Source organism: Magnolia sinica, chromosome 11, assembly GCF_029962835.1.
Source record: "Magnolia sinica isolate HGM2019 chromosome 11, MsV1, whole genome shotgun sequence".
Taxonomy (NCBI): Eukaryota; Viridiplantae; Streptophyta; class Magnoliopsida; order Magnoliales; family Magnoliaceae; genus Magnolia; species Magnolia sinica.
This window is the reverse complement of record NC_080583.1, coordinates 2,908,120-2,980,208: the sequence shown is the minus strand read 5'-3', so window position 1 is coordinate 2,980,208 and position 72,089 is coordinate 2,908,120. Positions and strand designations below refer to the sequence as shown.

Here is a 72,089-nt window from a genome sequence, read left to right as displayed (position 1 = left end):
ATTGATTCAGTGGGCCATATTTCAGAAGTGAAGTATATCAGATACCGGCAACCTTTTGATCAGTAGGCCCAGTAAACAGATAGTTCACTCAAAAACATAGCAACGCTCCCCATAAAATCTGAAAATATCATTCTGAAATCTTTATTCATAAGGTATTAATTAAATTATATTTCCAATAAGAAGCATCAAAGTCGTTGTAGTATAGTGGTGAGTATTCCCGCCTGTCACGCGGGTGACCCGGGTTCGATCCCCGGCAACGGCGCATTTTCTTTTTAAACGCGTGTTCGTTTTTTATTTCAGCTGCGATTCAGGATCCACATGCTTGATGGATGGATGATCAGAACCGTCCATGTTCTCTTTAGTGCAAGAATAATCTATTATCCAATAATCATACTTTAATGTTCATCCTAACCGTGGATTTTAATAGTTGAATTTGAGCCATTCATAATTTATATTTTTTTCAAAAATTTATTTAGAGATAGTCATAGCAATAATCATCACACAAGTTTACCCCGTTTGATGATTTAGCTAAAAAGTAAAGCTAGTCAACGGACCGTGGGACCCACCGGTTGCTGGTAGGGTGGCAAACAGGCCACTGGCGGCTGAGGAATGAATGGCTTGAGATTCGGACTGTCTCCCTAGTGGGGCCCACAGTTGAAGAAACCACACTCATCAGGCCCTCTTTTCCATATGTGATAAGCCTTCAAACCAGTGTACAAAGTGCAAGCGTACTCGCGTAACATGTGTAAGTAGGACGTGTGCAGGAGCAATGAATGGAGGTGCTCCCCATGTGTGGCCCACCTGATATACGGAAAACACATGAATGGTTGCTTTTGACCCCACACGTACATAGTGCACTCCAGCAAGTTGAGCATTTCCTTCGAATTTGTTGTTTTCTTTAACGGTATGTAGGCCATCCACGTGCCACAATCAAGACTACAAACAGGAATCATATTCATACGCACGTAGATGGTACATCCCCCAATCCTAGATTAGAAGATCCTAACGATTGCTGTAATTCTTTCTTTAACCATCCATTCAGAGGCCACAATCCAAAGGGTAGGTTTTGTACCATCCATCCATACAGTGAGACAAGTTGGATAAACGGTTTAGATGACATAAAAATCTGTCATGCTAGGACTGGTTAATTATGAAGAAATACTTCAATACTCTGGCGGAGTATAATAGTTGATACTCAGTTTGTATATGTGGAGTAAAAATAGTTTAGATTGAACCGTCCAATTTGCTACCCCAAGTATAGATAGATCATTGATCCGATTATATAACCGTATTTAAGATCTGGGGTCCCATCCATTATTCAGATGGCATATACGAATGGCCATTGCCCTGTTGTGGATGGATCATGTTTCGAGATTTACATGTGTGCATGCCACTTCTAGGATGGATGAGACAACACAAACTAAAAGGGTGGTGTACTATCAACCTAGTCTTCGATTTAAGTGAATGTCGACCGAAGAGAATCTGTACGTGAAGATCACATATCACTATGGTGGACCCGACAAATGGTTGGTTTGATTTCGAGAGTTTTAGGCTGTCACCTGTTTCCTTTGAGGTCCACAAATTCAAGGTGCAGATCCCCTTCAATGCGATCACCTACAGGAAGGATATATGGAATTGAGCATGGAATGATTTTAACCGTCAGATCTCACTTAAGCTCCTGGTGTTTGCTCGATTGGACGATCCTAACCGTCCGATGTCATTGGGAAAAGAGCGAATTGATGTGGTTTATCAAACAGTAGAGATGGCACATGCAATGCATGTGGAGAAAAGGAAGTGGCTTGGAAGACTGGGGGAGAAGCATAGATTCCCACTTAGCACATTTCTTTAGCTTGTAAATTATCCAAGGGCCTGATTAGTTTTCAAATTACAACGTTAAATGACCATAGAAGGGTAATTATTATTTACTCAGGTAATTGTGTGGTGACATCACTTATATTTGACAGCAATAATAATTTAATTTTACTATATTATTTGTTTCACCCTATAAATCAAGGTAAAAATGGTAATCCTATAAAGTGAAAATGTAAGGATGTATGAGCTTTGTGCCATTTTAAAAAATGAGGTAGATCCAAATCTCAAGGGATAACACTACATAAAAATAGTAGTGATTGAGTGCTTACCATCAAAAACTTCCTAAAGCCTAATGTAATGTTAATCTGTCATCTAAATTTTTTAAAAAACACACGCTCACACTCCGGTTAAATTTCACTACAATAGGTACGCGAACCCATGACCTAGTGTTGAAACTCTTGTGAGTCTACCACCGAGGCATGAGTAAGAGCTCACTATCCAAGTTGTTGATTAGGTCTTTATAACCTAATAAAAGGAAAATACCAATATTAGCTTGATGAAAACTATTGTTGCTCCCAAGAAGCTTTTAATGGTGGGCATTCAATCACCAATGTTTTCAATGGCGTGGTTAACCTGATATTTCGATTTAACACATTTTTGGGTTCATGCTCTAAAATGAGCTAGCAAAATGGATTGTCAACATAGATAAAATACATACATCATGATGGAGCTCACATAGGACCCTTCAATAGCAACTTGCTATGGCATCGTCAATACACAACCTGTATCCTGTAATTTTGTTTTTAAAACCCTTCCCACATCCTCAAATAATGCATAGCAATAACAACTAAAAGAACAACAATATCATACAACACTCTTGCCCATTACAACCTCTCATTATATATAATGCATATGTTGCATGTCAATTGGAGTCGTGGGAAAGAGAAATATAATTTACAATAAAAGTAAGAATGTTTTTCCTTTTCTTTTATTTATTTATTTATTTATTTTTGAAAGCGGGCTCAAAATGCAGCTCCATGTAAAGTAAAACATCATTCACCCAGTCCCAACCAAGTAAGTCCTTTGAATGGGCAGGTCCAACTGATAGTGAAACCTTAATATAGAAATTGTTAAAGTCCCTTGATACACTATCATCTAAAGGTTCAAGCTTTTAGATCAAGTAATTGTTTGCCATGGTATAGAGTGACATGTATTTAAATTCCAAAAATAGCAAATATTCTCATTTAATATATTCTCCCATGAGGAGCCGGGAAAAGTATGCACGTTCGGGGGAGTGTTAAAAACCCTTAAAATACATTGATGCACCATCATCTGAAGGCTCAAGTGGTTGTTTGATAGAAATGATACTATTCAATACAATATGTCACACATTGACAGAATTAGCAGCATGTGGCCTCACATTTTAAAAGCAAATAAAAATGGCCTTGATGACAATAAGCTGCCCCACCTAATGGAAGATCTAGATAAGATCTAGATCCTCCGAGCGAGATTTTATAATGATGATTTGGGTTGTCCATCTTTCAATTCTTCTTCTTCTTCTTCTTCTTTTTCAATTCTTCTTCTTCTTCTTCTTCTTCTTTTTTTTTGTGGGGGGGGGGGGGTAGCCACCCCCACTAGGGATCGATACCAAGACCTCAAGTGTCGAAACGAGGTATATCCACTCAGTCTGCTGGTTGAGCTATGGATCTGGGTGTCCATCTTGTTAGCCATTAGATGGATTGTTACAATTGCCCAACCAAAGTGTTAGAGATTCCCTAGATTTAAAATGCCCTGGATTTGGAATAAGCCCATTGAAATATCACTTTAACTGAAATGATGAAATTACAAGCATTGGATGGGGCTACAAGCTATATATATATATATATATATATATATATATATATATATATATATATATATATATATATATATATATCACAACCATCGGAAACCCGATCAGTTTTTAATTGTTGATTTACAAGGACAATGTTTGGACTGCACAAATCATTTTATTAAAGTAGTTTCAGTGATGCAGTTAAAAATATTATTGTTTTGGAATATAATCAATGGGCCACATTTAGCACATGTTATACACGTGACTCTCATTTTAAAAAATGAGCAAAAGTAGTGAATTAGAACCAATTGTAAATCTAAATAAAAAGGAAGGAATTGCAAAACTTACTAAGGGATCATTTGGCACCATGGATTTAGGGGGATTTCAAATCCCTTGGGTTGTTCGGCACAATAAAATAACCAAGGGATTCAAATCCAGGAGGTTTCAAATCCCCTCAATAGGGGGTTTCAAATCCAAGGTGAGACCTTGATTACAACTAATTAGATTATCAATTGCATCACTATAATTACTTTAATACGAAGATTAGCACCGTTCAAACATTGCCCATGTAAAACAATGGTTAAAAATCACGGTTAAAAATCATTGGTTAGTCACTCCGACATGATCTTATACTTGTAGGCCATCTGAGACTTGGAATTTCATTATTTTTTGACGAAGTATATATTTCAGCGAGCTTATTACAACCATTGTGTCATAAATTACATAAGTTCACTAATTAGAGATATTAAAGTTGATTTTGTAATTAAATTCAAACCCCTGCAAATATACTATGAATAGCTACTTTTGGATTAAAGTTGATTCTCAATCTAAGGTGCCAAACACAACAAGAGGATTTCAAATCCACGCTCCCAAAGAAGCCCTAAACGTGAGGATTTGAAATCAAGTTAGGGACACCCTTCAATCCGTGAACATGAAACATGGATGGTTGCATCTATTTTAATGGCCACTTACAAGCTAGAAATAAGATGGTTAGGACCGTCTGATCATACATTATGGGACCCACAAAGATGAACCCAAATACACACCAATTTGAAAATAAAAATATATAATTCTATAATTTCATTATTGCACATTTTCCTTCAAAATACAAAGCGCAATGTTATTTCCAACCCCCCAAAAGTTGATATTTCCACCCCCAATAAGTAAATTTCCGCAAGCGGGTTCCACCTAACAACGGGTGGAGATTTTTTTAAATATAAATGCGTTTCCCCTCCAAACACACCCGTGGGAATGATACTAACCATACGCCGGGGATGGTATCGTACGCACCCCGCCTTCGCCGCTTTCTCCTTCGTCGTGTGGTCGATTCTACTGTCTAGACAACAACAACCAGGCGCACTACGCACCCCCTGCGTATCGTATACTATAGTGCACGTACGTGTACGGAGTCCTTCGCATGCAGCGAGTTGCATGAGGATTCCACGTCATCCACATCACTTATCTAGACCGTCCATTAGGTACGGTCCATTCAAAATCATGGTAGGAACCATCTCATCCATCAATTCTTCCATCCCACCAATCAGACCGTTTGATCATCAGATAAGTACAATTTTCTCAAGTCACGCCATTGGGACTGAGATGAAAGAATGGACGGTTTGGATTGATAATATGAATTGCCTACGTGTCCTAATGCATGGTTGCCTGTGAATCATTACTCCGTATTTATTTGAATTTGACGCCCTTACCGTCATGTGGACCGCAAAACCCGTCAAAGAGGCGTCACGATCTCCGTCGAAAGCTCTCTTTTCCCGCTTTCCAAACCATCATTTATGACATTAAATGCCTCCGTTTCCCAGCAATTCATTAATTCCTGCATGCGACGCCATTAAAAACTAGACCCCAGCTGCAGTGACCGGAGATTCCCGGTCATCCTTTCCGACGACTGTATTCTCTCCCGGTCAGAACTACGGCAGTAACCGGATATTCTCGATCACTTCACTTCAGCCTCTCCGGCGACAGTAGGGCTTCTGGGTCACCGCACCGCATCCGGCTCGATACCGACCACGCCGAGGACCGGCCGAAGAACGGGCTCGTCAATGACTTGCTCCGGCGGGAGGAACCGCCGCCGGCGAATCTGACGCCACTTTCCGACAGAGGGAAGAAGCCTCTCCTCCGCCGGAAGAAGGGGGATTTCATCCCTCTGAAGGAGAAGACACGAGCCTTCGACGTGAACGGTGACGGCGAGGGCCGCTTCCAGAAGTTTCCCCGGCGGTACCTCCACGGCGACGCCGTCGCGGTGTCCAGCACCATCCGATCAACTGCCAGATTCCGCTCGAAACCGAAGGAGTAGGACCGTTTCAGGAGAAAATCCCGGCGACTGGTTCGCCTCTCTGTCTCGTTCCTCGGTGACGCCTCCAAGGGGACGATCTCCGGAGTCTGCGCCGGCGGGTCGGATTCCGGCGGGTTGGGGAGGAGGAGGCTTCTGAGCACAACGTCGTCGAGGCTTGGTCGGATCCTAGCTGACATCAGCGGCAGGAAGGGGGATTCTGGCCGGAAGATACCAGCGCGGCAGAGCGGGCAGCTGGCGTGGGAGCGGAGCCAGATGTCGATGCAGTCCACGTGGAAGGCATGGGCGCAGGCCGGGAGCGTACGGACGCAGTCGTTCTCTTCGAACTCGAGCAGGCAGACGGCGCAGTCACGGCTGTTAACGCTGCTGTCGATGGAAATGGAGCGTCGTTTGCCCTTGGCGTAGACGGAGAGGGGGATTGTCTTGATCGCCGTCTCGTCGAGGCCGTACGGGGTGAGGAATTGGAAGGCTGTGTTGAAGACGCCGCTGGCGGAGGTGTCGGTCGGAGACTCGACGTCTGAGGGAGATGAGGGATGGTGGCGCCAGCGACGCCTGCGACGCCAGCGGCGGAGGAGAGGCGGGAGGAGGTGGTGGGAGATGAGTCGAAAGTAGACGACGATCAGGAAGGCGGTGCCAACCACGACGACCATGGCGATTAACGGCGGGCTGAAATCGACCGTCAGTGATGATGGCGGCTGACGGGAGATTGACGGAGGTGCGGGCCACTCGAACTGGTACTCCGGTGGACTAGCTGGTGTCATCGCTATTCCTTCTTCCTCCTTCGCTGCTGACAACTCTCTCACTCTCTCGCGCTCTCGCTTTCGCGGGGATGTGCGGTTATTTGATAGGGAAGACTTTTGATACTCGGCTCTGTGATAGTTGATGCTCTGGTTTTAAGAGACTGTACACGAGCCATCAGATTAACTTAAGCTAGACTGTAAAATTTTGTAGGCTCTAAATTCGATGAACAATAAACAAAAATTCAATGTTTATCTTTTTCCAAAACGGTAGCTCGTGGACATTTAATAGACGGTTGTAATGGGAACCGATTAATGGCCAGATTTCAACAAGAAATATCAATTTTGAATTGTTTATTGCATGTGATCTTGAGTTAATGAATGTCACGTGTACAGCTTCATCGTGCCTATTATCAAACATCACTCTCTCCATATTACCAGATAAGGGATGCGGATTTGCGTTAGACCCTACCGATTCAACGCTAAGTGCGGTCCACTGTGATGGTTGTTAAAATGCACCCTGTCCGTCGGTCATGTCCGTTGATTTTGTTGGATCTTTTTAGGACATAAAGTTCTGAAAGGAAGCAGATACAAAACTCAAGTGAGCCTCCCCACTATCACAAGAAAAAAAAAAAAACTAGTAGAGATTAAGCACTATTGTTGAAACATTTGTTGGGCTTGTTTATGCTTATTTTTGAGGCCTGATGTGGGCCAATCACATGCAGCCATTTTTAGGTGAGAGTATTGTAGTTCGTGTTTTTCCTTTTTCAAAAATATACATTATGTTGTAAATGCTTATTATGTTATAGATGTGAATGCACAAGTTCTTAAACTTGCCTTCCAAGAGCCAATCATCACATGTAATGTGACTACTGTTATCACATTCATTGATGAGGCAATGTGCTCACCTGATTTATAAGAGACCCGTCAAGAGAGAGCAAAAGTTATTATAAACTAGATATGATTTTCTCAGTGAGGTCATCTCTCACATTTCTTCCAAAATAGGAGATCCTCCCAAAAACGTTTGGAAAGACTGTACCATTCAAGAAGTTTCCAAAGATCTGAAGATTGGACTGGTGTCTAAGCAAACCCAACCACAGCTCAAACCCGAATCAAGAGAAACGGATACATCATCCAGGTTTGGTCTACAGCATGTGGACGCTGGAAGGCGGATTTCACAAGGGGACGAGAGATCAACTCTCTTCTTTCATTGGTTGCATCGCTCGAGAACTTTAGTTAAAGGAGTAAAATGATGTTATACTTGAGTAAAGTCGCTACGAACTAATTATTATGATTATACAATCGATTAGACCCTATAAAAATGCTTAAAATTGAGGACCCCGGAGATCTTTAACCTTAAAATGACTCATGAGTTTACGTTCCAGAGATTACAAGAAGTAACCGCGATTACAGAGATAGAAGGTGTTAGGGCTTGTTTGGTTTTCCATAATCTAAGTAAATTGCTGTAAATCACTGTAAAGAAGTAATTATTACATTTTTTTTCACTTGTTTGGAAACAAGTGAGTAATTTCACCTAGAAAACCGGTCCAAAAATGTTGACTTAAATCCGTGGGCCCCACCATAATGTATATAATATATCCGTGTCGCCCATCTGTTTTATTAGAATATTTTGAGGCTTGATCCGAAAAAATTAGGAAGATCTAATGTTCAATTGGCCCACATGAAAGGAAACAATGGACTTAATTTGTCCACCGTTGAAAGTTGATTATTTTATTGGGCCCACATTGAGGTTTATTTAACATCTAACCCGTTCATAGGGTCACATGGACATGGATAAATGAAAATATAAATAAAAGCCTAATCTAAATTTTCTAAGGCCCTCAACAAGTTTTTAATGATAGGCATTCAATTCTCATAATTTCATGTGGTGTGGTCCACTTGACCTTTGGATTTGCCTAATTTTTGGGCTCATGCCTTAAATTCATTTGGCATAATGAATGGGCGGTGTGGATAAGCCACACACATTATGATGGGCCCTATATTTATTTTACAAATTCCTCGATTTAAGTGCTTAAAAAGTAATTGATCAAGTCAGCATTGGGAAAGATGCAGGTAATTACCTTGGTAAATAATAATTACTCATTTACAATATAATTACACTTGAGCCAGAAAACCAAACAGGCCCTTAGGCACCCAATCTACCTATACAGACGTGCGGTCTTTATTTCACAAGATATGACTAATTTCGAATGAATAATGGCATTTCTCACGTGCAGAAAATATAATGTGATACAATAGTAATAATGATTGACTGATCCGAATTTTTGATGGGTAAAATCTGACAATATCCAAAAGCTGCATAGCATACGTTCGAAACGATCAAGTGCAAGGTGCAAGTATGTATGTATGGGAAACTTGATGCTATATGGATGCTTATGATAAAACGACGACCAACCGGTTAAGGTTTCTGGTGGACCTGCTCCAATTATATCGACATGCCTCAGAATATACATCTGCTAGTTGGATCTGAGAAAACGATGAAATGCAATGTATGTGCTAAAACAACGACAAATTGGCTAAGGTTTCTGGTGGGCAAGATCTGATTATATCAGCAAATCTTAAAGCATGCGTCCTCCAGTTAGATGTGAGAAAATGACGAAATACATTATGATGCTAATGTATATGAGGAGCAATGGAGTTGCGAAGGGAATGAATGTTGCACGATGCTAATGCTCGGATTTTTTTATTAAACTGATAGAAGCTTGAATGTTTGGATGAACGATATTGTTACAAGGCTAGGTTGAGTGGCTCATATTTGAACTTACGTGGCTTAGGAGGCTTAAACTCTAACTAAGCTAAAGTAGATCAGGTCTAGGCTCTCACTCTCCTTGGTGGAGGAATGGACCTTAATGTGTGTGGTCTCTAAAATGAGAGGGATTGTTGGAAATGGGAGTGGATCATTGAAATGAAAGGGGAAGGGGGCTATTTATAGTCTCCCTACCCAGTTTTCTTGTAATTCCTGCTAAACCTATGGGGAAAAAAGTAAGTGAAGGATTGGGGTTAGAAATTACCACATGACATCATCTCATGGGTTAGATAAGGTGGCAAAAGGATAATTTTGGGTAAGGAGATGGGTATCGGAGTAAATGCACATCAACTATACATGTTTGAAAAAGGAGAGTTCCATATGCCTGAGGGATGTTGTACCAAAGAGAGGGATTGCAACATGGGTGTCAGCAACCTGACTAACGTTGGTCTCCACTTGGACTCCCTGGTTTGGTAGGCAGCATCCTCCAAGCATGTGGAGGCTCTGCTGTGAAGGTTGTTGATTTCGGGTTTCAACCATTTCTTCGATTGGGCTTGCTTTTAGGATTGGGTTCGGGCTTGGTTTTAGGTTTAACTAAGTGAGTTGATTGAGTTGTGGGATTGGGTAGGCTGACCGGGTGAGTTGACTGGGTAATTTGACTTGCCGAATTGACTCAAGGCTTCGGGGTTTTGGGTTCTTAAGGTTTAGGGTTTTAGGTTCTTAGGGTTCAGGGTTATGCTGACTGGTTTGACTGGCTTGTGGGGTTGAATAGGCTGAGTTTAGGGTTTAGGACAGGTTCATAGGATTTAGACTTTTGGGGTTAAGGTTTAGGATTGGGGTTTGGTTGTCTATCCATCAGTTCAAACTCAATCAGCTTATCAGCTTGGGGGTGGAGTGTCTACACAACCATGCCTCGATGAGAACAGAAAGAATGAGCAACGAGAATATGGCTGATAAAATATTAATAATGGACAGATCAGGGCCACTCATCAAGGAGATCAAAGGAAACAGAGAGATTACCCAGAGGTCATGTTGGGAGATCTTATCCAACAATTGAAGTCCCATTATAACCAAAAGAATGGGAGATCTTAATCCAACGGGTGTGACCCATCGCCAATAATAGATCCGTAGTAGGTGTCAAATATCACTATAGAGTCAGGAACTGAGTGCTCTAGACCTAGTCACTTAGATGAACAATCATGATGGATCTTAAAGAATGATGCTCATTTGGGTAGTGCGAGTTCTATCAGGGAGCATTTACATATAAAAGTGGGAATTTAATATCTGGCGTCTGCAGGCTTTTCGGAGACCTTCCTGTTAAGAGTTTTCAAATATTTCTACAAGACTTTCTTAACCAAAAGTCGTGACGTAAGTTTGAAGGATTCATAAGTAACAAAAAAACTCTAACGAGGGTTTCACCTCATTGATGATCTATAAAATGAGCAATTGAAAAAGAGCTCGAAGCCCTATGCCAAACACATCAAGTTATCTTTTATGTTTTTTTAGCATAGCTTATCTTAGTTTAGCTACTACTTAATGGCTCCCACTATAGTACCTTAGGGGTAGAGATTGTCTTTCTGCAATCTTAAGTTGTAAATCGTGATATTCTAAGTTCTAATTTGGTTGATTATACTTTCCTCAATTCGTCTGTTCTAATAAGGGTATCAGGTATTTATCCATTTTCAATTTTGTTTACTCATTTGCTTGTTTCGAAAGTTGTCAGTTGTAATAAACATTATTTCACAATACCTAATGAAATCAACAACATTTTGTCTTATTTAATTTGAACGTGTATCTTAATTCATTTGAGAAGTGTTTTGAACTTAAAGTATTAGTGAAATAACAAGTCCTTAAAGCTGTAGACTCACGTCTATTGTCACAAGGCAAAAAGAATTTATTCGGAAGGATTAACCTCATTTCCTTTTACTAGTCCCCTCAAAGGAGTGCAATATTGGTGGCTGAGAGGACTCTAGATCTTTGATACCAGTCTCTAATCTATCTGTCTTAATGAAGGGGACACTAACAATTCAATGAACGCTTAAGTTAGACAGACTCTGACATGCTTATGCATCCTACTCACACACGTGTATCCAATCTTAACCCTCTGTCACAGGAGTAGTCCAATTTGATTAAATTGGAGTACAACAGGGCTAACAATTTTGTGTTTTTAGTTTATTTGGGTGAGAATAAATGTTAGATGGCATGTAAACATTGCCCTTGACCTTATAAAAGTTTTAAGGGTAGGCATTTCTCTTTCATTTTTCCCTATTATGTGGCCCATTTGAGTTTTGAATCCACCTCATTTTTATCTCATCTTTTAAAATAAGTTGGCAAAACAGATGAATGACGTGAATGAAATCGTATTGTTGACTGAGTTACTCAGCACGCTTTTATTGTATTGAGTAAACTTTGTTGGGCCTACCATGAATGTATGTGGTTTATCCACATTGTCCATCCATTTTTCCAGCTCATCAAAGGGGTTGAGCCCAAAATTGAAGCATATCCAAATCTCAAATGGACCACACTAAAGGAAACAGTGGGAATAGGGCTATACACGAACCGAGTTAGCTCGGTTAGCTCGCTCGACTTGACTCGAAAAAGCTCAATTCGACCTGTTTCGAAACTGAGTTCGAACTAAGTCGAGCTGATTTTTTTAGCGTGAAAAAATTTTGACTCGACTCGGATCGAACCCCAACTCGAATCGAACTTGGATCGAACCAGTTCGATGACTCGATAACTTTGATATTGATGTTGCTCACCAAGTGTTTGATGAAATGACTCGACGAAGTGTCGGCTGGTGGCAAGAAAAGTATGTATATGAAAAAAAAAACCCTTTTTTTTCTTGATTTTGATGTTGCCTACAAGGTGTTTGATGAAATACCTGTAAACAGCTGCTACTGTTTTACATACAGTAAGAAATTGAAAGTGCACTCCTTGTGTTTGTGAAAATGCCGCATCTTGCCTTGAACTGGCCCGAGCTGCTGATCGAATCGAGCCGAGCTGGCCAATTAGGCTCAAGGACCAAGCCGAGCTGAGTTCAAGCTGGGGTTAGCCAGTGGCTGAGCTGAGTTGAGTTATGCCAAGCTCGACTCAGTTCAACTTGTGTACACCTCTAAGTGGGAATAATGATTTCCACTATTGAAACCTTGCTAGGGCCCACAGTAATGTTTATCAATATGTTTATAAGATCACACAAACATGGATGTAGGGAAACAAAATTATCAAATTGATCCAAAACTTCTATGATGCCCGAGAATTTTTCAATGATAGATGTTCAATTCACACTTTTTCCTATGGTGTGGTCCACTTGAACTTTAGATATGCTTCAATTTTGGGCTCAAGCTCTAAAATTATATGGTAATATGGATGGATGGAGTGGATAAAATATATAAATCATAGTGGACTCTACAAATTTTACTAAATACATTTGGTGTGATAAGTTACTCAGTACACAATCCGCTTCGAGGTGAATTTCTTACAAACATCTCAGTGAGCCCCACCTAGCTTCAGACACATCTTTTGCTCCATGCAGAATTTCGACCTTACCGTCTGAACCTCATTGAGGCCATGATGATGTTTGTGATAAATCTTTCCTCTGTGTATTTTGCTAGATCATGCAAAGCATGAGCCTAAAAATAAGGTAGATCCAAAACTCAAATAAGCTTATCCATAGGAATGTGGAGAGAACATTTGCCATCTAAATTATTGGTAAACTCATTCCCACTCATATCAATGAAAACATAAAAATGCTGGCATGATTTAGAATTTTAGTGGTCTTAGGGCCTAGTTTAACATTGCGAATACGGAATACCTAGCCCATGGATTTGGAATACCCTGAATTTGGAGTTCTCCAATTGTGCTTGGCACCGCTAATTTAGAATCCCTATAATGCAAAAATATCTATGCACTTAAATTATGTATTATATTTGTAGGAGTTTGAATTTAATTACTAATTAGTAATGTATATAGAATTGTATTAAGCCCATTGAAATATGTAGTCGGAGACTAGCCAAAGATCATTTTATTAATGTAATTTTAGTGATGTAGATTGTTTTAAGATATCATCAGTGGGGAAACCCGTACAATAGAATAGTAAATTAGTGACACATGTTACACATGTAACTAATTATACTTTAAAAATAAGGGGGGAAAACAAAACTCAGGAGGATTTGTAATCTAAGCAAAAGTGAGGATTTGGAATACCCTCTAATCTACCCTACCAAATGACCATAGATTTGGAATACCCTCAGATTCCCTCGAATCCACAGTGCATGATGGCCCTAAGTATGTTTCAACGGTGTGGATCAATCCCCACTGTTTCGAGCCGTGTGGATCACTTGAGTTTTGGATCTTCCTATTTTGGAGCTCATGTCCTATAGCTGTAAAAATGGATGGATAGGGTGGATTTATCACTAGCATCAAAGTGGCCCCATATACTGTGAGTCGAGGAATTACACCTGTTCTGCCAGATCATGATATAGTTTATGCTTGCATACACAGCCCTTGTAGTTTGGCACACGTATGCTTCAATCTGAGACGTCCAGTTTGTGGGTTCCAGAGTGGATGGGTGGTTGTATGCCCACTCCCACCACTGCTATCCATAAAATATATATTTAATATGAAAAGCAGGAAGCATCATGAGCAGATGAACTCATGTTTTGAAGTAGACCACAGAAGAGTTTGTGTGTATTAACTACATAAGAGTTTCACATAGACAACCACTGAGTTCATGTGTATGACAGCACTGTAGATATACGAGTCACATACACGCTACCTGTACTTTGTCAATGACTTCCTATGTAACTTTAAATAATGATTTATAGGCAACATCAATCAATCATATAAATCCTCATCTTAAATTATGAGTTCACTTTTATAGAATTTTGAGAAGTATAAGTAGAGGTGGGCAACGAGTCCAAACTGAGTTAGGTCCAACTCGACTCGATCCGGTTTTGTTAAATCCCTGGCTGGAACTTGATCTGACTTGGTACCGAATCCAACGGGCCTGACTCAATTTGAATCGGATCTTAGCTGGGCTGACCCGAACCGAGTCCAATTCAATCAAAGATACCGAGTCGGATCGAGTTGGCTACAATTCAGATCGGGTCAAATTGTAATCAATGAACCAAATTCACAACAAATGTTTGTCTCGTGTACACATATATAAATCGAATATCATATGTAAAGAGTGTATATGGATGGACAACATGGATAAACACATGCATCAATGTGGGGCCCACATTGAGCTAGCCGGGACCACCATAGTGAGTGCTTGAACCACTGCAGAGAAATAAAAAATTATATTTGACCTAAAATGGGCAGATTGCTGCTAGACTGGTGGATTGTTGCCACCAAATAGGTGGATTGTTGTGTTGACAGATGGGTGGATTGCTGCTGCTGGACGAGTGGAGAGAGAGAGAGAGAGAGAGAGAGAGAGAGAGCTGCTGGGTTCTGATTGGGTGCGGCGCGGGTAGGGTTAAGGTGGAGATAAAAAGTAAAAAATTTGCCTTATATACTACCCGATCCCAGATCGAGTTGGGTTTTAGATTGAGTTTCGGTTTGAGTTGGGTCGAGTTACTATGAAACTGGAACTTGAGTTGGTCGGGATTCGGATATGGATGAGGCTACTCGATCCGTACGTGACTCTGCTTTATGGTTTGGGTCGAGTCAGTCCAGCCTAGCTCTAGCTATTAAGTAGAGATTCATATATCTATAAAATTTAAATTTAAATTTAAAATCTTTTATTTTCCAGCATATTTCAAAAATCACAACAATTTAATTCATTCGTGCGGTGAGGACGAAGAGAGAGAGTGTGTGTGTAGGCATAATCAAAAGCTTTTGTGGAGGCCAGCGAGGTTTTCAATTGTGGGCCTTGGCACCCTCACTATTCCTTGTGATGGTAGCCCACCTTGGTTTTTTATCATCCTGATTTTCACAGTCAAGTCCCCATAGTCTCACAGAAATGGACGGCGAGAATTTTACACACACATCAAAGTGGTTGATGAAGCTTAAATAGTGGTGTCCTCTATTGCTTATTCACCATTGATAAATGGCATTGACTCTTCAAACGTCCACAAGATTTAGATGTACAGTAATCTAGATCGTCCAAATCGCTGACCCAACTGTGGATGGACCATAAAAAAAGATTTTCACCGATAATATATTATTAACATTCTTTGAATTTGGACCACCACCATTTTCTAGCAATCCCTATCGATATTAAGTCACTCCCGTTTTCTAAAATGGTGAAAGACTAACAAAGAAATCTGCCCTTTTTTAAAGTAATCAATGACACGTGTCGCTTTCTTTTAGAGAATCGTCCCGAGGAACCAACCCCAGTGAATCGTCGTAGCATTTTCCATAAGTCATACTCTTAGTTGAATCGGTACATATGCCGTACAATTTATTGATCTGGACCATCCATTATCTCCAACACAAATATCATTGGCTACCACATAAAAATCACAATGATCTGAAAGTATTAACCGTCCGATCAATAGAATCTCATATGGATGGTCAAGATTATTATTACAAAAATAGGCCCAATCAAAAATTTCATACATCTGTTAGTTCGATTCCATGATGGATATCTTATTATTCTAATCAATTCTGTTATGAAATCCTAACCATCCTGTATATGAGGTTTTCAAATGGACAGCTATATAAACAAAAGGGCCAAATTACGGATAGATTGGACCGTCTGATCATTATGATTGTGATTTTTACACAATGAATGTGTTCTGAACATAGTGGACGGTTCAGATCATCCGTTTAGACTTTCTAAGTCTCCCGATGGAACTTAAGAGCATATACAAGTTATGGTGGTATGAGGGGATTGGACCACTCTCTTTTCTCAAACCCAAGGGATTATGGAAATAGTTACGTAATTACAAATATGTCACTATCATGCTGAGGCACGCTCCAGCACTCGCCAGAGTATCTATCCAAATCATTCTCTTCCAATGTGACAGCCTGGCTCGTGTGTACGTGATTTGGGCCGTCCATCAGGTGGGGGCCACAGTGTCAAAAATCAAACAGCTTGATTCATTGGGTGGGCATTGCGTGGTGAGAGAATGGATGGTTGGGAAAGCTGACAACTGGCATGTGTGGCCCGCTCGGCTTGGTTAGGTCAACAGCTCCAGTCATTTCAAGCTAAGATGGAGTGTGTGTGGCATTTTTTTAAATACGTGGAGTGTACATTCAATTTTTCATTGTATGATGAAATTTACAAGTATTTCATCATACACTCAATATGCAATATCAAAATCAAGATATATAAGTATTTCATATATATCTATACCTTTCTCGCCATCAGTTGATACTCCATTTCATGAAACATTTGGTAAGCAACATCAATATAAAAATAATTGAGTAATCGGATTTGTTTGGGTTTGATCTAAGTCGAGTCAAGCTCGGGTCAGGTTGAAATTGGCCGGAAAGTTTTTTAAGTTCGAAAAATCAGTTGAATTAGACTCGAACTCAATTTCGAACCGAGTTGATTTGAACTCTTTTGAGCCGGGTCAAGCCAGCAAGCCAGCTAACCGAGCTAGTTCGGTTCATGTACGGCTCTAGCTCCAGACTGCCATGCTATCTGGGCCTGGGATGGGCCTCTGTCTTCTGAGATGGGCCTGGACCAGCGACAAATCAACTCATCCTGTCCGTAGATCTGAGGGAATCTCAGTTAGGCTGTCAGTGGGTCACACCCAGGCAAAGAAAATCGAAATTTTGAATAGGGCTGGCCCGGCGGATCCATACCTGGGCTGAAACGAACCTCAGGCCCGGCCCGTTTACAGTCCTAATGGAATTCCACCGAGGGACCATGGATCTGGTGGGCCATCACATGGATAGCCACTAGCCAAAAATATCCAGGGAGTGAACTGTCATGGACGTTTGATAAGCGACCTACGAAAGGAACGGTAAGAGCAGCGGTCCAGATTGAACCATTTAAATTCACAGCAATGATGCTAGGAGTTGTCCAATCAATGAGATATTTTTCCGTATACACCGTTCCCACAGTGGCCCACCAGATCAACGGTGACGATCACCAGATACACCATGTGCGGCCTGCTGTCCTCAACATAAAGGAAAAAAGTTATCCACTTGCTCATCATTGCATTTGACAAAAAGTGTACGATCTTGATGGCCCATCCGGTGGACTTAATTGACGGCCCAGATGATCTCCAATCCATGAGCACAAAAAAAATAAAAAAATAAAAAAAAAAGGAAAAGAGGAAATAACCAGCACTGAATGAAAAGTTCTCTAACCACTTCCCCACTGCCCTTTTGTCAAGCACTAAAGTATAAAGACTGATAAAGGGTCGTTCATCTGGGCCGTCCATTCATGTAGCCGATCAATTAGTTGGGATAAGCGGTCGATGATCCGGGCTGTCAATTCATGTAGCTGACCCCAATTAATTGGGATGAGGGTAGATGAAAAATGGAAAGTGGTCCACCAATCAGATTGGCAGCATTGTCCAATTTATACAAGTTTTCACAAAGCGATGCATCGATGATCATACCTACTATGAGACCAATCCAATGGACGGCCCAAATCATCCACCCCCTATCTGTCTTTGTACTTTAGTTCTTGACGAAAGGGTAGGTGGAAAGTCGTTAGAGTACTTAAATTTTGGTTATACAATGTGGGGTCCACTTCGGGGTAGATTGGGAATGGCCAGAACCGTCATCAAGGTGGGCCACCTACCCTTAAAAGCTAAGGACATTAGACACGTTAGAGGATTTAATTCCTACTGAGCCGCAAGAGATGATACGGTAGAGCCCTAAGAACGTAGGAGTGAGATGTGTCGATCAGGACTGTCCATATGGTGGGCCTCATCATGGATGGCATATGTTTCGAAACTGACACCTACCAGACAGCCCTAACCATCAGTTTCCTACACTTCGAAGTACTTGATTATGACAATTGATAAGTTTTCTCATCTACCGTTAGATTAAATGCTACTATTCAGATGGCTAGGATCATCGTATCTATGTGTATCTTTACGATTTAGTATCTATAGTAGGTACCACTACATCAACGGTCCTGATTGACAATTAACCTGCCACGTGTAGAGCGTAGTGCGATGGCTCTACCATATTCCGGTTCTACCGAGTGTTACCTTACTGTCTTCTTAGGGATGTCACATGTTTTCGGTACATGTACCCTCGTGGCATTCAATGGGAAGCCTTATATGGTACCTCTATTTGCATCAGGACGTTTAGACACTTTGATAGATTCATCCAGGCCGTCAATTAGGTCCAACACAAATTTAATGGGCCCCCACACAAAATCACCCCGATCAGAAGATTCTATCCATCTGATCAATAGCTTACCAAGTAGACCGTTGAGATCATTTAGGTCCCATCAACAATAGGATCCATCCATTTGTTGGGACTCATCATAGATTGGTTATGGCTAAGAAGATTCACTTTTATTAGATAAACCTAGGGGTGTACATGAATCGAGCTAGCTCGCTCGACTCAACTCGAAAAAGCTCGATTTGTCTCGGTTCGAAGCTGAGTTCGTGCTACTCAGGCTAATTTTTTGAGCTCGAGTTTTCAGTCGAGTTTGAGCTGGCCCTGGCTCGACTCGACATGGTCGAACTCAACTCGAATAGAACTCAGATTGAACCAGTTAGGTGACCCGATTACTTTTGATGCCCATCAAATATTTGATAAAATGACTCAACGAGGTGTGGCTGGTGGCAAGGAAGATATGTATATGAAATAAATGCCTTTTTATTTTTTTCTTGACTATTATGTTGCTTAAAAGGTATTTGATAAAATACTTCTAAAATTACTACTGTTGTTTTACATATATTGGGATTTTGAAGGTGCAGTACATGTGTTGATGAAAATGCTGCATAGGTGAACTCGGCTTGAACTTGGCGCCAACTCGGCTCGAACTCGCCCAAGCTACTGACTGAGCCGAGCTGGCCAGTCATGCTCAAGGACTGAGCCGAGTTCGAGCTAGGGTCAATTAATGGCCGAGCCGAGTCGAGCTAGCCTCAGTTCAACTCGATGTACACCCCTAGATAAACCTAATTTCTAACCATCCCATGATTGGCTTAGAAAATAGATGGCTGTGAAAAAAGAATGCCAGCTAATGGATTTGATCATCCGATCTAGGTTACATTTTGCATGGTGGCCAATGGAATGTGTGCTAGACCTAATGGATGGTCCAGATCAATCAATCATAGTGTTCAAGTGTCCCAATTCAACAAGGAAGACTGTAACTTAAACTACCACGGGAGCAATGGATCACACTTGGAAATGAGTAACACGTGTATAAGATAGGACCGGGTTCCTCTACAATAGGTATCTTAGCCACCGGCACAGCACCCGAGTCATGTGGGCCCACCGTTTGTGCGTGTGGCATCTACTCTGTTCATCAGGTATGTCCCACCGAGATCTCTACAAATTAGTCCAATCCAGGATAACTGAGATCTCTCTCCCTATGTAGTAATGGTGGTAGGACCCGGCATGTGAAGATCTGCTTGTATTTCATGGAAAACTGAGTGTACCTTTTTTCTTAAAATTCCATTCATGAGTAGATGAATCATTTTCAAATACAGTCTAGAATTCCACTCCATACAGAATTTTGGTGGGCCACACCATGAGTAACAATGTAAGGTCATGGATAAAAGGTCTAAGTTCATGTGGTGTGGCTCAACCAGCTGAGTTTTGGATCTGGCTGATAGACAGGTTGGATAGGTATTTTTTTTAAAAAAAAAATTTAATTTTTAATTTTTTAATTTTAATAGTTGTTGTTCCCTGTAGTGTGGCCCACCTGAATTGTGAATCAGGCTGATTATTTTTTTTAAAATTTTTTACATTGGGCCAAACATTGAGGGGCACCTAATGGATGGAGTGTTTAATACACGTGTGACATGGCGGCCCTATTGTACCTGTTATAGAGTTTTTTGATCCGGTGAGGCAGGACTGTCAGGTTATCTCCTCACCTTGTAGCGTCCATACATGTTAAATGTCGTGTAAATGCCTTGGATTCTACTCACTCTAGACGTTGAAGCAGGGTTATATCGGTTTGACCACTAGGGTACAGGTTTTTTAGGAGCAGTGCATGTTCTATTAATCCAAGTTGGTCTGACCGATGGTGCCATTCGTACTTCAAATAAATTATGCAATTTTACGAAAGTCAGGATATTTAAGCCAAGTTGCAATTAGGGCTTGGTGAGACTCAGTGTTTTCTCTCAGAAGACAAGGGTTTTGCAAGTTAAGAGGATTTTCTACACTTGGGAAATGATTACTCTAAAGTGATAGAGATTTTTCTATGGTGCGCATTGCAATAGGAGATTAGGTTACTTCTATAATCAAAGAAGGTGAGTGGTGTAATTTTAAAGTTTTAATTAAACTAGAGATTTCTATTACTTTGTGTTGTGGTATTTTCCCACAAAGGTTTTCCACGTTAAATATTGTGTGTTTGTATTTGGTTGATTGATTATTGTTTATTTGATTATTCTATCTTCAGTGGACATGGTTGCACAAAGTGCATGATTGACAATGGTATTAAATCCGAATTTATAATATTTAATATTGATCTAAATTTATTGTGGCTCGGAATTACAACATAAAACTATGCAAATATGAGTTAGGGGTCAACTTTATCAGACAACCGCTCGCTTCAAAAGCCCGAGCTGGTAAAAGATAGTGTATCAATGTATATGAATGGACTTTAACAACCCTTGCATGTGCGGGTAGAGCTCTACATAGGAACATATATTGAATAAGGTTGGAGGGCTACTCACACCATAAACAAGCCGAACTTGTTTTCTTACTCCTCACGATTGTAGCCAACGTGAATGATTATCATACGGAAGATTGTTGGGATTGTCACGAGTGGCCTTCTAATCTCATAGACGAGTGACTAATCTCCATGTAAATGTAGTTTATGATACATGCTTTTGTAGGCCCATGGCATGGTGATTGTGAGTGGAAAAAGCAGTTCAGAGGGAAAGTTAATTAAATAGGACGCGGATTGCTGATTGAGAGTGGCTCTTTGAGCCCCCACAATGATGTATGTATTTTATGCTGCTGTCCATTTTGGACCACACCATTGGAAAAAGAATATTTAGTGAATGAGACTGAAAATAAAGTAGATTGAAAAATCAGATGGACCACATCATAGGAAAATAGTGGTGATTCAACACCGCCATTAAAAACTTTCTAGGCTTTCATTTGCCATCCAACCTGTTGATTGGGTCAAAGCGACAGTTTGATCTAAAACTTTTGTGGGTCCTAAGAAGTTTTTAATGGTAGGCATTCAATCGCCATTGCTCCTATGGTGTGGTCCACTTGAAATTTTAATCTATCTCATTTTTGAATTCATGCCTTCAAATGAGCTGGAAAAATGGATGGATGGTGTGGATAAAATACATACATCATGGTGAGACTCACAGAGCACTGTTCAAACCCATTATTAGATATGGGTCTCTTCTAACTATTAAAACTGTTTAAATGATATACCTAATTCTCATTCATCATCTACACTAGAAGCTAAAGTCCCCATGCATCCTTATAAGAAAATGTCCGGATGTTTATTTTGGGTGAGTGGAAGTTGCCCATAGTTTATGACTATTCCAGTCAAAATTTTAAAATGACAAAAAATCTCTTACCTTAGCTACTAACTCTCCAAATTAGCTAAATTCTCTTACTTTATTGAAAATTCATTTACATATTCTTTAAATTTTCCACTCATTGAAAAAAATAAGTGGACTACTCAACTCGTATCCATAACAAAGATGTTTTAAAACAAGGTTATATTGATTTTATGCAATATGAACTTATTTTGTATGCCTTTAGTTAGGTTGTATTTAGTCTCTCAAGTACAATCAGAATAACAAAAAAAAGTATGTAGCAAAAATGCATGCATCAACCAGGAATCGTCTGGTCTCGATCAGGAAATCTCAACTGTAGCTTCACATGATACATTGCATCAATATTCGACGACGGTCTTTGTCCGTCTGTCTGTTTGAAGATGGCCAGCCCTCGGGCAAATGCAAAAGACCCAGTCCCACCAACGACCGTAAGTTCTTCCCTGCTCTTGTGGCCGATGTGCTTAGCGTGGACACTAATGCTGCCGGAGTATTCATCGGCGTCGATAGTAAGATATATGATGTTGAATGCAGATTGTGCAAAGTGCTCGATTGGGATTATGAAGCCTTGGGCCCTCCCAATGGCCCGTGACGTGTTCTCGGGCCCTGCCGTGAGCGTGTGGTGGAAGACGAACGCACCGTCGGCGAGTGGGCCCACTTGGGTGCTGGGAACTGGGTGGTGGGGGTGTTGGATGTACAAGGAGAGAGCTAGCCACGGCCTTGTTTGGTTCTTTTGTGGCTTTCTATGGACTGAAGGGGAGATCACAGCTAGGAGGATCACAGCTAGTGTGGCCACTGAAACTGCTGTGCAGAATATGATCTTGGGTAGCATCATGCAACAGATGGTTGTTTTTCTTTCTATTACTACTTTGATTGGATTGGATAGGGTTGGATGTGTTTTTATAGATTTTTTTTTTTCTTTTATTATTTTTAAGTACTTTCTATTGAATGTACTTAATCTATTTAAGACACCTAAACCACTAATTTCAAAAGGGTATTTTGGGTTAGTAGAGGTGTCTCCCTAACTGCTCCAAAAAGGGTACTTTGGTCACTTTGGTGGTTGGTGATGTGTGCAACTCCAACTAAGGTTTTCAATGGGCCGGCTTGAAATTGAGCCCATCTATTAATTAGGCGGGTCTGAGTTCTAAGGGCCCATTTTCTCAACCCATTTAGAATGCCAAGTGGCTTTCTTCACATGCTCCACATGGTGGAACACACTTGATGATATGGGTGCACACGGTTCGGTTTGGAGGTGAAACTGGAATTGAACCGTTCCCAACGGTTCCAGGAAAACTAGAACAAGAACCGGACCGTTTGCACCCTAGAATCGAATGGGATAGGACCATAAAAACCAGTTCAATTCTATGGTTTTGGGTGGGTTTTTTATAAACCAGTCCAATTGCATGATTTATTTTTATAATCCATTCTAATTGCATGGTTTTTTAAGAATCCAGTCCAAGGTTCTTGAGAGACAAAGAAAGGCATGAAAGAGGGGGAGAATAAAGAAAAATTAGACATTTTTTGCTTTTTTGATTTTTTAATTTTTACATTTTATGTTTAAAAAAAGGTAAATTTTAAATATTTATTGACCAAGGGTCCGGTTCTAATTTCAGATCCAAGGTTTGGTTGTACGGTCCAATTGGGTTATACAAAACCCCAAACCGTGAACCGAACCGAACTAACCAATTCTTTGATTTTCAGAACCAGAACCAGAATGGTGGTGCGCTTCAGAACTAGTCCAAACCGTGCGGTCTGCTCGGTTCTGGTCCGGTTCACCGGTGGAATTACCAGTTCAACCGGTTCCTTGTGCACTCCTACTTGATGAATGGCACGGATCTTGCACAAAAGTGGGTGGCTGGGCTTGGCGTCAGGCCTATTTCTTTAGGCCTGTCACATGTCCGAGGCTTGGGCTGAGCTTTTAATTTATGGGCCGGGCTTGGACAGCTAACCAGAGACCTATGTGCCAAATCCGCTGTTTATGTTTCTTGGACCTGAAAATGAGGTCGGTCCTGCAATCACATGGACCGCATGGTTACATAAGCTTCAATTGCTTAGTTCTTTTAACTATTTCATTTTCCGTCTCATGTGGTCCACCTGATGACAGAACCAACCTGATTTACAGACCATGTCACATGGATAATGGAGCGCAGCTGATGAATGGTCCGGATCTCACACACCTTTCATCATTCAAAACGCAACATGAGTGCAAGATCCAAGCCACTCATGTAACAAGCTCAGTTGTCTAGTTTCATTTTATAAAAAATCCGAGCAATCTGATCATCAAGTGGACCACACGTGTATAAAATAAATGTATGGTTAAAAAATGACTAACCATGCAAAGTCACGTACACCATTGGCCCTTGTGATCACTATATCAGCAGCCTAATCTTTTATATAAGTAATCAGCATGGTTGGACCCACCTATAAATCTAACAAGTTGGATATTTCACACGTGCCACATTACCACATGTGAGAGTTGAGATGCTGAAATATTTGTCAACTCAGGCCAATTACAATTGGGCCAGGCTCGGGCTATGTCTAAGATCCCATCAGCTCAGACCGGCTCATTGAAGGGGCAATTTTGTCATTCGCCATGCATGATGTCAGGGTCCGGGCTCAAGGCGGGCTTGGGGCTACGATTTAATAGGTGGGCACCCAGCCCATGGACAGTCCTAGTCATGGCCTTGCCCGGGCTATTTGATTTAGACTCAGGACAAAACCGTCATTTTAAATGATTTAGGGGCAAATGAGTGGTTGGTTGACAGTTGAGTTGGTGAGGTTATATTCATACGTGGGTGGAGTAGGTAGCGTTTTTCATGGACTCGGATTCCGTGATGGAAAATCTCTGTGGGATGCCCTTTATCCACGCCGTCCATTCATTTTTCCAGATCATTTTAGAGCATGAACCAAAAAAAAGGGTAGATCCAAATGTCTGGTCTACCACACCACAGGAAAATAGTGATGATTGAAAACACCCACCATTCAAAACTTCCTAGGGCCCACTATAATGTTTATTTGCCACCCAACCTATTAATGAGATCACACGGCCCTGGATGAAGTGAAAACAGAAATATCAGCTTGACCCCTAGAAGTTTTCAACGGTGAATGTTCAATCATCATTTTTGGAAGAAAATAAAGTGTTCAATGACCACTGTTTCCTGTAGTGTGGTCCACGTGATATTTCGATTTGTCTCATTTTTTGGATAATACCCTAAAATGATCTAGAAATGTGGATGGACCGTGTGGATAAAATACATACATCATGGTCGGGCCTACAGAGCTTTTCCAGTACCGTGCACTGAAGGTAACTACCGAATCCGAGTCCCTTTTTTATTGCATAAGTGGGAAGTGGCCGAAACTAGCATTTGGTTGAATTTGATGGATGGGGATGACTCTGGGCTTTGAATTTCGGAGCATTTGACGCAGAAAATGAAAACCCAAATCATACATGGCCCAAAAATCTATCAAAATTGGGATATGCTAACCACTGATCTTGTGCCACTTCTTAATTGTCTATTTTCAGGATTTAAATTGTAAGGTTAGGATTGAAAGACCAAGGAGAAGTTTGGGGCATTGACCATCCATGGCCATACCCCACAGATCAATGGTCTAGATCCCCAAACCTTAAACTCCATTTTGCATTAACTTAAATCACAAGTACAGTGTCCACAATTTTCGGAGCAGGACTGTATAGGGCTGTAATGGGCCGGGCCTAAGGTAGTTGTCAGCCTGATTTTGATCCATTTCAGGCCGGCCCATTAGGCCCACTATTGAAAATTCTGAAATTTCAGGCCTGAGCCCGGCCCACTGACACTCTTATGGCCATTTGGATACTACCAAATAAGTTACTTTGTCTACTTACAGCAGTAGATAAGTAACTTAATTCAGATAAGTAAGTTTGATTTATAATTAATTAAAGTTAATATTTTTTACTTAAAAATAATTAATTACTTAAGTTAATTTATATTTTTTTGCTTTATCAGCTTTTCATAAGTTGCTAGAAAGATGCAGAGGAGAGATGGAAGAGAATAGAAGCTGATATATCTTCTTAGTAAGTAGAAATCAAGATAAGCCATTTGTGGCATAAATAACTTATCTTAAGAAACTTAAGATCCAACCACCCCTTAGTGACTAATGTGGTTGAGATTTTGAAATTTTTGTGATATTCTTCAGAAAAATCAAATGGCATTCACATTAATGCTGTGAGATTTTCAAAAGCTCGCCATTTTCAAAATTTTGCAACTTTATTGCTAAATTATCTTAATAATGATGCATGAATAATTTAAAATTTTAAATAATGCTGTTTTTGTTTTTATTTTGCAAGAAATATTTTGAAATTATTTTATTGGTGTGAAATATTATAATATTTCTTACAACCAAACACATCTCAAATAAAAGGTGGGCATATCTTCCCACTTTGTTGTGCCCCACTTGATATTTGGACTGAGCTGATTTTTGAGCCTATAAGAGTTTCATAAGGTGACTCATAGGGAGTGGATAGGGTGCATCCTTGGCCTAACCTAAGATGGTGCAGCCCTCACCATGGGGCCCACTTTGATGTATTTATTATGTATTCATGCCATCCATCTGTTTTGTAAGATGGTTTTAGGAGCCCAAAATGAAGTAGATCCAAATTTCAGGTGGACCATACCATAATAGGATAGCAAATAGATATCACGGAAACAACATTACAGTAGGCCCTAGGAAGTTTTTAATGATAGGGTGTTTAATCTCCACTATTTCCTGTAGCATGGTTCACTTGAGATGATCTTCATTGTTATTGGGCTAATGCTCTAAAATGATATGCAAAACGGATGGGCAACATGGATATAAAATAAATACATCAAGATGAATCCCCATAGTAATGGCGGCACGCAAACAGCTTGAGTGGATCCTTTGAACCATCATAGTGGGTGGTCTCTGATTGTGGGGCCCATTGTAATGTATGTGCCTTGCATCTACATTGTCCATTCATTTTCACGTCATTTTAGGACATGATTCAAAAAATGAAGTAGATCCAAATCTCAGATATTTGTGTAGCCCCTTCATCCGGGTCTTTGTGACCTTTTAAATAGGTTGGAGGACAAAAAAAGAAAAAAACATTCCCGTGAACCCGAAGAAGTTTTTAATGGTGGGTATTCAATCACCATTAATTCCTGTGGTGTGGTCCACTTAAGATTTGGATCAGCTTCATTTTTTTAGAATTATGTCCTAAAATGAGCTTTCAAAAATGATAGACAACATGGATGTAAGGAAAACACATTACAGTGGCCTCCACAGTTAGAGATTCACTCAAGCCGCTCCAGACTCATCTGGCCTGTTTGGGAGCGTGGATTCGGAACCCCTGGATTTGAAACCCCCGAGATTTGAAATCCTCCCATTGTGTTTGGCACCTTGGATTGGGAATTAACTTTATTCCAAAAGTAGCTATGCATGGTATATTTATAAGGGTTTGAATTTAATTATTAAATCAACTATAATATCTATAATTAGTGACATAAGTAATGTTTGACACCATGGTTGTAATAAGCCCGTTGAAATACATGCTTTGCCTAAAAATGATGAAATTCCAAGTCTCAGATGGGCCACAAGCACCAGATCATGTTTGAGTGACTAACCAACGATTATTAACCGTTAATTTACATGGACAATGTTTGGATGGTGTTGATCATCATATTAAAGTAATTATAGTGATGCAATTACCTAATAGAATAATAGTCTGGTGACACACATCTTACACATGCAACTCTTGAAAGGATTTTAGATGTAATCCAAGCTCTCACCATACTTGGATTTGAAACCTAGTTACTTCACGGTGCCAAACAACCGGGGGATTTGAATTCCCCTGAAATCCCTCCAAATCCATGGTGCCAAACGACCCCATAGACGAGTTCTGAAAAGGTCTTGTATTTGCGTGTATATACTCAGCTGGTGGGAGTTTTGTAATCTAATTGTAATCCTAATCCTGTTTAAAGAGAGGGTTGTTTCAAGTTGACCGAGAAATTTCCAAGAACAAGATTTGATACTATGGTTGGGTTGTGTTTTTGTAAGCCATTAAAATTCTGGGCTTGGGTCTCATAATATCTTTGCTCGACCTAACTGGAATATGAACACTCGCACTAAACCGACCCCACTTTTATGAATAAGAATTTGGGTGGCCCGCGATCAGGATCTTCATATTGATGGTTTGGATCAAGTTTCATTAATCGAGCCTATATATTAGGCCCAATTGAGGAACCTAAGCCACAACCAACCAAAGTTATAAAATTGAGCCAGTTTTGGCCAGCTTTGGCAAAACCCAAACCAGTATCAATAGGGCTGGAAACAAGCTGGGCTCGACATCAAATCAGAGCCTGAACTGGTTCAAGTGCCTGATTCAGGTTCCACTGATAATTTACTAGGTGTTTAGGAAGGGCGGAAGCACACAAAGATGAATTAAGCAAAGTACTTACAATCGCACAAACAAGTACAATCACAAACAATCCAAAATTTATATGGAAAAATTCTTGTGAAAAAAACCCACGGTATAAAATAACAAGGAATGCAATATGAAAGCAAAAATTACAAGAAATAGTGCTTACTTATTCGAACAAGCCTCAAATCCACTCTACAAATCCTAGCTATGCCCATGAACCCTTTGGAATGAATTAAAAAGTCTCAAAAACCTCTCTACATCTCTCAAATCCCAATTACACTCCGATATATGAAGTATCACAACCAGAATCAGAAACAAATCCTGCACTTATACAATTTTGCGCTCATGTTCGATGGGACCTTCGATGGCATCAACAATTTATTGATGACATTGAACACCTTCGACGACATCGAATAGCAATACCAAAACATTCCAACAACCGAATATGAATTTTTTAGATTTTTTCGATGGCATCGAGCATTTGTTGATAGTATCGATCTTTGCTAGATGGCATCGAGTGGTATGTCAATGACATTGATAGACCTTGTTTCTTACGGATTTAAGACATTAACAACATTAGGCACAGCGATTTGAATATAATAGTATCCAGACCCAGCCCAATCCAGTAATCGTGTGATTTTTTTCTTTATGTAACCCTATGGACCGTCCCTAATGCCTCCCAACTGAGCCAGCTAGACCATCTATTCCTATGACCTTAGGAGCCGTTCGGATTCACAGGCCCGTTTGTTTTGTCCCGGGCTTGATGTGGCCTGGGTTTTACTTTACGGGCTGGACTTGAACTGACCTCTCTCCTACCCATTGACAGACAGAAGCCCGGTCGTTTTTCTTTGATAAGAACTCCGGTGCTCTGGCAGATTGTGAATCTCCATACACGTGCACTTAGAAGTTGTGCAGATGACATGAACATGACTCAAGATACGGTGAGAATCATGAACCCACCAATTAAACTAGAATTGCATTTTAACTGATGGATTGTTGGGCATGAATTGGACGGTTTATATCAAAATTCAACAAATCAACACTCAGGATCATCCAATTAATCTTATTTTATGGTTATGACCTATCTATACTGAGCCCCACGGTCTGGACGGTTTAGATTTAACTACAATTTTGCCACGTCGACAATTCCTGAAACTCTTCTGGCCCCCCAAATGAACAGCTGGGATATCACACACCGTACACTCATGTTTGGCAGTCGCCCATGTGCGGCTTCAAATAGCATGCCTCGTTTATCAGCCAGATCATGATCGTAGAAATCCTCTAAAAAGGTGACACGTGGCAAGCTCCTCTCCCTTCTTTTTGGCAATGGTGCTCTTTTTTTCCTCTTCGTTCTTTGACTCTCGGCCACTGATTGTGCACTTTTAAAGATGCGAATTTTCAACCATAGCATAAACTAAGGGAAAAGGATTGGTACCACTCCCTCTACCATTGAAGTAAGACAACGTGGGACCCACCTTGAACAGTGATGGGACCGAGCATGTTTCGTACGGCACCCTGTTTAACCATCCCTTGGTGGGCCACAGTCATCTCTCACAACAGTTCGAGAGGACCACTAAACTAGGCCTAGCAATTTATTTGAAAGGCTTTATTTTATCTAGGTCCCTTACTTTTGCAGCAATTATATACATCTCCTATGTTTTGAATTATTGCATGCATGCACCTTCCATATGGGCCTATTAGGTTTCAAAGTCGGTCGGGTTCAACCTGACCGACCCAAAATTGGGTAGGGGTTGGACAAGATGTATCAGGTTTAGTCTCGAGTTTGGGCTATATAAACACCAACTTGATAAAATTTGAGTCAGGCTTGGGCTGAGGTCTTAAGTTGCCCGACCGAACTTAAACCCAATCAATAAATAAGTTATAAATTATAATTGAGTGTAGATCGTCCGTGTTGAAAGTATAGGGAATTTCAGTGCTATCAGGTCTCATTGGTCCACACTATTTCCGATGACTCAAGCTAAAAAAATATGTTGGATTCCTCTCCCAAATGGACTGCGTGCTGCACAACACTACTTTTAAAGGAGTAGTTGTCCTAATTTTAACTTGTTTGTTTATAAAAAAAAAATATTCTTTATGATAAATAACTACATCTGTAATTAATAAATCATAAATACAAAAGATAAGATGTGTATTGAAATATAATAGGCTAATGCAATTACAAAAATATTAGCATGTATCCACATGACCAACCTAACGAGCCCGCTTGGGTTGGGTTGGGTTGGGATAGGGTTGAAGTATAGGAACCTTGGGTTGGGCTAGGATTGATCACCAACCCGGCCCAACCTAACCCGCCCAACTTTCAGCCCCGGGCCTACTGGGTCCATTGCCTATGAACCATCAAATGGAAATTGCGCAATGGCATGTGGGATTAGCATTCCTCTACTCATAGAGAATTTTTTTCGGACTATGGCAAAGTAATTGCCCATGTGGCCCACATCAAAATAGTGAAATAATGATCCAATTCTGGGGTGTATAATCCATCCACAATAAAGCTTGCGCGATGAACGGTGTGGATCTCGTACTAAGTGTGCCTTGTCAAAATGGTTCAAAGTTTCGCTGTCGAAATTGTTGGTCACGAGTCGTTCTCAACCCCATCAAAGCATCCAAGTTCGGTCAACAAAACGAAGAGGAATGATCACACACGACCATACCACACAAAGCATGCGATGCTACACCGTTTTTCTGCAAGTCTGTACCATGTGTAGGAAATCCAAGCCATACAAAATGTAAGCCCCACCATAAATATCACCTAGCATGAAAATCATCCCTTCCTGTAATCTAATGGAGACATCAATGTGTTGGAGTGTGATCTTTGGCCGTTGATGGATTTCGTTGGTCTCTCCCACTAGATGAGTGAATCGGCCTGATTTTTGCATCAGGTGATGATTGTGATTGACCCCATATTTTTCATGGCTTAGATGTCCTACAGATGTGATGTGTCAGTAGGAAACAAGGTGTTGCATAGTGAATTTAACGGTATATGGTTGTACGTTTTAATTCCTTCCTCCTTTTCTTACTTAATTAATGATCTGGCTACTTTAAGAGCCATCGTATGAATATTCGAGTGCTATACGTATCAGTTCCAAGTTGTATGCATGTGAAACAAGGTGACGTGCATTCACATTTGCAAAAGTGTGTGGACCACAGCTAGTTGTAGGTGAGCAACTAATTGGGTGTGGGGCCCACCGTGGCGTGATTGATATACATTGTCTAGCTCCATCTAAGCATCTATCATGTCATGATAATTGAATGTATAAAATAAAAAAAAAAATTAAAAAAAAATCGAGAGGATCTAACCGTCCATTCTAACCGGCACGTAAATTTAAGTGTGTTTGGATGGACGTGGAAATAAAAGGAAATGTGGATACAAAAGTTGGGACTGGATTCGGTAGTGACCTCTCCAGTACCCACCTTGGTACTGTTTAGAGTTTGAAAATGTTCCGTGGGCCACCATGATGTATGTATTGTATGCACTCTGGCCATCCATATTTGCAGCTCTTTATAGGGCATGAACTAAAAAAATCGGCAGATTGAAATCTCAAGTGGACCACACCATAGAAAACAGTGTGATTGAATGCCAACCATTGAAAACTTTCTAAGTGCCATTTTAATGCTTGTTTTGTTTGTCATTCAACCTGTTGATTAGGTCACACACAGCTGGATGAAGGGAAAACACTACGAAGGCGTTTTTAATACGGGCATTCAGTCACCTATGTTTCCTATGGTGTGGTCCACCTTATATTTGGATGGGCCTCATTTTAGAAGCTATTAATCGGACTATGATAGCTTTTTTTGATAATCTCAGTATTAATATAAAGTACATACGCACATTCACAGATTATTAATGCTTTTCTCATCAACTTGTATAGATGTAAAATATGGATGTGGATTGCACACTACCCCGCCAGTCTCCAGCCGGGAACCGGCAGGAGCTTTAAGTCGCCACCATGACATATGGGTCCAGGGGTGTACATCCAATCGAACCGAGTTGAGCTAGCCTCAGCTTGACTCGGCTGGAGCACTGGCTGACCTTAGTTCAAACTCGGCTCGGCTCGGTCCTCGAGCCTAACTAGCTAGCTCGGCTCAGCTCGGTTTGGTTACCAGCTCGGGCTAGCTCAAGGCGAGTTTGAGCTAAGATCAAGCTGACTTCGCCATTGAGGCATTTCCACAAACACCTGAACTGCAACTTTAAAAATCCACTGTTTTACAAACATAGGCAATGGTTTTACAGGTGTTTCATCACCGGCCAAACCTTCCTTGCCACCAGCCACATCTCGTTGAGTCATTTTATCAAATACTTGGTGAGCAACATCAATGGCAAAGTAACCGAGTCACCAAACAGGTTCAATCCGAGCTGGATTCGATCCGAGTTGAGTCGAGCTGGGGCTGCCCAAATTCATTTTCAAGCTCAAAAAATCAACTTGACTCGGCTTGAACTCAACTTCAAACCGAGTCGAATTGAGCTTTTTCGAGTCAAGTCGAGCGAGCTAACCGAGCTAGCTCAGTTCGTGTACACCCCTATATATGGACATTGCATTTTCATCCAACTAAAGGATTAATTCAAAGGACTAATTAATGCTATTTAATAACAATACAAAGAAAAGTTATTCTAAGAGGAAAAGTAGCCAGCCATGGTGGCCCCACCATAGTGTTAATATGAAATCCACCCCAATCATAAGGTGAGTCACCCCGTATTAGAACCATGTATAAAAAATCAGTCTCATCCATGGTTCAAGTGGACCACATGATTGAAAACAGTGTACAAGGAAAACTCACCCTCCAAACTATTTTTATTGGTTTGGCCCACCTGAATCACATATGCCCCTGATTTTTGGCTATAAGCCATAGATTTTTAGTGTCATATTAATGGTTGGAATGGATTTCACATTCTTGTCATGTTGAGCTTGGTAAAAATCAAGGGTGGACGTCTCTCCCAACTATTTCTATTGCTGTGGCTGAGTTGAATCAAAGGTTAGCATGATTTTTTGGCTCTAGGCCCGCAATGGAATCACGCATCTAATGATGGGAGTGAATCTTACTTATAGATCATGGTGGGCCCTGTAAAAATAGGAGGATGGTTGTTCCAGAGATGAATACCATGAGAGATGAGTGATTTCAGGTCACAAAGGGCTGGAGATTCGATGGCCCTACTATGGTGTTAATTTGAAATCCATTTCCACATGTGACCACCCAATGTTAGATCAAGGGACTGAAAATCAGCCCCAACATGATTTATTAGTTTTATCCATGCCGTCCATACATATTTTCATATTTTCAAATCATTTTAGGGTATGATAAAAAAATGAAGCAGATCCAATGCTCAAGTGGACCACACCACAAGAAACAGTGGATAGAACACATCCATCGTGATGAGGCCCACAAATATTTGCCATCTATACACGCCCAGGCTGTGTGGTAGGCTACACAATCTAAGTCCGCCCCGGAAGACATCAATCTTTTCTTGGAACTAATCGATCTTCGAGAAATTTTCTACTGTACTACCAATTTATGGCACATGAACCTTTTTAGGCCCACTTCTTTATAGCTCCCAAGAATAAGCCCCAGCTACGTGGACAACTTTTACAGGTTGAAAATGCCCCTACTTTATCAATTTCACTCCATTCACTCCCTTACACTGAAATACATGTCTGAACTCATCTCTGTCATCCATATTCCTTCTTTTCACCCATTTTCTTCATTAAATCTCCATAGAATCTCCATCCTAGTATCACATTACATCTCCATGTTCCATTTTACTCAAGGCTACTTGCATTCATTTTCTGAGAGGACATGAATGCATTGATAAACATGAAATCTTGTAAGCTTTTCTCCGAAGAATGTGTTTCGCATCAACGCACTCTTATTCTTTTTCTCGAACACGGATTTCACTGATACGACGGCTATAGGAAGTAAGGATGTTTAAATTCTTAAGAAATTACCTAGAAGTTTGTGGTCAATTTCACGTGGTCAATTTCATGCATTGCTAAGTCAATTTTACGTGGTTATCCAATAAATTTCAAGAAGTTCGCAGTTAAGTTGACGAAGTTTCGCGGTCAATTTCACTTAGTTCTCGGTCAATTTATTACATGGATCGGTCAATTTCATGGGCTACTTGGTCAATTTCATGCATTTTACTGTCAAATTGTAGTGCATTTTTGTAATACGACTGTGAATTTGTAGTGCATTTTTTGTAATACGACTATAAATGTTATATATTGAATACATTTGTTGCTTTCTTTGAAATTGCGAATTTCTTACCACTATGATTCAAATTTTCAATAAGATATTCATTTCACGGTCAATTCCAAGCATTTCACGGTCAATTCCCTTCACTTCATGGTTAATTCCATGCATTTCACAGTTAATTTCATGCGATTCCCCCTCACTTCACGATCAATTCAATTCATTTCGCGGTCAATTCCCTTTACTTCACAGTCAATTCCATGCGTTTCACGGTCATTTCCCTTCACTTCACGGTCAATTCCATGCATTTCACGGTCAATTCTGGCGATTCCCCTTCACTTCACAGTCAATTCAATTCATTTCGCGGTTAATTCCCTTTACTTCACAATTAATTCCATGAATTTCATGGTCATTTCACTTCACTTCACAGTCAATTCCATGCATTTCATGGTCAATTCTGGTGATTCCCCTTCACTTCACGGTCAATTCAATTCATTTCACGGTTAATCCCCTCAACTTCACGGTCAATTCCATGCATTTCACGGTTAATTCCCTTCACTTCACGGTCAATTCAATTCATTTCACAGTCAATCCCCTTCACTTCACAGTCAATTCCATGCATTTCATGGTCAATCCCCTTCACTTCACGATCAATTCAATTCATTTCATGGTCAATCCCCTTCACTTCACGGTCAATTCCATGCATTTCATGATCAATTCCCTTCACTTCACGGTCAATTCCCTTCATTTCACAGTCAATCCCCTTCACTTCACGGTCAATTCTATGCATTTCACGGTCAATTCCCCCTTCACTTCACGGTCAATTCCATGTATTTCACGGTCAATTCCCTTCACTTCTCACGGTCAATTCCGTCATTTCCTCTTCACTTCACGGTTAATTCAATTTCCTTAAGTTCACTCACTTTGCGGTCATTTGTAATCACTTCAGGACTGAGAAGTGAGTGAAATTCATCACGAATTGAGTGAACCTGCCCTAAATGTGAGTGAAATTGATCGCGAAGTAAGTGAAAATCATTGCGAACTGAGTGGCATAGATCCCTACAATTGAAAACTTTGAAAATTTGACCGATAAGTCGGTCATATTCGTGCTAGTACAACGATGGATTTCCTACTACTTGGTCAAATCCACCTTATACATGTGAATACTAAACGAGTTATATCATTATGTTTGTTTTCAGAAAATGGCTTCAATAATCATCTTATGCTCATATGGTGGGGAGTTAGTAAGTGAAAACAATCAATACATGTACAAGGGTGGAGACTCGAAAACTACTGTTGTGGGCGTTGACACTATATATGATGAGCTTTTATAAAAAATGTAATGGATTGCGAAGAGTAGACCTGAGGATTATGATATTAGGTTGAAAGGATTATATCCTTGCACAAACAAATCAGTCCTTCCGACTGTAATTGAAGATAACGTAGATGTAAGAATATTCTTGGCAGCACAATTGAAGCATCTAGATCACTACATTCCTTTATTCACCGAAACAATGCAGCGCGTTAATGAGGCAATACTCAAAGACCCGGTGGCTTACAGTGGTTTCGAACATGATGCCCCAACAGTAAGAAGTTTGGGTGTGGAACATATCTTGTAATATGACTGTGAATGTTATATATTGAATACATTTGTTGCTTTCTTTGAAATTGCAAATTTCTTACTACTACGATTCAAATTTTTAATAAGACATTCATTTCACGGTCAATTCCATGCATTTCACGGTTAGTTCCCTTCACTTCACAGTCAATTCCATGCATTTCATGGTCAATTACATGCGATTCCCCCTCACTTCACGGTCAATTCCATGCATTTCACGGTCAATTCCCTGACTAGTGCAAAGAACATATACACTTCTGGAGACCTAGTGATTTTGAACATGACGCCCCAACAATAAGAAGCTGGAGATCTAATGCAAAGAACATATACACTGCTTTAGTTTTTTACTCACACATTGATTTTTAACTAGTGCAAAAACAAAGTTACATGTGAAGAGAAACATACAGAGCGAACTTTTCCTAGATCAGCATGTGCACCAAGCAAAAGAAAAACAAGCCTGTTTAGAAGGATACAAGAGGTTCACACTAGTCAGCCTCCAAACTAATGCTACATCACTCAGGCAATCACAGAAGCCAAGATGTATACATCTTACCTTCCTACTCAAAACAATGGTGACCTCTTTTCACATCCTACCATCATGGAAAAACAAAGTGTATTGAATAATGCAACATGCTCCCCACAAATAATAGTACATTGAATAAAGCATATGAATTGAACGACTTTCAACATATGATTAGCAACATCAATAAATCTACATTAAGCTAGATTCAATCTTTTTGCATATGTTGAAAAGTAAACACCCTGACTATAATAGCTACACAATCATCAAGGAAAGAATCCTTTTTTGCACTTGACAGCTATGAACACATATCTTTAGGATTTACTTCTCAAGTGATCTTAATTGCATCAGAGGTAGCAAGATCTTGATTGGAGGTGGAATTGCAAGAATTATACAATTGGGCTGCAGCACAAGTTAAACATTGTTCCATCATCATATTTTCTTCGTAGCAGGTTCTTTATCCTATAATAGCATCAATATCTTCAAAATTAATCTGTAATTTTGTGAAAGAAGTCACCTAGAAACATATTCATCATCATCACTGGAATTGACGGTGAAGTGAAGGGGATTGACCGTGAAATGCATGGAAATGATCGTGAAGTGAAGGGGAATCACCGGGATTGACCATGAAATGCATGGAATTGACCGTAAAGTGAAGGAAATTGACTATGAAATGAATGAAAATGACCGTGAAGTGAAGGAAATTGACCGTGAAATGCATGGAATTGACCGTGAAGTGAAGGGGAATTGCCGGAATTGACCGTGAAATGAATGGAAATGACCATGAAGTGAAGGAATTGACCATGAAATGCATGGAATTAACCGTAAAGTGAAGCGAATTGACCATGAAATGCATGGAATTGACCGTGAAGTAAAGGAAATTGATCGTGAAATGAATTGAATTGACCGTGAAGTGAAGGGGAATTGTCGGAATTGGCCGTGAAATGCATGGAATTGACCGTGAAGTGAATGGAATTGACAGTGCAATGAATTGAATTTATCGTGAAGTGAAAGGAATTGACTGTGAAATAAATTGAATTGACCGTGAAGTGAAGGGGAATCACCGGAATTGACCGTGAAGTGAAGGGAATTGACTGTGAAATGAATTGAATTGACCGTGAAGTGAAGGGAATTGACCGTGAAGTGAAGGGGAATCGTCGAAATTGACCGTGAAATGCATGGAATTGACCATGAAGTGAAGGGAATTGATCGTGAAATGAATTGAATTGACCGTGAAGTGAAGGGGAATCGCCGGAATTGACCATAAAATGCATGGAATTGACCGTGAAATGAATTGAATTGACCATGAAGTGAAGGGGAATCGCCGGAATTAACCGTGAAATGTATGGAATTGACCGTGAAGGATTGAAATTGATCGCGAAGTGAATAAAATAGATTTTGGACCATTGACCTGATGGAATCTTTGAAAATAACGAGGTCGGTTGGCTAAAGTAGCTTCTCCTACCCTAAAATCATATATAGCACGTCAAGTAACTAATTTTGGTTTAGAAGATATTCTTGTTAAATGAATAAAGAAAGAAATGAAAAAGAAAAAGATATATATATATATATATATATATATATATATATATATATATATATATATATATATGATAAAAATGTAGGTAGAATAAAGTTCTCCACTTAAAATAAAAAAAAGGTGCACAGATTGCTGCGGCACTATGTTTAGGGTCCCAACTCGGTCGATCCCGACTCGCTGGCTTTTTTTTTTTTTCCCTGTTGTAATCTCTACCGCTTTTTGTGGATCTCATTATGAGGTATGTGTTATATCCAAACTGTCCATCTATTTGGTGAACTCGTATTAAGGGTTGAGATGAAAAATAAGATAGATCTAGCTATCAAGTGGACCATACTGTAAAAGGTAGTGGAGGATTGAATGTCTACCATTGAAACCCTTTTAGGGGTCACAGAAGTTTTGGATCATTATGAAATTTGTTTTTCCGCTTCATTCAGGTCTTTGTTTTTTCCTCTTCATTCGGGTCTTTGTGACCTTATGAATAGATTGGATGGAAAACAGATGTTATGGTGGGCGTTATAAAACTTTTAACGGTGAAAATCAATAATCCTGCTGCTCTGTGGTGTGGTCCAACTGATCTTTGGGTATGATTTTTTTTTTTTTTCTTGATAATGCTTTAAAATGACCTCGAAATATGGATGAACGTTGTGGATATAATAAATACATAATTATGGGGCCCATGTAACTTGGATCTCTTTTGAACCGATCGTACAACTTGGAGATCGAGGAGTGTCAGCGCTCGTCTTCGAGTACCAGCCGATCCGCTTACGGAAGGAAAAGGAGGCATTTTTGACCTGAGAAAAGTTATCCGTACAGCCAGGGCTTACTCTTGGAAGGTAAAAGCAAGTGGACTTACAAAGTTCGTGGGCCATATATGGGTGGTACGGTAGGAAATTTCTCTCGATCTTTTCTCGGTACTATACTATTTTCCCGGACCAGTGCAGGCGGTAAGCCTGCAATGATATTCTTGGACGCGGATTGGCTACTCACAGGTTGAGTAGTGACACTGCCACTGAAGTGATGTTATTTTTTGTATCCACACCGTCAATCCATTTAGAGCGATCATTTTAGGGTAATATCCAAAGAATGAGTTACATCCAAATCTCTAGTAAATCCCACCACAGATAACAGTGGGGAGAGTAATGCCACCGTTAAGAACTTTTAAAGGCTACAAAAGTTTTTGATCAGGTTGATATTTGTGTTTTCCCTTCTTTAATGCCTTTTATAACTTTTGAACAAGTTGGATTTCAAAAAAAAACATCATGGTGAGCCTTAAAAAGGTTTCAACGGTGGGCATCAATTTTCCCGTTGTTTTCTACGGTGTCGCGCACTAAAGATTTGGATTTACCTCATTCTTTAGATCATTTATTAAAATAATATTTACAAATGAATGAACATCGCGGATACAACACATACATCGCAATAGGATCCGCATAGTTTAGTGGCGTCACTTCAGTAGCCAGTCCGGCTACTCAACCTGTCAGTATATAATCCGCGTCGGATATTTTAAGAGGCGGGTTAGCTAGTGTCCAGTGACAGGTTGAGCAGCGAGATCGCTGCTGAAGTGACGTCACCAAGTGACGTGGGTCTCACCATGATAAATGTATTATATCCGCACAGTTCATTCATTTGGAGATATTATATTAGGAGGAGAGTCAAATAATAAGGTAGATAAGAATCTGTAATGGGCCCACTACAGAAAATCGTGGAGAAAGTGACATCTACCGTTGAAACCTTTCTAAGGTCCACTATGATGTTTATTTGAGATCCAACCCGTTAATAAGTTAAAAAATACATTATAAAGGGGAAAAAAAAATATCAGCTTGATCAAAAACTTTTGTTGCCCTTAGAAGTTTTTAATGGTGGGCGTCACTCTCTCTATTGCTTCCTGTGATGGGGTTCATTGGAGTTTTGAATCTTAGCCATTTTTTGGCTCATGCCATAAAATGTTCTCTCCAAATGGATGGACGGTGTGGATACAAAATATACATCATGTTGGGCCCCACGGAGCTTTTGATGTCACTCAGTAGCGAGTTTCCTACTCAACTTTTCAGTAGCTAATCCGCACGGATATTTCACTGGGTCAAACTCCCATCATTTTATTTGTAATCCGGGGCTAGTAACCTAAAAATCAGGATGATTTGTTATTCAATTGACCCACACCAAAGAAAATAGTTGGGAGAGAGACATCCACCCTCGATTTTTACAGGGCCCACTATACCGCCGTAGAATACATTACACCATTAGATGGGAAACCAAAAGATATCCTTAAAGGTTAAAAAATAAAGCTCACGTGGGATTCAATTGGGTCACATTTTAGGGAACAGTGTAGAGGGTGAGATTTTCCCGTAAAATATTTTCAATCATGTGGCCCTACTGAAACAAAGATCGGCAGATTTCTTAGCCCTAGATCAAACATGAAGTGATGGTTTGGGTGGATTTCACATTGACACAACAGCGAGGCGCATTCAATCGGAAACGGATTGGCTACTCCCCCTGACACCAGCCCCGGAGCTGATGGTCGGTGCTCTGTGGGCCCATCATGATGTATGTGTTTCATCCATTCCGTCTATCTATTTTTCTAGATCAATTTATGGTAATACACAAAAAATGAGGTATATCCCAATCTCAAGTGGACCTCATTACAGGAAACAGTGTTGAATGAACTTCGACCGTTAAAAAATTTTTGGGGCCACAAAAGTATTGGATCAAGTTGATCTTTGTTTTCTCCCTTCATCTGGGTCTTTATGACCTAATAAACGGATTGGATTTCAAATAAACAGTACATTGGGCCTTAGGAGGATTTAAATGATGGATATCCAATCACTTTTTTTTCCTGTGGTGTGATCCGTTTGAGATTTATATCCCTCACAATTTTGGGATAAAGATATAAAATGATATTTTAAAATGGATGAACGGAATGGATGAAACACATACATCATGGTGGGGCCCACAGAGCACCGATCATCAGCTCCAGGGCAGGTGTCAGGAGTAGCCACTCCGTTTCCACTCAATCTGGGTACTCATTTTGCCACGTAACATGGAGCTCCTTCTCTATGCAGGAGAGCATTTATTAACATGCAGTGATATGTAAACTAGGCAATAAGGCAACGGATGTTAATAGGAAATGGGATGACTAAGGAAGCTGCACACATGTGATGTATTTGTGCGTTGAACTAAATGTATAAGAAATCTCATCCATTACTTACATAGGATTTTATTTATTTATTTATTTTAACATGTGAAAGACATAAAAATATTTTTAAATGATTAATTGTATGATATTTATTTACAAGAAAACGGAGCTATTAAAAATCTATTCCAACCGTACATATTCAACTTATATGTGTGGCTATAGTGATAATGATCGTTTATTAAGTTTTAGCAGATAAAATATAATTAGTATGCCCTATTTTATGGATAGGCTAGATCTTTGACATATAATTTCTATCATACTCTTATAAAACCTGATATTATGAATACACACTAGTTATATTACTTATGGTGATAATAATTTTTTACTGTTTAATATACAGCTAGTTAGACTAATATAATTTTTCCAATTAGTTGTGTGTGAGCATTACTCTCTCTCTCTCTCTCACACACACACACACACATATATATATATATATATATATAAATGATTCACACAGTCCTACTTTGATGCGTGTTGAACATCAACACCATGCGTTTGATGGTCCCCTTTCAATCATAAGATATTCCAAAAATCAGCCGTATGAGGAACTTAGGCAGGCTATAACATCTAAAATTATGTGAATACATGCTTAAAACATATAAAAGCACTTGGTGGGGCCCACATAAAATTTGGATGCATCTGAAACTTGGTCTAACCCCTCATCCACATGGGATACATATAATGGATGGGCTGGATTTTTGAAACACATATCGGGCCTAACAAATGATTATGAACGTTTTAATGGGAGGGTAACCCCTCTCAACTTTTATATGTGGTGTGGCCCATCCAAGTCATGGATTAACTTGATTTTTAAGTCTAGAAGCCTACCATGGAATGGTGCATCTGACTAATGGGGTAGATTTTCAACATGCATCAATGCGGGGCCCACATAGCTTGACCTCATGGGAAGTTCCCTAAAGTTTGAACAGCTCCTGTACTCAACTTGCCAACGAGAAGATTTTCTGTACACCTGGAAAATCCGTACAATATCCGAACGGATCATCAGGTGGGGCTACATTGGATGGATTAGATACCGAAGTCCACACGGATTCGAAACTCCAAACCATTGAATTAGAGGAGAGAAGAATGGACGGACTAAGAATATGTTGACGTTCTTTCATAACCATCTATCTTTCCCCCAAACTCCTTCAATAGAATGGCTAAGATTGACTGATTGATGTTACTTTCGGTTATGGATTATCCAAGTTGTGGCCCACTCCGATCGTTCAATCCTAGCCATTTGATTGATGAATTAAGGCACGTGGAACTCATTCTTTACACAAGAGTCCTTCAATATCCAAACGTGGGGCGTTTATGATCAATCCATCAATCTATTTTTGGGATATGTCCACCTACAACGAGTCCCCGATTTATACGGTCTGGATTGAAGTACACACATACCACCTGACTGAATGATTAACCGTACACTTTTGAATACTTTTCTAGTATAGACCATGGACAACCTTCGTTTTTTCTTTCGAATCAAAAAAAACTTTAATTACTAAACTAGACTACTAGTTGTAGGTACGACCTTAGAAAGATAAAATAACCCCTGCCTTTTTAGGCTGCTTTTCTTTGATAGGCAGAAATGTTTTCGCAAAAAAAACGAAGCTCTATACCCTAAAAATATAAATCAGTGAAAAACTTTCGGAGCGGCTAAAAAAAAAGGGCATAACACGGACTCATCTACTCATCTAGGTGCTAATTTTTTCCACTTTTTTGAGTATCCATGCATTCATTTTAGAGAAATACTTTAATACTTTGGCAGAGTGCGATGGATGGTACACATGTAGTTAAAAATTATTGAAACATTGCACACGTGGCATACAAATTCAAATGAAACCTTTCAAACTATAGCACTAGTTTAGATTTGTCATGTAGCAAACCTAACTCTTATTTGGTTATCTAAATATTAGACTTTTGGACATTTAGTGAACAGTTAAAAAAAAAAAAATGCAATAGTCACATATTAAAAAACAAGTATTCGCCCGGAAGGGGTTAGAATTCTTGGAGACGGTGGGTCCCACAATTTAGTAGGTGTACATTGATTTAATATTTTCCACGTTTATCATTTTTAGTACCTGCATATCAAGAGCTATCCGCAGCCAGTGTATTGTATTACTATTTTGATCAATGAGTTTTTTTTATTTGTTATTCTTCCTTCTTCTTACACGCACACATACCCCACGCACGCACGCCGTGGTGGAATTTCACCACCTATGGGTACTCGAACCCTTGACCCGGTGTTGAAACTCTTAAGAGCCTACCACCCGAGTAGGAGTAAGGACCCTCTTGATCAATGAGTTGAGTTAGTCTACATCTTGCACAATCCAAACCGTAAATCATGACCAACATAGTGATGGGCCCATACTAAAAATTACAACTAACAGGTAATCCCAAAAACTATCCGATTTAAGGCCATTAACGGTCAAGATGAAAAATACTTAATTGTAATGGTCAGGATGAAAATACTTAATTGTTCCAACTAGGAAACGAATTAAAAACAATAAGAGATGAAGATCATCAGATGCTCCATCTAAAGTGAGGCCCACAATCTGGACGCTTTAGATGGAATGAGGCACATGCCAAATGTAAGGCAACTGGGTGCACGTGTATGGATGGTCTCATCCGAGTATCATCGATTTGATCGTTATCTTTCTCCCGGGAAAGGAAAGAAACGTGTCAGATCCCAACCGCCCAAAACGATATACCCGGCAATTCTACCGCCATCTTTCCTGAAGAAAAGCTGGAAAAAGAGAAGCTTCTGCAATCCAAAGCACCAGCATCTGTCCTTCAATTTCCCTCCTTTTCTCTGAAATTCTGTCTAGCAGGGAAAATAAAAAAACCAAAGGAAACCCGATTCCCAAATAGCTTTTGTTTGGGTTTTTATCATCGAAATCTCCGGAATTATCTTTCTGTTTTCTTGGAAATAAAGAAACAATAGAAACCCAATTCCATAAATAGCTTTTGATTGGGTTTATATCACTGGAGGCTGCAGAATTTTCTTTATGTTTCTTTGGAAATAAAAGAAACAAGAGAAACCCAACTCCCAAATAGCTTTTGATTGAGTTCTTCCATACCAAAATCTGCAGAACTTTTTTTCTTGATTTTTTTCTATATAAATCCAAGACTAGAGGAACCCAACTCCCAAACTGCTTTTGATTTGAGCTCTCATCAGAATCTGCAGATTTCGTTCTGTTTTCTTGGATTTCTCTTCAGAAATGGAAGAGAAGGGAAATCCAACTGCTGCATAGGTCTTCGTTGAGTTCTTCTAATCAGATTCTACGGAAATCCTTGTTTTCGGTAAAGGGTATTGTATTTTTGATTGATGAGAAGCTTTGAATGGCAAATGGTGAGAATTGAACGGCCAAGATGAGCCGAGTCAAGGCAGAAGGCAATCACCGCCGTCAATTCCATGCACCCCTTCTTTTCTACCTATGGATGAAATGCCTGGGTCTTTCGGCACGAGCGCCAGCTTGTCACTGCGGTTGGGGCAGGCGCTCTTCTCGGCAGCTTCTCTTCTCTTCATGTCTGTGGGCGTCGAATTCTACAGCTACACCGCCTTCTGGTAATCTTTATCTCTTTACCTCAAACATGCATATGTTGTGTTCTCAAATCCATTTCTCAATTCCAATTCCTATGCAAATCTCTTCAACTTCACAGATTTTGTTAATGAATGATTTGTATTATTTGGAAGTATTTGAATGATGTCAAAGGCTTAAAAGAGGAATTACGGGGTCATGAACACCAGGAAGTGTTAGTATGGATCAGGATCACACATATGGGGTCCATGGATCAGTGATCTAGACCATTGATCTGATGGTCCTCACCATGGATGCAGCATGCTCCAAAAATCTCCCAGACAGCAATCTATATTTAATTGAGAATGGTCCAAATATTGAAGGCTATGACCTCCATATCTGGAACATTTGTAGGGAACTACCATCTATGTTGGGGCCTATCACCATGGTCTCTTCCTATGTCTCAGAGAACAGGTTCTGAGAAACAAAGATTTGCACATGAACTTTGCTGCTATGGCTGTGTTTGAGTGCAGAATTGAATTGAATTGCAATAATTAGTTCAATGAAGTTTAAATGACAAGATTTCAGATGCTTTCTTTTGGATTCATATTGATGCGTGAGGTTCCATATTGAAATTATGTTACTTTTGAATTGTTAAAGGAATGTAATTGCAATTTGAGGGGCAGACACTAAAAAAATGGATCTTCAATTAGATCATTTGCTCTGTATTGAACTAATTATTGCAAGTCAGTTGGATGGTCATCCAAACACAACCTAAAATAGAGAGAGAGAGAGAGAGAGAGAGAGAGAGAGAGAGAGAGAGAGAGAGAGAGAGAGAGCCTGAATTCTCCCATGGGTTGCAGGAAGTGGCAAAAAATTTGGTTTTTGTGGTGTACTCTCTCTCTCTCTCTCTCTCTCTCTCTCTCTCTCTCTCTCTCTCAAGTTGGTGGACACACATCTGTAGCTTTTCTCCAAGGTTCCTCCCTCTCTCTCTCTCTCTCTCTCTCTCTCTCTCTCTCTCTCTCTCTCTCAAGTTGGACGGTACTGCCAATATTTATTTTAAAAAATCAGAATTACAAATGATAAGAGGGAGGGTCAAACATAATCCTTCAATTATTAAACCCAAAAATAAAAAATAAAAACCCTTAAAACAATCTGCTACACATAAATGTCACCTCATTTTTAATTGAAAAATCCTGAGTGATCTGAAAGAATCAGAGGTTTCATATGAGTAGGTATGGAAGACAATGTGGAAAAGGAAGAGCTGCATCACTTATTGCATGCCAGTGTGCACCTGATTGCTCCCATGAAGGATATGGGTCAAAGGACAATTAAGGGCCCATTTGGACACACTCTCCAGAGGGGTGTTTTAGGTGTAAACCCCCTTTCGAGCCAAACAAGTCTTTTTTTTTTAAATGTGCATTCTGATGCAATTTGCAAACTCCTGTTTCACCATCCCACTCAGCAAAATAGGCTCTAAAATGCTAGCTGAACAAAAACCAATCCAAAAGGTCTTCGTTAGGTCGATTAGAAAAGCAGGCTTGAAACACCCTTTTGTGCAACTGTGTCCAAAAGGGCCCTAAAAGTCTCAAGTAAACCTCTGATTTCCTCTCATTCATATCATGCATTCCAAGGAGCTCTATAGTTATGATTGGTGAAGCTATTAACTGCGACCCCAGAATCACTTCCACTACTACATAATGTTTTTGGAAGAACAAATTCTCAAGCCATCCAAAAGAGCCTTTATTTCTGCCTTCATGTTGTTACAAATGTCATAAAAATCCACATAAGCATAAAGCAAGTTTCCAAAGCCATCTCTAATAATTTCCCCAACTCCAACCTGCCCCGTCAACATTCAACTTCAGGAATCCATTTTTAGGTCATGTCGAGCTGAGTAGCATAAGTTTCAACATTTAATTGGACTCGAATCAATTTGAAGGTTCCGAAAAGCTTTTTTTTTTTTTGGATTTAACAGCCATCCTCTACAAACCCATCCTGCTTCTGAACAATCTGAATTGGATTGACAATTTTCTTAATAACCCAATTTAGATGAGTTTGATTTTCCTTCTAAGATTCAACAGTTTCGCTGTTTCCAGATCTCATTCTTTTGTTTTGATCTTATCAGTAAATGTTTGTAATTGTTTTAGAACAATTTGCTGCATTTTCTGCAACTGGAAAGAAAAAAGAATGTGGGTGGAATGGGCAGCATTTGGATGCATAAGTGAATTGAATTGCATTTCAGTTTATTCAAGAGGAAACTACAGAACTAGTGATGTATTCCAGCAATTATAATGACGAAGTAGCCTCAAATTGCATTTACATTTATTCCAACCTGAAAGTAACACAATTGAGTTTAGAGACAGATGCTCGATGGCAATGCAATTTAGTTATCGCCACTTTGTGTGACTAATAATCTCAATTCAACTAGATAATTCATCCAATAATTTGCTATTCGTTATTCTGAAGCTTGGTATACTTCTGTCAGCATCCCATGTTGTCTTTCTGTTTTTACTCTGTACTTGCTTATTATCAGTTTCTATCACGATTCTCATCCAAGCTTCTTTCCTCCATTATTTACATCACTCGATCCACCAAGATTGGAAACCGAAAATAAGATTTTTTATCGATCAGAGACAAGAATACAATAATCTGAAGAGCTACTAGTTTCTTGTTTGGGCTTGAATCGTGAAATTTTGGTTTAGTAAAGAGGAAATGATCAAATTACAATGACATTTCCTAGTATTCATAATGAGGCTCTTGTCATTTGAAAGTACTGCAATTGCAAGTTACAGCCTAATCTGTTAATATGAATTCGAAGTGAGGTGACTACCATTTGATCATTTTCATGTAAATGAACTAAATCACTGCAAAACAGTTTAAAAGTGTATCGAAATTTAGCAACCTAAAATGCTTTCCAGTTTCAACTCTCCAACGGCTTCCAGGGCTGCTTGGTTTTGGGTCAACCCGAACCCAATTTACCCAACTCAAGTCCAGGTTGGGTTTGGTCAGGCTATGAAGGTCCTCGGGTTAGGTTAGGGTTGGAAAATGCCTGCGCGATTTGAAATTGGTTTGGGTTTGGGTTGAGCAAATGCTGGTTGAGTTATACCAAGTTGGGAATAATCACATTTTGGGTCAGATCGGTCGGATTAAGTTGGTTTAGTGTTTATCATAGAGGAAGCTGGGTTGGGCACCTTGTGTTAGAATTCAGGATGGTTGGGTTAGGTCGGTTTAGTGTTTGGTATAGAGGTATTCAAGTTGGGTTTGGGTTGGGCACCTCGGGTAAGAATTTGGGTTGGGTTCTCTTGAGGTAGGGTTGGGCTCGGGTTGACCCTTAACCCAATCCAACCCGCCCAAGTTTCACCCTTAGCGGCTTCAAATATTAGAGACTACTCCACATGTTCAGGATTTAAATAATTCATCTAACATTGCCGCAAGAACATGTGCTATGGAGAATGTGTTTTCAGCATTTCTATCCTCTTCAAACTGTGTTCGAGAGTTGAGCCACACGCACGCACATGAAAAAAGAGAAAAAAAAAACAGAGTTGAGACACAAAACCATCTTGTGAAAATATAAGGACGCTGAAGCTTTTCCTGCCTTTTCAGCATGTTGTAATGCAATCAAGTGAACAACAGTGGGGCATATAGCACATCATCTTACATTTGATTCCACGGTCCTGGTGCTTCTGGTACATCTCATAGGTCAATCCTAATAACATATGCCCCTGGACATGATTTTGATGACTGCCACTTGAGTTCAACACGGGTGCAGCTTGGGCGGGTTGGGTTGGGTCGGGTTGAGGGTCAACCCAAACACAACCCAAACTCCAACTCGAGGTACCCAACCTGAGCCCAACCAAAGGCCTCTATACTCAACACAACCCGACTGAACCCAATCTAACCCAACCGGAAAACATGTGATTAATTGAAACCTGACCTAAAACTGACCCAAAATTTCTCGACCCAAAGTCAGTCGGTTGGCGCTTTTCAACCCAAACCCCGGTCAAGGGTTCGAGTATCCACAGGTGGTGAAAGCCCACTACAGCGTGAGTGTGTGGGGGTGTGTGTGCGTGTGTAAAAAAGAAAAAAAAAAATCCCAAACCCAGCCAAAGGTCCTTGACGACCCAACCTGAATTCGGGCTGGACCTCTGCGGCAGTTAGAAAATTGATTTATGGAGTAGAGCCATTTTAATTAAAGGACTGGTGCTGTCTGAACAAGGCTTGTTGAATGATATGTTTGCGGATTTCTTTTGCTTTCCAATTGGCATTTATACTCCGGAACTCGGGTCCTTACTCTTGCTCCAGTGGTAGACTCTTAGGAGTTTCAACACCTGGTCAAGGGTTCAAGTACCCATAGGTGGTGAAATTCCACCAGCGTGAGTGTGTGGGGGTGTGTGTGCATGTGTAAAAATAAATAAATAATAATAATAATAAAAAAACTCGGGAACTCGGAATTAACCAGTGAACTTCTTCTAGCAGTGGGGATTTACACTACCATGCAAATCATATTCAACAGTAAATAATCTGTAGAATGTTAGGGATAAAACTAGAGACTAGTTTCCCACATGTTTAGGAGCACTTGTGGATACCCCAAATTGCAGTGAAAACAGAAAGTCTGGTGAACAAGTGAAAACAGAAAATCTAGTGAACGAATGGTTGTCTGCTCCCAACTGGTTTCAGGCCAAGGAGAAAACTGAAGCCACATTAATCAGTTTGTCTGTCTGTCTTCTCCACCTAAAACAAGATCGATTTTGTTTCAGGTTTCAGGTAGGACCTGAAACAAATGAGTATTGATTTGAGCAAAAAAGTATCCTGCATTTCCAAAGACACCCAGATGTACTTCTGAGAATAAAAGAGCTTCATATCACTATCTTTAGGGTGCATTTGGTTGCACCAAATATCATGAAATGTCATGATTAATCAGTCTAATTTGGAGCAGTGCAACCAAATGCACCTTAGTGTTCGTTTGGAAGAGATTGCCAATGTTAGTTTATCAGTTGTCCCAACAACCATAACGAGATAAACCATTTCATTTTCATTGAGCAGCATATACTATATGTTGGAAGAAGAAATGGACAGCACAACACAACAATGACAGCTTGCTTATGTGAAACGTACCTTCTATCTAAATTGAATCTTTTTGCAAGTAAAAATATGGACACGCTTTTTACCCGTGATAGATCATCACTACTACAACGACATTGACTTGTGTGTTAATCTGACAGCTATCTGGTAACGATCATGGGTTTGGTGATTCCGTGGAGTTTTACATTGGCAATGGTGGACGGATATTCAATCTTTGTAGGATGTGGTCTTCGCCAACCAGGCATTATGGTGATCATCGTTGTCGGAGATTGGGTAAGTGCCTGCAATTCCTGAATTAACCAAATGCTCCCATGATCCATTCCTGAGAAAATTTAATTCCCACAATGCAGGTCTTATCATTACTATCGTTGGCAGCAGCTTGTGCTACGGCTAGTGTCATCAATGTCCTCCCCCACATTAATGGGTCCTACTGCCCATCAAAGTTCTGCAGCAGGTATCAGCTCTCTGCTGCGATGGCTTTCTTGTCTTGGTTTCTTACCACCACTTCGTCTCTTTTCAATATGTGGCTGCTTGCCTCTTGGTGATTCTCATTCAACTTGGGCTATTGTTGTCTTGCTGGTGATATCTGAGACTGTTCATGATGTGGTTGTGTCTATATATTATTGATATGATTGTGGAAGGTGGAAGTGAGTTGTTAATAAAAATCAGATTCTTCCCATTGATGAGTAAAAAGATGAAAGAAATGTGAAATTCTATGATGTATCTGCAAAAACTCTGTACATTGATTGGTAAGGTGGAACTCTTTCATTTCTATAAGAATCCAAACAAAATGAAAAAAAGAAAAAAAAGAAAAGCGAAAAAAAAAAGGTATCCTAGTTAGGATGGGAAGAAAAGAACTTTCCCAAAACAGGATTGCTGCTAGATTCACTTGCCCCAGCCCCTTGTTTTGCCCCATCATCATTTCTCACCTCTTGTCCAACCATGATGGGTGTTAAGAAGAAAGGCATGTTTGGAATGGGAACCCACATTTTGAGCTTTGAAAACCTTATATGGATGTCGAGGATATCCAATCGAGGGATTTTCCTACCCCCACAAGCGACGAATGGGAAATTCATCCTAGATTTTGCAATGCGATGTTTGAGGGTCATGTGCCATTCAAATATTTTTTAAGACTAAGAGCTGGTTTTGGATGCTTGTCATTTCGATACACTAGAATCCAAATTGCATGGTAAATGGAATAATTGAGAATTGGAATCCTGAGTTGTGTCTGGATGCCTGTAATTAGAATACATTGGATTCCAAAAATTGTGTTTGGATGCTTGTCATTGGAATGCATTAAGTAAAAATCAGTTTTAATAACCCAAATTAGTACATGTCACATTTGATGCCAAAATTAAGGACATTCGGAGCTTTGGGTGGGTCATAAAAGTGGGCCCGGCTTTGAAAATCCGACCGTTTCTGGCATTTGCTTCTGATTCTAAGCCCCTTTTGAGAGGATTCCAATTCACACGATTTTGTTGCATTCCATTTCACATTGATTGCAATCACCATTGTTTACCATCAATCAACCAAGCCCTGAAGACTTTGAAAATCCTATACCTTTCAAAGCAAAAAAGAATCCGTGGATTTCGGAACATGCCAAACTCAAATCCAGTGCAAATCCATAAATTTAACGAATTCATGGATTTTTATCAAATGCACATTATCATTTCCTTTATCCCAAACAGGCTTTAAGACACAAATCAGCCACGTGTCATTCATTGGCACGAGCAGCATGTCACCTGATAGGAAGCAATTTAGATTTTGCGTCATTGTAGTTTTATTTGATGGCCCCACCCAAGTTGACAGATATCTGCAATTTGCTGTGTTATATTCCAATGGTGGTGGGCAGTGGAGAATGCAGGAAAATCAAGCCTTATCCAGTACAGCTCCCATTTTCCATTGTAGGTGTTTAATCCCCATCATGTGGTCCACTTGAGCCCTGGACTGCGTGGATAAAACGTATACATCATGGTGGGCCCCTCAGAACCCTACCTGTGCCGAGCCCAGGACGAGCAGGGTAGCGTGGCACCCAATCAGTATCCTCAAAAACCCATGTATGCGCTCAAAAAAAGCCCAAGTGGCATACAACTAAATTGTGGAGCTCCTTGTTGCTAAGTCATAATCTTAAAACTAGGGCTGAAAGTAAGGCGGGTTGGGTTGGGTTGCTGCTCAACCCTAGCCAACCCAAGGTTCCTATAATTCAACCCTAACCCAACCCAACCTCAGGTTGGGAGTTCTCAACCCAAGCTCAACCCAAGTGGACTCGGTCTGGTTAGTCGGGTTAGATACATGCTAATATTTTCATTATTACATTAGTCATTAGTCTATTATATTTTCAATACACATCTTATTTTTTTTACACCTATGATTATATTAATTATATATGTAGTTATTTATAAGTAACTTATATATTGATTGGGTTAGCGTTGGGTTAGGCAACCCGATCCCTCAACTTGAGCCCGACCCAAGTTTTATCGGGTTGGTGTTTGTATAGCCCAAGCCCAAGACCAAACCCGATACATCCTGCCCATGCCCAACCCAATGTCGGGTTGGTCGCAAGGTCGGTTGGGTTGAACCCGCCTGACTTTCAGCCCTACTTAATGGAGGACACTTGTTTTGTCATTTCCCACCAATTATACAAATGAAACCTAACCATACACGTCCTTCAATTATATATTTTAAATGTACCACATTAACAATTCTTCCTTCTCTGCCAAAGAGCGATATTTTAATAAATAACCAGTTACTTCTCAATTCATATACACAATTTCTGCTATGTGAGCCCACTTAAGATAGATTAGAACATCACATTTGTAATGCGATTGTCATAGTTTTAATTCCATTAGCTAGCTTTTCTCTATTTGGATCGTGCCCATGGTGTGCCATAAAGGCCGTTACGTAAAGGTAACGGTAGCAACCATTACACGTTATGGGGTTGTAACGGCCGTAACAACCATTGTGGAAAAAGAAATGACTTCTAATTGCTGTTAACAGCACATTATATTCCCTATAAAAGGCTATAATAGCCCTGTAATGGTCTATTACGGAACATATACATGTTTTTCATACTTTTTAATCAACATATACACCTTGCTCGTGCCATATGTACACCATGTGACAAACTAGTAGTTCTTGGGCAGATCCATCTCCCAAGGGATGGAAATGGAATTGAAATAATACCATGAGATATTTTTCAGTTTAACTGTCCAATAGATGTCCGTGGATTGTATTAATTAATATAAGCATAAATTTTGATTCATTAATGCATCTTAATGCAGACCCAGAATTTGGACAGTTTAATTTTGAATTACATTTCCAAGTGCTTGTGTTTTCTCCTTCACACACTGCCAGAGTATCAAAGTTTTCTCCAACTTTTTTTTGAAGGGCTAATACAAACCAACGTATCAACTTCCAATCTCAAAGACATTGGGCAGAAAAAAGAAGAAAAAGGAAACAGAGAGTTCTTTCACAGCCAAATATGCTTCTCATTCAAACCCATCCAACCCTTGGGACTTAAAAACCCATGATCCAAAAGACCTAAACAGAGAGATCCAAGGCCTATGAGAACAAAACCCATGATCCAAAAGACTTACAAATAGATGGGTGTAGTTACATTTCCCCCTTTCAAACCAATCTTCCCCTGCTTTTGATTTTCCTCATAATTCAAGGGCCTTCTGAAAAGCATGATGTGGGGCTCGGGCTTATGAATCGCGTAGTGTACCCATCCGCGAGATTGCTGAACACCGATTCCTCTCCATTCCTCCTGAAAAGGGGTCGCGATCATATTGATCAGAACATTAATCCGCCATCAATCCATTCATGCAACTAAAATAATGAAGAGGTGAATCACGCACATGTATCAACATGGAAAATGTGCAAGATCCTGACCATATACCATGATGGAATCGACATGAATGCGTAGGTGAAGTATTGGCAGTTTATAAATTTAGTTTCAACCAACCATTTTACTCATTTGATAGCAGATTGTCCTGATTTATGGGACATGGCACATCCTAATGATTGGCAGAGATCTCTCACACACGTGAGAAAGGAAAATGTGCTGCTTGTCCCTCTTCAATCTCTCATCATGCTGATTATCTTGGTGGCGTTTCACAGTAAAGTAAATCATAAACCCAAATTGCAAAATCCAAACCGTAGAAACGGCATTCAAAGTATATTACCTCTTTAAGAAGTACGTTCTTAGGCAAGAGTTTCGCAACCTCCCGAGGTAGAACGACGTGCCTGTGAGAGAAATGATCCATTTCAATATGAATAGAAAACCCAATTCAAGAAATCGTAAGGAAGAAACGGAGAGAGAGAAGATAACCCAATTCAAGAAACATAAAGAAGAACCACGGGAGAGAGACTACCTGTATTCATATTTTTCATCGTAGTACTTTTCGGAGTACTGAATTTCCGGCATTTTTTTTTTTTTAAAATTTCTTGAGAAGTGAACGATTTAAAAATGATGGATATCTCACAATGTCAATGAGAGAGAGGAAATCTCGTTTATGTGAATGGAGAAGAAACGAATATATAGAGAAGGTAAAGAGCGGGAATGCTTAATTCAAAACAAGGAAAAAATAGCCGTTGGAGACATATTTGAAATTATAAAATCCTGAAACGGATAGATTGTTTGCCTTTTTAATTTTCAAATTTGAAGTTTAAAAAATGGTAAAGGATTATATTTCTTCCCGAAAATACCCCTCTCTAATACAAAAAAGCGCTTCCTCTTCAACTAAATTACAAGACTAGCCTGTAGTACGTTTTTGCGGGACGCGCTGCGACCCCTGAACCAGCCATGTGGGTGGGACCGTGATCGTGGGGCCCATCTCGAAGTATGAATTTTAGATCCACGCCGTCCATCCTTTTTTTCAGCTAATTTTATGGAACGACTCCAATTATGTATAAGATTCAAATCTCAGGTCGACCACACCATAGGGGCCACAATAGTTTCCGATGAGGCTGATATTTTTTTTTTTTTTCACTTCATCTAACTATATGTTAACTTATGAAAAGGATGGATCTCAAAAATACATCACTGTGGGTCCTATAAATGTTTCAACGGAGGGTGTGATGGCTCCCACAGTTTTCTGTGGTGGGTCCACTTGAACTTTAAATTATCTCATTCTGTTTTCAATGCCATAAAACGATCTCTAAAAATAGTTGGACGGTATGGATACAACACATGCATCGTGATGGGGTCCACATAGCTTGGTGACGTCACTTCAGTAGGGATTTGGCTACTGACCTTGTCAGTATCCAATCCGCACCCCCCGAACCAGCCATGTGGGTGGGACCGTGATCGTGGGGCCCATCTCGAAGTATGAATTGTATATCCACGCTGTCCATCCTTTTTTTCAGCTAATTTTATGGAACGAATCCAATTATGTATAAGATTCAAATCTCGGGTCGACCACACCATAGGAAACATTTGTCATTTAATGCCCACCACTAAACACTTCCTAGTGTCCACCGTACCGTTAAGATGACGGAAACGGATTGGCTACTCCCCGTGACACCAGCCAATGGCTGGTGGTTGGTGCTCTGTGGCCCCACCATGATGTATGTGTTTCATCCATGCCATCCATTTGTTTTTCTAGATCATTTTATGGTATTACACAGAAAATGAGGTATATTCAAAATCTCAAGTGGATCACATTAGGAGAAATAGTGTTGAATGAATGCGGATCATTAAAAGCTTTTAGGGGGCCATGGAAGTATTGGATTAAGTTGATATTTGTTTTTCCCCTTCATTTGGGTCTTTATGCGCTAGTCAACATATTGGATGTCAAATAAACAATACGGTGTGCCTTAGGAGGATTTAAATGATGGATATCCAATCACTATTGTTTTCCTGTGGTGTGGTCCACCTAAGATTTATATCCATCTAATTTTTGTGACAGAGCCCTAAAATGGCTCTAAAATGATCTTTAAAAATGGATGAACTGAAGGGATGAGACACATACATCATGGTGGGGCCCACAGAGCACCAACCACCAGCCATGAGGCAGGTGTGAGGGGGAGTAGCCAATCCGTTTCCATGTACCACACACTGGCTATATGGCTGGTGTAGATACGCGTCTAGCGAAGCTGAGCGCTGACGCTACTCGAGCTCTAAGTTGTACAAACGGTTCAAAGGAGATCAAAGTTACATGGCCCCACAATGATGTATTTATTATATCCATGCCAATCATCCATTTTTCGAGATTATTTTACAGCATTAAAAAAAATATAAATATGTCAAAATCTCAAATGAACGACACCAAAAATAGCAGCGAGGATATAAAAACTTCATGGGGCCTTCCATAACGTTTATTTTCCATCCATTACTAAGGTTAAAATTATATTTTCCATCCATTACTAAGGTTAAAATTACATGGATGAAGAGGAAAACCAAATTTCTTATTAATCAGAATTACATGGATGAAGAGGAAAACCAAAATTCTTATTGGTCAGAAACTTCTGTGACTCCAAAAAGGATATCAATGGTAGACGTTCAATCCCCCGCTGCTTTTTGCAGTGTGGTCCACTTGATCTTTAGATCTGTCTTATTTTTCCTCTCAAGACTTAAGAGGATCCTGTTAAATGGATGGCCGGTTTGGTCCTCATTTTTCCTCTCAAGACTTAAGAGGATCTCGTCAAATGGAAGGCCGGATTGGATATGATACATACCTCATGATGGGACCCACAGAACTTGCTGACGTCAATGCACCAGCTATGTGGTACTCCAGCCTATGGGCTTCCCAAAAAAAGTATAAACAGCGTGGATATACAATTGGTTCATCGAGGTGGGACCCACGGTCGGGTTCCCACTCATATCCATGGTTTGCGGACCTTTTGTTTTTTTTGGGATAATGAGAATGTACTTCATGAGGTGCTAGATCCACACGCATCAGAAAGCTGACACGCGTGTGGCACATATCTTCCGTATCCGTGCCGTCCAAGAGGTGTCCCTCATCATTAGAACAACCTAGTAATAATATACGTTGAATGGATCTCATTTCAAATTCTCTTAATACTCTGGCTACCTAATGCTTGCTACTCAGGCAACATGAGTTGTACACGTGGCATTTATTAACTCACGGGAGATGGATGCCATTGAGCCAGAGCACCCAGAATTGGGGCGCGGATGGGTATCACGTTAGTGTGTGTTACACTTACCGTGGGGCCCACCCTTATGTATGTATTATATATCCACGCAGTCCATCCTTTTTTCCATCTAATTTTAGTTCATGATCCTAAAATGGAAGCAGATCTATATCTCAGGTGGATCACATCACAAAGATCAGTGGTGATTGAACACCCACCATTAAAAACTTCATAGGGCCCACCCCCACCGTAATGTTTATTTGCCGTCCAAGCATTCTGCTGAGACCCATAATGCGGAAAAGCCATCTCTCTACGGTACACGTGGCAGGGAGTTTTATGGATCGGGGCGAGCCCAGATTGGGGAAGCGGATTGGGTGCTGACCCAGCACCAACATGATGTATGTGTAATATCCACACCATCCATCCACGTTACCAGTTCATTTTAGAGCATTATCCTAAAAATGTAGGAGATCCAAAGCTCGAGTGGACCACACCAAAGGGAAAAGTGAGGATTGAATGCCTACAGTTGAAAACTTCTTAGGCTCAAAGAAAGTTTGGATCAAGCTGATATTTGTTTTTTTTTTTTCCCCTTTATCCAGTTTTCCGTGACTTTATAAACAGGTTGGATGGCAAATAAACATTGTGTGGCCCCAATAAGTTTTCAACGGAAATCATTCAATCCCCATTGTTTCCTACGGTGTGGTCCACTTGAGCTTTAGATCTACCTCATTTTTAGCCTAATTCGATATGGAAAAATAGATGGATGGAGTGGATAAAAAATAAACATTATGATGGGGCCCACAAAAAATTTCTCCGACCTACTATACAGAGTTGGCTCCCCTATCACTACCAACCCAAGTCACAATTCTGTAATCAGATTGGTTGGTCGATTCAGACGTCTGACTCCTAGACATATTTGCCCACATGGGACTGTTTATTTGTTTTTTATTTTTAGTTTCAACCTTCCAGTAAATGTCCATGAAATATATGCATATAGGCACATATGGTGTGAAGGGGGTTCATGTGTTGGCTGATTGTAGGGATGCATGCATGGTAGAAAGTGTTTTTTTTCAAAAATTCAATTATATAATTCCTTAAGGATCTTCATACGTGATAATGTCAGATTTTACAAAGATTAAATATCAGGATTAAGAGTTTGGATCTTACTTCGGATCTTACTTTTGTGATGAATTGTAGGATGCTTTTTCCAAGATGTCAATTTTGATGCAGATCCATCGCTCTAAGTGGTAGACTAAGTGAAAGATACCTCGTTTTAACACTGAAGTCTTGGTTTCGATTCCCTAGAGGGGTGGCTAACAGTGAAGTGTGAACCCACCATGGGTGTACTTTAAAAAAATATAATAATAATAATAATAAAAATAAATAAATAAATAAAAATCCGATGCTGATCTTTTAACTATAGTGGTCTCTCTTTGATTTATTGCAAACAAAGGAGATAAGAGAACTAGCATATTTTCAAGGAGTATGGCTTATCATGATACTAGATCTATAGTACACAACTCTCTCTAAATAATAACATTGTATCTAATATTAAGTTTTAGTATTGTAGCTAATAATTGAATTGTTTTGAAATATCATTAATATGCTTTGTGTATGGCAGATGAGTGTAATGACATGTTTACCTGTGCAACTCTTTAAGGGAGCTCAAAGGGTCATTTCACTCAATTTACTTCAAAATCCTTCATGAGAAAAAGAATGTCATTTTCAGCCTATTTTTTCCCATTACAATTCATTTCCATCCAAACATAACTCAAATGCCCAGTACCTCTATCTACTTCAAATTCTCCTAATTTACCTCAATTTAATCTAATCCAAATAACCCTTTATAAGCCATTTGCATCCATATGTTGAATGGTCCTTTAAAACACATTGCTCTCTTTTCTATTAACGGACCAAGATACTTCAGACGGTTCAAAGCAACATGTCCGGAAATTTGAACTACCAGGATGATGTATGAAAAGTTTATAAACCAATTTCATAAACGTACTGCGTACTGAGTAACATAGAGTAAACTTTGTTGGGTCTACCTTGGATGTATGTGGCTTATCTACGCCGTTCATCGAATTTTTCAGCTCATTTTTTGGGGTTGAACTCAAAATTGAGGCATAAACAAAGCTTAAGTGGATCACACCACAAGAAATAGTGGGGATAATGACGTCCAACATTGAAACCTTCCTAAGGTCTACAGTGATGTTTATTTGTCACCTGTTCATAACGTTACAGAGATATTTATGAAGGGAAAACACAAATATCAGCTTCATACAAAACTTCTGTGTACCCTAAGAAGTTTTCAATGGTATGCCTTCAATTCGCACTGTTTCCTATGGTGTGATCCACTTGAGCTTTGGATATTCTTGAAGTTTGGGATCATGTCTTAAAATGATATGAAAAAACGGATGGACGGCATGGATATGACACATACATCATGGCGGGCCCCACAGAGTTTACTGAGTATGCATAGCGTATTGAGTTGAAATGCAATTCTGTCACCAATTCCACCTCTTTCATTTGTTTTTTGTTTTTTGTTTTTTCCAATGTTTTTGTGTTTGCGTCTCATACAAGTGCAGAAAATTCATCCTACTTACATAAACTCTTTCATTATTAGAGGGATTTTTTTTTTTTTGGCTTGCATGTTACAGAACAGAAAAGTCATCCAAATGAGGCTGAAACTGTTTCATCTAAAATGCTTCAGGCTCATTTAGCAAATTGGAATCAGACGGATGTGTGGGATTTGCTGTTTTCTGGATTATTATAACTAGGAATTGAAGGACTTTGAATTTGAGATTTGAGAGGAAAGAAAATCATATACTCTGCTGAACTCCCACCTCAATAGTCTGATTTCAAAAACACTTGATTCCATGGAAGTTCAAATCCACACTCACAAGCCTTTAGGTTCTTGAAATGCTTATAGAAGGGGTGACTCTTTACTAATTACCTAAACACAATTAAAATAAAATCCTATAAAAAACTATGATTCTCGGATCCTTACTCTTGCTCGGGTGCTAGACTCTCAGGAGTTTCAACACCTGGTCAAGGGTTCGAGTATCCACATGTGGTGAAATCCCACTATGGCATGAGTGTGTGGGGAAAAAAAACTGTAAAACTATATTTTGGTGTATGCATGACATTCAAATCCATCAAATAGGGTATCTCCATCATGAAAATATGATGGCCAGAAAATCCTACTGATGAATAGCAACTACCTAAAAACCTTGAAATTCATATTGTAGCCCACTCGATGGTTGGATCGACATGACATCTTGGGCATCCCATTTTCATTCTAGGGTAATCATGTTAAACTGGTTGGGTATCATGGTTGTCGTGTGAGGCCTTTCCATAACACATTTTGAGTATTTGCCAAGTCTTTAATTTTTTTTTCCTTCAATTCTAAGAATTTATGGAGTCGTGAACTAACAAAATCCACAGATTTAGCAAATCCTAACAAAATACAAATCCGAGTGATTTAAAATCCATACCCTAGATCCCTCACCGCAACAGGCCCTTTAAGGTAACTCGCATACGAAGAACCCTTCACATAAAACCCATACCAAGTAACATGTGAAGGGAGGAAGGGAGAGAAATAACAGGAGAGAATTCAAAGGGTAGAGAGAAATGGAAGGAAATGATGCCAGAAGTGGGAGTTTTGCATAAAAGGAACGAAGTGTATAAAATTCAAGGTGTTTGTTTAAATTCAAGCAATTGATTTATAAGCATCTAAAATTTTAAAATTTACGAATACTATTATTTGTTTTGAAAATTTCATTTAATGTCTTATAAAATTTTAAATGCCTCTAATTTCTTTAAAACTAATTGAATGGACAAAAATGTTCGTTTGCTCTGGTGTCACATAAAATATAATTGTCTTGAAGACCATCATCAGCAGAGCTACATGCATATAAAGAAAATGAACAGCTGAAAATTTCTAACCAGCAGAGACCAATCACCTTCTCTGCTCTCTCTTTTGCAGGAGGCCCACCAGACATTAGATGGCCTTTACAGCACTAGGTTGCATTTCCAACAATGTCACAAATAGACTCCTTAGCACAAAGGAAGAGAAAGAAGAAAATTGGACAATTCGCACGTGGGAGAGAATGCAGAGATGAATGGCACACGTGTGAAATACAGGCCAATAACCAAGTCCTTGGACGTAGAAAATTGGCAGTTACATAAACAAGAACTAATGGTCCTTACTTTCGTGACAGGACAATCTCAAGTTTGATCTCCATCTGGTATATGGCCCGTATCTCTCATGTGTGCCACGAGTCATCTCTTCAATCTCTCCTCGTATGTATCACGAATACGTGCCAGGCGTGTGACCCATCCACCTGCTAGCAATAAGGGAGAAAACATAGCATGTAGCAACAATTAATTGATTTGCGGTGTCAGCCAAACAGTGCCGTCTGTTCATATTCGGGCTTTTGGTTCCAACAAATTAAATGAGAACCATGATTGGGTAATCCAATCCGTTGTTCTGTTACATCCATCTGCAGATGGACCATCTGTAATGAACTTTTTATGTTAGAATATGCTAGCCGTTTACTTATGGCAATCAGTTGAAATTTTGCACAGAGAGGGATGTGATGAGGTCGTTCACCAACTTCCTCAAGGGATGATTACTCTGGATTCACAGAGCTCTCTGGATTTCTCGTCGAGCTTTCTCGAATCCACATCCACGGGGATAAAAGCAGGAATGATTCCTAATCAATTCGAAATAATTTAATTGATGATAAAAAAAATGAAATTACAACTATTTAAATAAGGAACTAAAACTTAGGATAGAGTTTTAGACTTAGCCTCCAACTCAAACACCCTAAAAATATGACTTGACCTTTATTCCTACTAGACTTGGGGTTTTCAGCTAAAAATAATAAATGTTAAAGTTGACCCAACCACGTATTCTCCTAACTTAACCATTTTCATGTTGGGCATGACTTGTATAACTCAAAGGATCAAAAGTTATCCTCGAACTAAGACTTAACTTTTTATAGTAAAAATGAAATAAACTAGACTTTTAACCATCGATCTGACTGAATTTTACAAACTGGGGTGGACAACCTGAGGGAGCGGCGTTGGTTGGCTTAAGTAGGTCATCTTACTACAAAATCATATATAATATGTCGAAAAATTCATCCCAGTTGGTGAGATACGACTGATTTAAGGTTTTGACAGGCTATCCGTTCCGACTCTAATAGGGCCTTCTCTGGTCCATCTTTGCCACGAAAGTGTTTGCGACCCACTCTACATCAAAGTTGGACCATCCTGGATCTTAACCATATGCTTGTAGGCCAGAAAAAGAATAAGTGGGTTCATCATATTTACTTAGATTTTGAAGCATGGTACATCGATGTGTCATACAATAAACCAATGGTCCACATCAGCCGACCACGGCTTCGCCTCTATAATTTAAAAACCTGACTATCTCTTGCAAGGCATTGGTTCGAGGACGATATAACTCCTTAAGAAATGGGATGGGCAATTAAGAATCTTTGGCCATCTTCATCATATATTCTTTTATACTTTCATGATATAAGTGGGGGCCATTATTTTAGTAATCCAAATCATTGGTAGGAAAATGACTGGTCAAGATTATTCAAATCTCTTTTATGAAATAATTCGAATTTTTAAATTTGTGCTGGCAAATGACTGGTCAAGATTATCCATATTCAATAAGAAAAATTCTAAAGATCGGTAGTAGAATTTTGCCATCTAGATTACCTACTAACAATAGTTTATGGTGTTCCTATTGTCGCTTTAGAAACTACGGGCTCTTTTGGGAGTCCCACACCGTAGATCACTTGGCCCTAAAATCAGGCCCTCTGCCCAATGGCCAGGATAAACTCGGTCCAGGCACCGGGGGTTCTGTGGTCATTATGATTTATGAGTTTTATCGACGCCCTCTATTCATTTTACCATACCATTTTAGGGTACGAGCCCAAAAATAAGGTAAATCCAAGGCTGTAGTGGACCACAGCAGAGGAAGCAGATATGATAATGACACCCACAGTTGAAACCGTCCGAAGGCCCACCATGATGATTATTTGACATCCAACACAAATAAGCTTGATTAAAACTTCTGTGGCTCTTAATAAGTTTTTAATGGTGGTGTTCAACCCTCACTTTGTGGTCCACTCGATCCTTGGATCTGTCTCATTTTTGGATTCATATATGGAAAAATAAATGAACGGTGCATATAAAACCTATACATCCACCAGCCTAGACTTAGTCCATCCTGATAGTGCAGGACGTAATCCGCATCCCTCAATAAGTGGGCCCAGTCATGTACAAAGGAAATAGATCCAGGAACCATATTCAATTTACACAAATGGCCTACATGATTTGTGGACGACTGACTTTTAAGCTCGTATATGCTCATGGTCGGTCAGTCCTGATGCATGTTCTATATGTGGATGACACTTTAACTTTAATTAACCTTCTTTTGCTAACGGGGTGTTTGGTATTGCCAGTGTTGGGAGAAAAATAGATCTGACTTATGAAATGGACTAACTCTACAAACCAGCACGGACCCAATAGGGTTAAAACCACTAAAGAGGCATCCATTGGCAAGGAGATATCAATCTTTAAGTAGGTCGATGCAACTGTAAGACCACTCAAATAAGATACAATTGTAAGTTTACTCAAATGGCCAGTTGCCTACCTAAAATGATAGGTTGGCTATAGGTCGGCCTAAACTATAGGTCGGATATAACTCAATCATATGTCGACTATAGGTCAACTTGATATAGCTCGGCCATAGCTAGGCCATAGGTCGGCATAATCTCTAAATAAGATAAATACTGATCTGACGGAAGGCTCAGTATTACTTGCGTCTACTGTACTTGGCGCTTCTATCACCCGACCTTTTTCGAACTAACAGTCCGGGAATTTCTCCAACAGCTCGAAGATCTCTCCAAGATCTCCGGGAGATAGAATCAGATCTCGAGGATCTCAGACAACCACAATCCCGGGAAGATCCCAGACGGATTTGGAAACCTGTACAGGAAGATCTCTGACATATCAGGAAAGACTTCTTACGGCATGGTCTTCCTTCCCCTATTAATAAAGATACTTCTACTTAATCTAATGTACGCATGGTCTATTACACTGATGATTCTTTTCCAAGGGATCATCTCTTTTGAAAGACCCAAAAACCTGACTTAGGCATCGGAGGGTCCCTTGCACTAATTAGGGTCTCCTTTGTCTCTCACCTTCTTCTGTGTAGGTCCCAAAGGGTTAGCCAAGGAGGGCCCGCCAAAAAACTGCATCAACAGCCAACATGGCATAGGTTGAAAATCCAAGCCATCCATTAGGTACGTCTGACCTTGCCCATGATCCCTCCTAAAAAAAAAAATAGTCTAGTCCACTCAACACGTGGGCAAAAATATTTCAAGTTTATTTAAGCTGTCCATTTGCTCTGCGAACTGAGGCCCACCTAATAAGTGGGTCAGCCTTATTTTTGAGACAGGGCATCTATGTGATGGGACCCACCAAATTGGATGCATGGATCTTGGAGGCATATACGATGGTGGCACATGTGGTCAGTAGGTTTAGCTGGCAAAGGATCCTTACTCTTACTCGGGTGGTAGACTCTTAAGAGTTTCAACACCGGGCCAAGGGTTCGAGTACCCATAGGTGGTGAAATTCCACCATGGCGTGCGTGTGTGGGGTGTGTGTGTAAAAATAAAATAAAAATTAAAAAAAAACGTTTAGCTGGCAAAATCTAGTAAAATACGTATGCATTCTCAGGAATTTGTTCTTCTCTATCATTCTCCACTTCTGATAGAAACTAGATATATATACATATGTTTGGTGGCCCACTAACTTGTATGGTGGATCTTCTTTTGATATTCTCTCACCTTTGGTGGAGAATATGATGGCCTTGGATAGGTTGCGAGCTATATCTTTGCATACTCCCTCAAACATGGCTCATGAGAAGGGGTCCTGCTTTTCTTTTTCTTTTCTTGTTTAGGAAATTTTACCACAAACTGCTTTGAGATTCGGATCTTACCAAGTTCATAGGAGAAATTATACTATTACCCTTGTTAAAAAATTTCTTTTCTTTATAAAGTGGAAAATTTAGAATTATAAGGAACACATGGTATGTGTTTGAATTCAACCCATCCAAGAGATGCACACTAACATAATTATAAGGCAAACAAAAAATATGATAGGTCCAATCACAAGGTGGGCATACCTAAAAACAAAATTATATAGACCACTCAAATATCTAAATTCAAGTGTAGCCTATCTGACGGTTTGATAGGCCTAATATTTGGATTGTGCAATCACCATGGTGGGTTGCATATTTTGGGTGGCTTGCATGTTATACACATACCTTGGGGACCCCATAATTCATGACTTTCACTAATTTAAAAAGAAAAACTTAGATAAAATGTGTTTTTGTAATTTTCTCCTTGATCAGTCATGTCCTCATCCAGAAATTGCACATAGATTCTTACCTTGTTGTCATTGAAAAATACTGAATTTCTATCCACAACATTTTTATTTTTGGAATTCAAACAAATTAGAATTCTCAGTTCTCAACAGTGCCTTGAAGATGGAATATTTTCTGAAATAAGCAGAGCATAGTGATTTTCAACTCCATCCACAAATATTTACCCATGTTGTGCAATGAATTTGAAAAGTGGGCGTTTTTTTTTTGAAAGCATAGCCTAACCTCATAAACGAGCAAGTAATACAAAACACCCTGCGGTTATTTGGAAGTGACATGAGTGAGAACAATGAAACAAGTGGAGAGATGGGATGCACTTAGACACTACTGCAATGATGTGGAGATTGATGGTCACTTCGATCTTGTCGTGGCACTAAAAATGGTGGATTGGAGCTTCTTGGTAAATTCTTTAATTTTTATCCGCAGCAAAGTAAAGAATCCAGAGTTGTGTAAAGCCTAACTAGTATGTTTTATATTCATCTCACATCCAAACTCATCCAACAAATGCACACCAATATTATCATTTAAGCGAATTGAAAATACAACAGATCCAATTATAGGGCAGGCCAATTCATAAAAAAACAACATACACCATTCAAAATATCATAATTCAAGCCTTACTCATGTTATCATCATGTTTGGGTGCATACATACATTGGATGGGTTGGGTGTTATACACACACACACACCATGTTGGTTAAATAAGTCTCCACTTTTACTATTATATATATATATATATATATATATATATATATATATATATATATATATATATATATATATATATATATATATATATATATATATATAGAGAGAGTCACGCTCCCCTGCACACCTACGCACATGCGCACTTTTGCACATGTGTCATGGGTGTCTAATCTGAACGGTCCATGTGATGCGGAATCCCATGAAAACCCTTGTGACAAATTTTCACCCTGATCTAAAATTCTGGTGGGCCATAGCAAAGAGAAATGCAAATCAAGGGAGGAAACTGTTTTCATTTTTCATGGCCCATCAAAATTTTAGATCAAAGTAAACTTGGTCCTGAGGGTTTCACGAGGTGCTGCTTCACATGAACGGTTCAGATTTTGGATACACATCACGTATGATGGGTTCTCAAAAAAGTTCGTATGTAGTATGTACGAACTGGTTCGCAGGTGAGCGTTTCCGCGCGCGCGCGCGTGTGTGTGTGTGTATAAAAAGAGCATCTTTATAATTTCAACTCTCAAAAGTACCTCCATGTGACTAGGGTGTACATCGAGTCGAACCAGATTGACTCGGCTCAGTCAGCAAGCACACCTAGCTTGAACTTGGCTTGGCTCAATGACCGAGCCATCATTTGCAGCTCAACTCGGCTCAGTTAGTAGATTGGACCAGTTCGAGCCAAGTTCGACTTTTCGAGCAGAGCCGCCGCTGCGGGCGATGCGACGAGCAGAGAGAGAGAGAGAGAGAGAGAGAGAGAGAGAGAGAAGAGAGAGAGAGAGAGAGAGAGAGAGAGAGCGAGCTAGGGTTGGGCGTCGGGCAGGTTTTTTCGAACAAAAGGGAAATGGGGGTAAATTTAAAGGTTTTTTTTTTTTTTTTCTTTTTTATACTATATAACTGAGTCGATTCGAGTTTGAGCCGAGTTCGAGCCATATATCAAACTAAGTCGAGCTCGAGTCAGCTCGAACTTGGTTCGAACTCAGTTTCGGGCTCTAAAAACCAGCTCAAATCGGATCAAACTCGACTTCAAACGGACCTGAATTGAGCTTTTTCAAGCCGAATCGAGCCAGCTCGGTTCATGTACACCCCTGCATGTGACTTCTAAGAGTCCAGGGTTATTTGGTAAAATACAAATTCCCAAGATTTTTGCACTAAAAATGCCTATTACATAATAGAGGTTTCTAAGGCCACACAGGTGCAAATGGCAGTCCGTCTACACACTACCACAAGTGACCAGGTAGCACACTATTGCGAGAGATCCAACGCATGCATTATTTGGGTCCCACTATCTAGATGGGCTGTTAGTAAAACAAAGGCCGATTCACTAACCAGATGGTCCGTAGTTTATGAAACAAATGTCCGGCCAAAATTTGACCATGTGCTTTTTTTAATCCGTTCATTTGTTTTCAACGTTGTGGTCCATTAGATGATGGTATTACGCTAATTTTTGGGCCATGGCATCTAAAGAGCGGGACCCAGTAGATGGTTGGCTTGGATCTTGTTTCTGTGTGACACTTGGGCGCGCATAGTGGTGTAGAAATGGGCTGCTACATAAACATGTGTTTTAAGTCTTCCATTTGCTTCTAACATTCTGGTCCACGTGATGAGTGAATTACCATGATGTCATGTAGACAGTGGGATCCAGCTGATGATCGGCATGGATCATGCTCCTGTCCAACGTTATGGTCCATGTAAGAATTAGATTATCCTTATTTTTGAGCCATGGCATCTATACAGTGGGACCCAGATGATGGTTGGGCTTTGATCTGGATAGATTGGTTGCTCCGTATATGGACGTGTGCCGTATTAGCCTACCTTCATAACAAAATCATCATTTTCAAATCAAAACTAGAAGAACCGTATAAGATGCTTCGTGGAGAATCATGCCAAGAATGAGAATTTTTCAATCTAATCATAAAAGAAAAGGAAAATAATCATTCAAACGTCACTGAAATTCTTTTTTTTTAAAAATAATAATAATAATATTATCCTATCTCTAGAACCATGTTGCATTTTAATAAGAATATAATACTACAATATTCACATTCCGGATGAAATTTCCTAGATCTGGGTGGGCCATGCCCAAAGGATCTGCAAATCCATGACTATTTATTAATGCTCAAGGTACTTCCCACTAGAAGGAAGAAACCGTGGTCCATTCTACTAATGAAATCTAAGAGGATGCGCCTGCGCATGACTTATTGGGACAGGAATCACATCGTTTAGGACACATAAGCTATGTGGGGTCCACCATGTTGTATATGTAAAATTCACTCTGTTCATCTGGTGAGAGTCATTATTTGAATTGTCATACATAATATAAGCTTGATTAAATGCTCATATGGGCTATACCAATGGAAATAGTGTGAAATTGCTCCCAAAACTACTAATTACACATGGTGTGCTCCGTTTGAGTTTTGCATCAGGGTGTTTTTGGTGGCCTAAGGTAGGGATGGACTTGTTGAGGTCGAGCACTGTCTTCCTCAAGGGGTAACTACTTTGAATTCCGAGAGCTTCTCTAGATTCCTGGAAGAAATACCTTGAAAAGAAGTCTGAACATACACCCTCTTAAATAATGACAAAAACTCTAGGAACAAGTTTTAGAATCAAACTACAACTAAAACTCGCATAAATCGTGACTTACTATTTATAGACAATCATTATTTTTACTAAGACATCATGGTTTTCGGTCTAATTTTTCTAAGCACTTTTCATGTTGGACACAACTCCTAAAAGCACAAAGGATGAAAATATATAATCAAACTAAAATTACTATAAATAGTAAAAATGAAAATAAAATGAGATTTGAACCATCGATTTGATGGAATCTCGCAAATTCGGTGTGTGTAACCAGGCTTAATTGGGTCAGGTGGCTAAAGTAGTTTCTCCTACCTCAAAATTATATATGGCATATCAGATAACTCATTTCGATTTGCCAGATATGCTCATTTTAAGGTTCTGACAGTCTAGATCACTTTCGCCTCTGATCAAGCTTTTCTGGTCCATCTTGGCCATGAAATTGTACGCGACCCACTCTACATCATGGCCCCACATAGAAAATCTATTGTTGGTGTCACATCCCCATTGTTGCATATGGTGTGGCCGCATCTTACTTGTGAATTTAGATGATTTTTGGCTCAAGGCTTAACGTAAAGGATAGAACCTTATAAAGGGAATGGATTTGACATACATAATTAAGTGGACTCCAAAGACTTGGGTGTTTTAGACATTGTGTATGGCAGGTGTTGTAGAGGATCGCAGTCTCACTTGTTGGCCTCAAATACATACCTCAGTATTATGCGACGCATAAAACACTAGAATTTTGTGGGACATAGATACCATGTTATATATGTGTAATCCACTCTACTCCATCCATCCATCAGGTGAGAACCCTTACTTTCATCATTCACCATTGATACAATTGTTAGCATAATACAAATTTTTCTATGAGCCAAACTAGTGGGAACGATATAAAATTATGATTAAAACCCCTAAGCTAATTGGGTGTAGCCCAATTGAGTTTCAGATCACATATTCAAATCATATCTGTATCTCCTTTTGTAGCGGTTGTTGAGGATCATCTACCTTAATCTAAGGCCTTCCATATGTGCATCCATTGAACCTCAATTAGCGGTGCCTTTGGTCCTCTGTAACTTAAATGCACCAGGCATTTCCCAATAAGAAACATCCTCTCATCTTCTCTCTCACGTATATGTAATGTTACCTTTTATGGGAAGATCAAAGACACCTAAACTCCGAGGCCCGAAGTTATTCAGAGCCGACTCGAGGTGCAAGACTAAGCTCGGAGTTATATGAATATGAAGAGGCATGACTTCCGACCCAACATTCTTTACGCCTTCGATCCGAGGCCCAAGGTCTGGGAGGCCAACTCGGAGCTTGGAGTGACACGAGGCAGAGGCGATCGGCTTGGAGTGATCCGAGGCTGAGGCGGTCGGCTCGGGATTCATATCAGAATCCATTAATGAGGGGGGCCACAAGGTGTCCCACTACTACACGACCAGCGACAGTTACTCAACTGCCCACGTCCGCACGACCATTGAACGACTGGGAGACCGAATTATCCGCAAGACGTGGTGAATGCCCTAATATGGGCGTACTTATGCGGGCACACCTATCTTAAGCGAGGGGGTATAAGTAGCATCTTCGGGGGGAGGAGACAAGTATGCAATATCTTACACTCTCTCAACAATTCGACTTAGACCCAGATTACCTTGACCTGACTTAGGCATCGGAGGGTCCCCTGTTTAAGCCAGGGCCTCCTTTGTTCACCGTTGTTGCGCAGGTTCAAGGCTTAGGGGCGGTTCAGAGCTCCAAGTGGAGGATAGTCAAGATTTTGACAGTAACATTTTTGCCGCCGTCTGTGGGAAATTGATATAAAAAGTCAGTTTCCTATTTTCTAGTACAACAACAAGCGGGAAGAAGAAATTCATAGCTGTGGAGCTGGAGCCAAATGATCAGACTCCGTCTTCCTCGCTATTTCACGCCGAGTCAGCTCTGGGACCATCCCATGCTCTCGTAATCGGGCGAGCAAGTATCGAGCCATGTAAAACGAGATCCAAGCCTTACGCAACAAAATCAATCAGATGAAGCAACGAATGAGCAGCAGCCGCACCCCGTCCGGAAAATAGTCGGACCAGTGGTGGAAGTCGAGTCTGCACCGCGGAGTGTAAGACCTAAAGGGTCACAACATCAATCCGCCCGAGTTCCAGCTTCGGTCCAGAACCCCCTACGACCCAAAACCAAGTTCCGGCTTGGAATCCAATGACTCGGGCTCCGACGAATGCTTCAGTCACTTCGGCCCTGGCACCGACGAACCTCCTGAAGTAGAGGCTCCATGAGAGGTAGCAATCGAAAACAGAGATCCGTGGGAGGCACGGTTCGTGGAACTTAACAATTGGATTCTAACACTACAGCAAAATCAGCAGCCTTCATTCTTCCCTGCCGCTGTTTAGGCAATGATGGAAGAGACCGAACCTCCCTTCACCTCTGCAATCATGAGCGAGGTGATGCCGCAGAGATTCTAGATACCTCCTGTCATCTAGTACTCTGGGTCTGAAGACCCGTCCGAGCATGTAGAGGCCTATCGCTCATGGATGCAAATCCAGATGGCTATGGACGCGATGATGTGCAGGGGCTTTTCAATCACCCTTACTGGGCCCGCTCAGAGTTGGTACAGGCAACTCAAGCCCAATTCGATTGGCTCCTTCGCAGAGCTCAACAGATTGTTCCTTACCCAGTTCATAAGTAGTAAGAAGAGTCAGAAGCGGGCCACTTATTTGTTCACCATCAAGCAGGGGCCTAAATAGTCATTGAAGGACTTCATTGCCCGCTTCAACGAGGAGGCATTATAGGTGGAGGATTATGATGACAAAATGACGCTCTCTGCCATGTTCAGCGGACTGAAAGAGGGAAAGTTTACCTTCTCCATTGGGAAGACCCACCGAAGACATTGGTCGAGCTAGTTACTAGAGCTCAAAAATACACTAATGCCGAGGAGTTCTCCAACTCCAGTAAAAATGTCCAAGTAGCAGAGCCGTCAACCAAAGAGAAGAGACTGAGGAACGAAGAACCCCATACATCCTGAAAGAAAATTGGACAACCATGTTCCTCGTGATTGTCTGTCGAATAGGAAGCCTAAG

At 40.0% G+C, this 72,089-nt stretch overlaps 4 protein-coding genes, 1 long non-coding RNA gene and 1 other non-coding gene across 6 annotated transcripts; 3 read left to right on the top strand and 3 right to left on the bottom strand.

The window, feature by feature from the left end:
- The first annotated feature begins 190 nt into the window (after positions 1-190).
- Positions 191-262, top strand: TRNAD-GUC (transfer RNA aspartic acid (anticodon GUC)). Its single transcript has one exon. It is a non-coding gene; the product is annotated as a tRNA-Asp (tRNA).
- A 4,413-nt stretch (positions 263-4,675) lies between these two features.
- Positions 4,676-7,000, bottom strand: LOC131218574 (RING-H2 finger protein ATL65). Its single transcript, XM_058213185.1, has one exon. It carries the CDS (start codon positions 6,713-6,715, stop codon positions 5,603-5,605), a length of 1,113 nt encoding a protein of 370 aa, XP_058069168.1. The 5' UTR covers positions 6,716-7,000; the 3' UTR covers positions 4,676-5,602.
- A 15,346-nt stretch (positions 7,001-22,346) lies between these two features.
- Positions 22,347-23,807, bottom strand: LOC131218238 (dirigent protein 17). Its single transcript, XM_058212915.1, has one exon. It carries the CDS (start codon positions 22,902-22,904, stop codon positions 22,347-22,349), a length of 558 nt encoding a protein of 185 aa, XP_058068898.1. The 5' UTR covers positions 22,905-23,807.
- A 20,429-nt stretch (positions 23,808-44,236) lies between these two features.
- LOC131218571 (CASP-like protein 5C1) lies at positions 44,237-50,841 on the top strand. The gene is made up of 3 exons (XM_058213182.1): positions 44,237-45,127; positions 50,303-50,435; positions 50,513-50,841. Exons 1-3 carry the CDS (start codon positions 44,997-44,999, stop codon positions 50,705-50,707), a joined length of 459 nt encoding a protein of 152 aa, XP_058069165.1. The 5' UTR covers positions 44,237-44,996; the 3' UTR covers positions 50,708-50,841.
- LOC131218573 (uncharacterized) lies at positions 46,081-49,496 on the top strand. The gene is made up of 2 exons (XR_009157777.1): positions 46,081-49,079; positions 49,184-49,496. It is a non-coding gene; the product is annotated as an uncharacterized LOC131218573 (long non-coding RNA).
- A 2,712-nt stretch (positions 50,842-53,553) lies between the features above and the next one.
- Positions 53,554-54,689, bottom strand: LOC131218572 (cyclin-dependent kinases regulatory subunit 2-like). Its single transcript, XM_058213183.1, has 3 exons — positions 54,536-54,689; positions 54,347-54,407; positions 53,554-53,928 (listed from the first exon to the last, which is right to left on the bottom strand). The coding sequence occupies exons 1-3, from the start codon at positions 54,586-54,588 to the stop codon at positions 53,755-53,757; spliced, it is 288 nt and encodes a 95-aa protein (XP_058069166.1). The 5' UTR covers positions 54,589-54,689; the 3' UTR covers positions 53,554-53,754.
- Between the last annotated feature and the right edge of the window lie 17,400 nt (positions 54,690-72,089).

What these genes read in the sequence shown, in the direction of transcription:
- LOC131218572 (XM_058213183.1), bottom strand. Translation starts at nt 54,588, where the DNA reads ATGCCGGAAATTCAGTACTCCGAAAAGTACTACGATGAAAAATATGAA. An exon ending in GATGAAAAATATGAATACAG is followed by an intron (nt 54,408 to 54,535) that starts GTAGTCTCTCTC and finishes TTTCTCTCACAG; the next exon opens with GCACGTCGTTCTACCTCGGG. An exon ending in AGAACGTACTTCTTAAAGAG is followed by an intron (nt 53,929 to 54,346) that starts GTAATATACTTT and finishes ACCCCTTTTCAG; the next exon opens with GAGGAATGGAGAGGAATCGG.
- LOC131218238 (XM_058212915.1), bottom strand. Translation starts at nt 22,904, where the DNA reads ATGATGCTACCCAAGATCATATTCTGCACAGCAGTTTCAGTGGCCACA.
- LOC131218574 (XM_058213185.1), bottom strand. Translation starts at nt 6,715, where the DNA reads ATGACACCAGCTAGTCCACCGGAGTACCAGTTCGAGTGGCCCGCACCT.
- LOC131218571 (XM_058213182.1), top strand. Translation starts at nt 44,997, where the DNA reads ATGGATGAAATGCCTGGGTCTTTCGGCACGAGCGCCAGCTTGTCACTG. An exon ending in TACAGCTACACCGCCTTCTG is followed by an intron (nt 45,128 to 50,302) that starts GTAATCTTTATC and finishes TTAATCTGACAG; the next exon opens with CTATCTGGTAACGATCATGG. An exon ending in TCATCGTTGTCGGAGATTGG is followed by an intron (nt 50,436 to 50,512) that starts GTAAGTGCCTGC and finishes CCCACAATGCAG; the next exon opens with GTCTTATCATTACTATCGTT.